Genomic DNA, 72,089 nt, shown 5'->3' on the forward strand with positions numbered 1-72,089 from the left:
CCAGCATAACTGAATTTTCTACACATCCAGTTTTACAAACATCCCACATCTCCTTTTCTGTGTCATCAGGTTCGAACACCAATATGAAAAATGCTTTGTCCCAGGATGCCCAGTTGAAGCTGCAGTACTCAAAAACAGCCACAGGAGGGGTCAGGGCACAAGGCCTGCTTGGTACTGGGCCCTGTGAATGGGAAAGCAAGGCCTGGCCTTACAATTCAATCCCATCCCTTTAAAGGGAAAAGGAAAAGGAAACTGCCAAGGTCAAGGGTCAGTGTGTTCACTGTGTGTGTGGCTGTGGGTATTGTTGGGTGTGTGTGTGAGTGTGTGTATATTAAAACTTTTTAGCCAATAGTACATGAGAAAGCTCACAACTCCACTTCATAGATTTCAAATACATCTCCCATTTTATTTGACCTTTTTCTGATTTAGAATTTAGAGCTGCCTCCAGGGAAATCAAAACAAAGGAAGGACCTTTTGTCTGAACACCAGGGCTATATTTTACCTATTAGTGTAGTCTGTGATACTCAGATTCAAAGGTTAGCATCTTTCAGAAGTTAAGTTTGAAAAGACGTTGGTGACTCACTACTTATTCCTATTTTTTACATGTGTACCTTGGAGCATGCTTTCTCTCTTTTTTGTCTCGTTTTTGTTGTTTTATTGACATTCAAAGGAACTTAGCATGACTAAAAATTGCACAGCACAGCTCCATTCCTCTGCTCTAAGTCCCTGCCTCCTCCTTATTCACCTTGACATGAGAACTTTCATTCTTACTGAAAGTGCCGGTTGAGGTGGAAAAGCTCATTTATTTGTGCATCATCACCCTGCAGACTAAGAAAGGGAACTAAATTATCGTAGCAACACTAAAAGATATATTTAAAAAAAAAAGACAACACCATAAATTACCTTCCCTGTTGAAACATTGGATTTCTTTTTCTCTTTTTCTTCTCTTCAGAAAATGTTCAGATATTATATATTGTCATGGCAGTCTGTGGACATTAAGAAAGTAACCTTAAATGCTCTCTTCTGTCTCCCACACACATGCACACACATACACACAAGTGCAAGTCGACACTACAGTCAGAGATCACATGCTTGTTAGAATAGAAGTACAACCAGGATTCCAGGACTTAGAAATAAAGCTATATTTATAAATACAAGGACCAGAGTCAGGCAAGCCAATGATGCTCTTTTCTCTGCTAATCACTAGCCCATCTCACAAACTCGGTATATAGCCTCTGAAGGCTGTATCAAGCAAGCATCTAGACCTGGTCTGGCAAACAGGACCTAGAGCCCAGAACAGAAGGCACATTTGTTTCAGGTCTACAAAAAGTCCCTTGAGGAAGAAATCCAATACAAAAACTGGGCATCCTAAGTAAGGATTTCCAAGTCTAAGATCAGACTAAGATAATCTGGACTCAGACCAGCTCCCTCATAGTCTATGAGATTCCCACTAACACACATATACACATATACATACATGCAAATAAATACTTAATTTTAAAATGTGATCAAGGAAATCCCATCATCACTTTAGGACATTCATGCACAAGGAACCATAGAACACTTCATTGTGAGTGGTAACCTTCATTCAGGTCAAGCTGGCCCTTAAACTTTAAGGTAGTAGCCAAGAGTTCATGTTTTAAACAGTTTCTTGTGAGATTAGTTGTGCATAGTTTGTGCACAGTTTAGGCTCTGAGGTAAAAGGGTTTTGGCAAGAGTGAATTCCACTGCATCTTAAGTGTTGGCACTTGAATTTATCTAACCCTAAGTTTGCATATCTTCAGGAGGGATCATTAACAGGATTTACTTTACAAGTTTATTGGGAAGATTAAATATGATAAGCTGGCTAAGAAGCCTAACATACAATAAGAGCTCATTAAATATTTGCTACCATCATCTTCCTCAATGATATTTTCTTTTTTTTTATGCAATAAGAGATAAAGTATCCTTCTCCATTAAGTTCTGAAGTGCAATACAGACCACAGGACTTAAGTGTATCATTATTACATTCTTTTCATCTTCAACCAGTTTTCTTCTTTTCTGTATCATTTCCGCCCAGCATTTAGTCATGTTTTTCTATCTGCCCTCTTTTACAAAGGACTCTGTGATTCTGGTTAACTTCATTTGTCTCTTCTTTTGTTGGACAAAATAACCTTGAAATAACTACCTACACATGTGGCTTTCCAATGTCCTTTCTCATTGCAACCTACCTCATGCTGGCTCCAGTCAGCTTTCTCTAAAACTTCTCCAACCTCCAGCTAAGTGTTACAATTGTCTCAGTTGTTGCTAAGTACACTGGATATGTTTTTGTCCTCAAAAATATTAGTCATAAATCTAAAGTCACTGAAGACCACTGTAGAATCTCTATGGTTGACTGTTAAAACATGAAGCTTACTAATGGTACATCTTTCAGGAGATTTCTGAGGATATTACAATGTTTAAGAACCAAGCAGTAAACTGGGATTATTTCATTGCATAGACATTTATTATCAGTTTTTGTGTTACAGAAGTATGGGGAAATAAGGCCCTTAGCTCCTACAAAATGCAAAAGTTTAAAATCCTTCTAGATCACATGAAAAATAGATGGGTCTATAATACTACATAATTTAAGTAAGAATCTCAATAATTTTCAAAAATGAACATAAAAAAAATTTTAGCCACATCTAATTTTTTACTACCCTCTTCTTGAAATATTCTGTTTTTTCCCTTTCCCTATTGTAGAGCCAGAGTGAAGGACCAGAGTAACTCCATATTGTACTAAGACCTCATTCTGTACTTGACTGACCTTACCATAAGTCCTACCCCCCCCCATCCCTCGCTTCCCAGTAAAGACCATATCCAACCGTGAGTTATGAGTGGAATTTTCAGTATGTAATTGTGAGTGTGATTTCCAGTATTTGTGAGAGGGATTTCCAGTATCCAATTGTGAGTGCAATTTCCAATATCTAATCAAAACCCTGCAGCTGTGCACACATCCCCCTTGCCACACCCCTATGGCTTAACCAATCAATTTTGAATGCGCCGGTCACTTGATCTGACCAGTGACCCTTTCCAGATTCCTTCCTGCCACCAAATGCACCAAACATGCTTTAGGATTATTTTTTAGTTTCCCGTGGTGTGTGTTGATTTGTTAAAAGATGCTATGATGTATGCTAAGCCCCTGCCTTCCCCAAAAAATGTATATAACAGCTGGGAGACTGAGGCTCAAGGCCACTTAGCATCACTAGCGTGCTGAGTGCACAGAGGACTGAACTAGCTCAAAATAAACACTCTTTTTGCTGCTTGTATTGGTCTTGGTCTCTGGAGGTCTTTGGGGATCCGAACTCGAGCATTTCACTATCATATTTTCCTAGATATTGCAAATTTTAGATCTTTCTGTGTACAGTCCTGTTCTCTTAGTTCCATTCTCCAGTGATCAAAGCCAAACCCAAAAGCTCTTCTTATTTCTGGCAAAGGTCTCTTGGTAAACATGAGGAACTATCTCATCTAACTCTTTTCTTGAAATCTCCTAAGCAGCTAGACTTAACATGTCTAAAATGAACTCTTCATATTTACACACATCCTAAATATTTTATCCTCTTCAAATCTACATTTTCTTAAATCATATATCCATCTACATAATGTTTTAAAAAATCACTAGTAAGACCTCTTTATTACCTATCCCCCATATCTATTGTTTATTACTATGAATTGTCCTTTAATACAGTAGTTTTTAACTGGAGGCAATTTTCCTCCCCAAGAAATATTTGCCAGTATCTGAAGACATTTTTGTTAAACAAAAATTGGTGGGGAGATATATAGGTGGGAAATAACTACTAGCAGACAAAGAAGCCAGGGTTGTTGCTAAATATTCTACAATAAGCAGTACAGAAATAAAGAGAGAAAGTTATCTGGACCAAATTTTTAACACTCCAGGATTGAAAATTATTTTAACATATGTCCAGGTCTCTCATCTTGTCTTCTCTTCCTTTCTTTCCCACTCCTTCCCATTCCTTTCTATTTCCCTTCTACTTTATTCTATCCCCTTTCCTTCTCATCTTCCACCTTTCCTACTTCTCCTCCTACTTTTTCTTCTTCCTCCCCACTCTCTCTCTCTGCCCCCCCCACCTGAATAATTGTCTAATTCATCACCTCCTCTCTCTCACTATATCCTTTTATTAGGCTTCTAACTGGCTTCTTACCTTTCTCCTTCCTGTCTTCTACTCCTCTTTCACTTCACACAGCAGCCAAACAATCATTGTAAAATGTAAACTCAATCCTTTTAGAACCCTCTCATCCATGAACCTAATGCCTTATAACGATTTCTCCACTGTACCCAGTAATAGTCCAACTTCAAATCAATCCTGAGCCCTTAACCACATAGTCTGCCAGAAGCAAGCTATCCTTTTTTACTTCATCTTTCTGAAAACACCAGGCATTCTGCTGCCTTAAGATTTGTCTAGGATCTTCTTCCTCTTCTGTTTATACAAGTCCTACTCAGGTTTCACCTGCTACATAAATACCACTTTGCATTTAGCCTCTCTACCAAAGCTACATAATTTCTGGTAGCACTCTTCACTTTTCATTTTCATTGTTTAGTGCTGTCTCTTTAAATGTAATCTCACATCAAGGAACAAAGGAGTTCAAGAAAATGTGGAAGATGTCCTGGGAGGGTTCACATTGGCCAAGATGCATTGTGTTCATGAATTGACATGTTGAATCAAAATCCTTTTGGTTAGCTACTTTAAGGTAATAAAAAATTAAATTTAAAACTTTTGAGATGAGGGACATATTGATCTAGACAATTCAGCCAGAGAATGGGGAGACTCTAAAGATCTTGATTGGATTTTTTTTTTTACAGTTTTGTCTAAACCTCCTGCCAATTTTAGTGAGTTCACTAACTGGCTTTCTTACAGGTCAGAGTGGGAGAGGAGCCCAGAATCCACAGCCTCTCTGGTGACTATTCATACGGGAGACGTCCACCCTCACCCATGTCCTCCTATCTCTCCTATAAGTTGCTTTTCTGCCCTTCTCCTCGCAGTGATGATATCTTTAAAGTAGTAGCATTAGAGTTTCTATGAGGACATAAAAATAATTCTGTCGCTATCCCTTTGTCATAATAATTTATGACAAAATATTAAATTTTACACTTTTCAGAAAGAACATTGTTTGTGAGCCTCTGCAGAGATAGTAAGAAGAATTCTTACAACCTTGAAGAGTTAGAATTTTTATTACAACAAGAAACACAGAAAAAGCAATGCTTTTTTATTTAAATATATGAGAACTTCAAGTTCAGATACATTGTCCCATAAAAGTTCATGGTCACAAAAGAAACAAGCAGAGCCCTCTAAAGTGGACTGGTCAAGGTGCCTCTTATCTCTAGGCTTAGTGGTAGTTCTGGCCCTATGGGATAAACCCACAAATCTCAAACAGGTTCCCAACATTGCTTGCCAGCTACCTTTCCCTACAACATTCACTCTCACTTTCCCAAATAATTATTTCATGCCTTCCCTCTCCAAACTGGATCACATCTTTCCTCTCTCCATTCTCAGCTTGCCTCATATTTCATTAAGAATCACCAGAGAGAGAGGGAAGATGGCGCCACCACAGTAGGGAAGCACCCCAACTCACTCCAACTGACTAGCAAGCTGGGAACTCCAGCACCCAACACCCCATCAAGAACCCAGCAAACCCAGCAGCCAGAAGCAACAGAGAAATGCAGAAAACTAAAAAGAACCGAAAAAGAAGAGACTATAACCTGCACAGAGCCGGAAAATCTCCAGGGTACCCCCCACACACACCTGCTGATCCTGGCCCAAACAGGGCCAGGCTAGGAAAGGGGACCCAGCACCAACAAACCGACTACCGAAAATTCACACCAGGTGCACAGAGTCCGGACAGCCAGAGCTCCATGTACCCCAGACGGAGTGCAGACCACCGAGACAGATGGCAGCAGCAAAGGACGGGAGGTACGGGGACTGAACAGCTGGGATCAGACGTAAGCAGCAGGGGAACCCAAGGTGCAGATGGGGAGAGCCAGGGCCACCACCACCAAAAGACTGATCACTACACCCCAGCACCACAGCCCCGAAAAATCCACAGCAGCACAGGACACACACTCAACCCAGGACCAGTAAGTTCCCCATTCCCCACCCCCACCCCTGCCCAAAGAGAGACCAGCTCTACCAGAGACCCAAACCCTACAAAGAAGCTAGAGCTCCCTCCTTCCCCCTCCCTACCCCAAGGGAATAAAGCAGCTCCATAGCTGGCGGCACTAAGACCTCTGGGAGGACATGGGAATTAACAGAGGTGGAGCAGCGCCAAGGCATCCCCCCCAAAGCCCCAGCAGAGCCTCCTGAACCTGGCCGCACCAGCCCCACCCCCTCCCCAGCAGGGGCCCGGGGACTGGTAGGCTTTGGAAGCCCCAGGCTCGCTGGGGAGCAGCACCAGCACAGCAGAGTCACCTGGGCCCAAACACACGCCCCCCTCACAGCAGAGGCACAGAGAGTCTGCGGGCACCAACCCGTGCCTGGACACTTGATCCTGCAGGGTCCCATGCATACCGTCCCCCCACAACAAATTTGCGAGAGGACACAAGCACCCTCCAACAACTCGGGCAACTCATCCCCAAAGGAAGCACTAGAGTGCACACGCACCCACCCTCTGAAGGGCCAGTGTGGGCCAGCGTGCTAGACCCCCAGCAGGAGGACCTCTTGCCCAAACACCGGTGGGAGCGCACAAGTGGGCACAGTGAGAGTGACCACCTCAGCAACAATCGAGAAGCTCACACTCACCCATTGGGCAGTAAGGTTCAACAGCCAAACTCAAACCCAGAGCCAGGACACAAACAAGTCTCCCACTGATGAACCAGCGGGAACCAGCACAAAGCTAAACCAGGGAAGCCACCCACAGATCTCCAGATGCGCAAATCACAAAGAAATATAACAAATTTCATCAAAGGGCAAGCCAACTCACCATCTCCAAAAAGAAGCACGACTGAAGAGGAGATGGAGAATATAAAAACAATATAAAAACAACTGAGGCTATGTTAGCAGAAATGATGAAAAGCCTCAGAAACGAAATCAGAAAACAATTCCAGGAGTCTAAAAGGGCATCCAGGAAGCCAAGAAAGAAATGGAAGCAAAAATGGATACAGTACAAACCTCCATTAAAGAAGACCTTAACATCTTGAGAAGTGAAATGCATGAAAAAATAGATTTAAAATACAACTCTTTAAAGGAAGAAATTTCCACACGATCAGAGCTGATCTGGCAACCATAAATAGCTCTCTGACATCCATAAACTCCGCAATTGAATTGACAGCACAAAGAATTGACCATATGGAATCCAGAATCTCTCTCTTGGATGATGATACAGCCAATAAGATCCAGAAAATTACCACACTCCAAGAAACGGTAAAGCTCCAGGGCAGACTAATCCAGGAGCTAGTGGACGAAGACAAGAGATATAATCTGCGCATGATTGGAATAGAAGAAGGAGCCGAATACCAGAGCAGAGGGCTTCAACATATTTTCAATAAAGTAATTGCAGAAAACTTCCTCAAACTCACAAGGGACCCCATCCAGACGCCAAGGCACATAATATTTAAGACTTCAGATCTCAAGAATAAAGAGAACATTTTGAATTCAGCCAAAGCGGAGAAAGAAATGTATTACAATGGGAAGAGGATCCGAATAACAGCAGACCTCTCCACACAAACCTACCACGCACCAAGAGAATGGAAGAACACCATCCAAGTCTTACAGGCCAACCACTGACAACCTAGAATAAAATATCTAGCGAAGCTGGAGTTCATATTCAAGGGGAAAACCAGATCTTTCCATAGCAAAGAGGATCTAAAGGAGTATGTGAATAAAAAAACAGCCTTACAGTGAATTCTAAGAGGGGAATACCACCCAACAGAAGTGGTACAGGACACACAGACAGAAACAGAAAGAAACTACAATAGCCAGAGCCCAACAGAAAGAGCATCTCACTAAAGACAATAGGAAAATGGAAGGAGAAAAAACACTCTTATCCTTGATCTCTTTGAATATAAACGGTATAAACTCTCCGATAAAGAGGAGCAGACTGGCAGAATGGATCCGCAAACAAAAAGTTAGCATCTGTTGTCTACAAATGACCCACCTTACAACAAGGGACAAAAACAGGCTCCGAATGAAAGGATGGAGCAAGATCTTCCAAGCAAACGCACCTACCAAAACAGCAGGAGTAGCCATCCTGATCTCAGACAAGCTGGACATCTCATTAAAATCAACTCAAAAAGACAAAGAAGGTCACTACATTTTAATACAAGGAAAAATCCAGAACCAAGACATCACAGTGGTAAATGTATACTCACTGAACAAAAGAGGCCCTATATATGTCAAGCAAATTCTCACAGACCTACAGAACGAGATAGACACAAACAATCATAGTGGGAGACTTTAATACTTCACTATCTCCAAGAGACAGATCCAACACCCAGAGCATCAGCAAGGGAGCTGAGGACCTAAGTAACACCATATCCCAAATGGATCTGACAGATCTATGCAGAAGCTTCCACCCTACAGAGACTCAATACACCTTCTTCTCAGTAGCCCATGGATCATACTCCAAAATAGACCATGTCATAGCCCACACAAAGAACCTCAGCAAATACAGAAGTATTGACATCATCCCATGTATTATATCTGATCACAGTGGATTAAAGTTAACCCTCAATAACAAAGGTTACCACAGAGGCTATACACATTCTTGGAGGCTAAACCCCACACTGTTATCCAATACTTGGGCCACAGACCAAATTAAAGATGAAATTAACAAATTCATAAGCCACAATGACAATGAAAATACATCACAAAGAAACCTATGGGACACAGCTAAGGCAGTACTGAGGGGCAAGATCATCACCCTCAACACCCACACTAAAAGAATGGAAACAGAGCAGGTGAATAACCTCACGATGAAAGTAAAACAACTAAAGAAACAAGAAATGAAAGAATCTAAAATGACTAGGAGGAGAGAGATCACAAAGATTAAAGAACAGATAAATCTGATTGAAAATAGAAAGACCATTCAACAAATAAATAAGACTAAAAGCTAATACCAAAACTCCTCAAACTCTTCCCCGAAATAGAAACAGAGGGAGAAATCCGAAACTCATTCTATGATTCTGTACAGCCTGTACAGACTCATACTCATTCCCAAACCAGTCAAAGACCCAACAAAAAAAGAGAACTACAGACCAATATCACTAATGAACACAGACGCAATGCTCCTCAATAAAATATTAGCTAACAGGATCCAGAAACTGAGCAAGAAAATTAGACATCATGACCAAGTAGGCTTCATCCCACAGTCACAAGGATGGTTCAACATCCATAAATCAATCAATGTAATTCACCACAAAAACAGAACTAAAATCAAAAATCACATTGTTATCTCAGTCGATGTCCAAAAAGCCCTTTGACAAAATACAACATCCATACTTATTAAAAGCTCTGGAGAGAACAGGAATAGATGGAACATTCCTCAAAACAATAAAAGCCATATATAACAGACCAACTGCTAACATCATATTAAATGGAGAGAAACTTAAATCAGTCCCCCTAAACTCAGGAACAAGACAAGGATGCCCACTCTCCCCATTTCTTTTCAACATAGTGCTGGAATCCCTAGCCACAGCAATAAGGCAAGAGGAGGACATCAAAGGGATCCACATCCGCATGGAAGAAATCAAGATATCCCTATTCGCAGACGACATGATCTTATATCTGAAGGACCCAAAAAACTCAGTCCCCAAACTCCTACACCTAATAAACCATTTTGGCAAAGTAGCAGGATACAAAATCAATCCACAAAAGACAGCAGCTTTTCTGTACACCAGCAATGTACAAGCAGAAAAGGAAATTATGGAAAAAATACCATTCACAATAGCTAAAAACAGAATAAATTACCTAGGGCTCAACCTAACTAAAGACGTGAATGACCTATTTAATGAGAACTATAAAAATCTAAAGAGGGAAATCAAAGAAGACACAAGGAGATGGAAAGACCTCCCATGCTCATGGGTAGGCAGAATCGATATAGTGAAAATGGCCATATTGCCCAAATTGTTATACAAATTCAATGCAATCCCTATCAAAATCCCAGTTACATTCTTCACTGAAATAGAGAAAGCAATCCATAAATTCATATGGAACATCAAAAGACCTAGAATAGCCAAAGCAATTCTAGGCAAAAAAAGCAGTGCCGGAGGTATCACAATACCAGACTTCAAGCTCTACTATAGAGCCATCATAACAAAAACAGCCTGGTATTGGTATAAAAACAGACCTGAAGACCAATGGATTAGAACTGAAGATCCAGAAATAAAACTGCACTCTAACAGTCAGCTGATATTCAACAAAGGAGCTAAAGACATACAATGGAATAAACATAGCCTCTTCAACTACTGGTGCTGGGAGAACTGGGCAGCCATATGCAGAAAACTCAAAGTAGACCCAAGCCTATCACCATGCACCAAGATCAACTCAAAATGCATCAAGGACCTCAATATCAGACCTGAATCCTTGAAACTACTGAAGGACAGAGTAGGAAAGATGCTAGAACTTATAGGCACAGGAAGGAACTTCCTGAATAGAGTTCCAGGGGCACAACAAATAGAGGAGAGACTCAACAAATGGGACTACCACAAATTAAAAGGTTTCTGCACAGCTAAGGACATAGCTACCAAAATAGAAAGACAGCCAACCATATGGGAAAGGATCTTTACCAGCACAGCAACAAAGGCCTAATATTCATCATATACAGAGAACTCAAAAAACTAAGCCCCTCCAAGCCCAATGAACCAATTAGGAAATGGGCAAAGGAGCTAAAGAGAGACTTCGCAAGAGAAGAAATAAAAATGGCAAAGAAACATATGCGGAAATGTTCAACATCCCTGGTAGTAAAGGAAATGCAAATAAAAACAACCCTGAGATACCACCTCACCCCAGTTAGAATGGCCTATACTCTGAACTCAGCCAACAACAAATGCTAGAGGGGATCCGGGGAAAGAGGAACCCTTCTCCATTGTTGGTGGGAGTGCAAATTAATACAACCACTTTGGAGAACAGTATGGAGGTTTCTCAAAAAGCTCAATATAGACCTACCCTATGACCCAGCCATACCACTCCTAGGCATCTGTCTTGAACAGCAGGTCCCAAGATATCAAAAAGACATTTGCACTTCCATGTTTATTGCTGCACAATTCACAATAGCCAAAATATGGAAACAACCCAGATGCCCCTCCACAGATGAATGGATCCAAAAATATGGTACCTATACACAATGGAATACTACATAGTGATTAGGAATGGTGAAATATTGTTATTCACAGGGAAATGGTCAGAACTTGAACAAATAATGTTGAGCGAGACAAGCCTAGAACACAGAAAACAAAGGGGCATGATCTCCCTGATATATGACTGTTAAGATGGGGTGACGGAGAGACAGTAGAGACCAGGTCTGTGAAACCAAAAACTGCTTGTCAAATGGTATTTCCCACAGGATTGGGTCAGCGACCCAACATTATGTAACTAAAACCAAACAACTACTCAACATATAAAGGTCAAAAATTGACCTCTCAGTGGAATATATTAGCTCAAAAGCTATGTATGTATGTTCATATAAGACTACTGTCGACATATTGTCTAATGTTGACATTACATTTAAAGCCCTAGGCGAATTTTCTTTGGCGTAGGCCACGTGGCTACTGTATATGTTCTTGGTACATTGTGTATTGTATATATGTCTACCTGACCTAGGGAAGGGAAAGAAAAACAGGGTGTAAGATATCACAATAAATGTACACACTGCCCTACTATGTAACTGTACCCTTTTTCCACAACACCTTGTCAAAAAAATTTAGTTTAATTAATAAATAAATTACAAAAAAAAAAGAATCACCAGAGAGAAGTTCCCTTAGTTTTCCAACAAATCTACCTGCTACCTTCATCTCTACCCTCATTGCTCTCTCTTTTATTACATTGAACAAATCTTCCTAGCATATATTATATATAATTTATTTAATATACATAATTTATAATTATATAATTTATATATAAGTTATTCTGATGGGTATATAATTTATTCTGATGGATTTAAACACCATATATACATTGTTAACTTAATGGAACCAGATTTATGTGTTCATTTGTTTACTTGACAAACTATTAATATTCAATACACATCCAAAACAAAACTTGATTTATTCACTCTCAATTCTTATTACTCTTATTCTCATCTCTTTCCTCTCATTAGCTGGTACTAGAATTCACCTGCTTATTTCCAAACTTCCATGTTACCTTTCATTTCCTTCATCCCTTTCCCCATGGTCAAGGAACCAGTAGTCCTGTTGACTATCCTTTCCAAACACACCTCAAACAAGTCCATTTGTCACCATCTCAACTACTGCCTCAGTCCAAGTCAATATGCTGTCCCATTCAGACCATCAAATAACCTCCAAAATGATATCCCTACATCATTTGCCTCTCCATACTCTGTTTTGCACATGGTTGTCAGAATTCCGAGGTTTTCTTTTCTTAACTTTTGTTTGATCTTGTTATTATCCTGATTCAAAGAAGGCTAGAAAGAATCCAGCAGAAAGAACTGTAATTATAAGAGCAGCAGGACCTTTGAAAAGTGTAACCATTGATATTTATTATGAAAAAAGATTCTATTTTAAATATAGTTTAAAATGGTAGGTGGCAAGACTGCTATTGGATTGATGTGCTTTGTATTTCTCTTAGAATAACTTCCATCCTCCCTGTCTGGGTCCGCTGGCTCTAAATGATCTGGCTAGTCCTTACTCCCTTCACTCATACTTTATATAATTTTCACTTTCTATAACCGTATTTGGTCCACAATGATCATATTTCTGTTCTTGAAAGCACGGAGACTCTGGGAATTTAGACTTCTTTTTCCTTCTCCTAGGCTGCTCTGTCTCCAGATCTCTGGAATTTGAAGTGATGGCATCATCCTCACACCATAAATTTCCTTAATTACTTAAGCTAACGCACATACTAGTCATTCTATGTTATCCTACCTTGTTTTAGTATGCTTCTGAACTTATTACTACTTCATACTTTGCTTACTTTTTGAAAGAACTTTATTATCATGCTCACTGGAGCAAGATTATACCTTGTGCATAAACCAGTAAACATCTGTTGCATTATAAAACTAGTATAGTTAGCCATTCTTCTTGTCAGCTAGTGAGGATGTCATGATGTGGATAGTCAATTCACAATTATAGTCATGTTACCTTTTGTGATGTCTCTCTGCTAAATTTCATCTTAGCTGCCTCAGTTTTCCTGATGCAAGTTGACACTTTCTAGTCTTGATAGTAACTAGAAAGCCTCTCCAAAATAGGAATAAATGTCTTGAGACTGAAAAGAGTCATGGTGCTATGAAAAAAAAGTGCTATTATTTGTAATGGAGAAGTATCAAGCCAGGTTTCCTTATACTTACACATACACACACATACCACAACCATAGACTCTGTGAAATAGCTTACTGGTTATGTCTGATAAATATTAGTAACCATGAATACAAATATTTCAACAAATTCATCAGCTCTGAATGACCTAAAATTAAACGAAGACACTTCTGAATATTTTCATTCTTTAATAACTAATTGGAGTATCCTGATTATTTATACTATAATTAAGGGGAGCTTAACTAGATACATTTGATTTGAACTAAAGAACTATGAAATATACTGATAGTATTGGCAATAAATTTTAAATCCCAGCACTCCTTTATGCAATGTGTGCTGTAGGAGCTATGGATGATCTAAAGAACCATGCCTTCTCTGTCACATGAAAGGACAAGTACAGGCGACTTTCCATAGCACAATTCCTCAAATACCAATGTGAAAAATGTCCTTTCCTTTTACATTTTTATCCAAATCAGTTAATAACAAGGCCTCAGTCAAATCCCAGAAGAGCAATCAACTGTGACTGTGCCTTTGTTGGAGTGTTGGGAATGTGCCAAATGTGGAAAGTTCCTCTCTGTGTCTAAATGCTCCCAGAACATGTCATTACCACTAAGCCAAATCAGCAAGTTACCAAATAGAAAGCATAATCATGGCCTCCCAGCTCCAGAACATATGGCAAAACAGGATGAGTTGTCTGGTCCCTTGACTCAAGAATAAAGGAAGCAGGAGTGGTTATGGGTTATAGGTGCTAACACACACACACACACACACACACACACACACACAGACACACACACACACGAAACTCAAGAAAACTCCAGTGCCCTGAATTAGGCAACTAGACGACTGATAATGATAATGGCCTGGAACCATCAATGGCCATAATGAGGAGTAAGAAGCATTTATCCAATTCAACACAAACAATGATACACTAAAGCCATCACCAAAACTATGTTTAGTGCAATGTTACTTACCATAGCTAAGATATGGAGTCAATTCAGATGTCCATCAATGGATAAATGGGTCAACAAAAAGTGCTATATAGAGGCTGGGAATATGGCCTAGTGGCAAGAGTGCTTGCCTCACATACATGAAGCCCTAGGTTCGATTCCTCAGCACCACATATATCAAAAACAGCCAGAAGTGGCGTTGTGGCTCAAGTGGTAGAGTGCTAGCCTTGAGCAAAAAGAAGCCAGGGACAGTGCTCAAGCTCTGAGTTCAAGGCCCAGGACTGGCAAAAAAAAGAAAGAAAGAAAGAAAGAAAGCAAATGTGGTATATATACACAATGGAATTCTACTCATCCATAAGGAGGGATGATAGTGGATCATTCATAAGGAAATGGAAGAATTATATTAAGTGAAATAAACCAGACCCAGAAAAACATGGTTCCCTCATTTGTGTGAGCTAGAATGTGCCTATAAATCTAAAAGTAAACACACTAGGTGGCACCCAAGCAGTTATAAGTGAATTAACTGAAGTATAATAGAATCTCTAGAGAGCTCAAATAGTATAACTCCCTAAAAAGACTAAGTCAAAGCCCAGAAAAATAGGTGCCCAGAAATGGGTATTTGCAGGGAGTGGAGAGAGACCAAGGGAAGAGGGGAAGAGGGGAAGAAGAAAGAATGAGTGATGCAGGTAAGAATTCATAGTATATGCCACAAAACTGAGAAAAATAAGGAAAGGGATGGGTGGGAGGGAGGTGTGAAGACATTGAAGGGATGACACAGATCAAGAAGCATTGTATCCATAAAGTGCTTTGTTAAAAGGTAAACAAATACATTATGTAACCTAAAAATTAAGAAAAGTGAGGGAAAGGGTAGGGTGCAAGGAATGGGCGAGAATGCTGATGGGTGACATTGATCAAAAGACACTGTATTCATAAACTGCTCTGTTGAATGGCAATTCCTTTGTGTGAGTATTTAAATAAACTAAAAATATATTGAAAGAAAAAAAGGAAGGAAAGCTGTCTCTCACCTCCCTTCCACATTAGTCTAAGATAACCATATCCTGTTTCTTCACTGTCAAATTTGGCTATCTCAGTAACAGGCATGCTGATAAGATAAAAAATAGATGAGCTACCTGGACAAACTTGAGAAAACTCACTTCTCTAATCCCTTCTCCTTTGTGTCCTTTAACTAATGCTTCTTTCTTACTAAAGGGCTTCTCTTTATTCACTTAATGGTGAAGCTCTCAGTTGATTAGTGGAAGCAAAGTGGCATCGGACAATAGTTTTGCATAACTGGAGATCATATCTAGCATTTCCCAATTACCAAAATTATCACAAACAAGGATTCAGATGTTTTCTACTTGGTGAGCTGGGAAAGACAGATGGAAAGGGAGATCATTGGTTTAAAGATTATCAAGAAAATATGAGAATAAACAAGCAAAAAGACCCCCTCCAAACAGTACAAAATATGGAAAAAATGTTTATTTTTATTGTCTGGACCTGTGTGCTATAAAACAAAATGAAATATGACCACTAAAATGTCATTATTCTATTTTCTTCAGAATACCCTTAAAATTTCAGAAAATCCCTAATTTACTATGTTCAAATCACACACACACACACACACACACACACACACACACACACCAGAAACTCAAGAAAACTCCTGTGCCCTGAATTAGGCAACTAGGTAACTGATAATAATTATAGTCTGGAACCATCAATGGCCACAGTGAGGAGTAAGAAGCATTTATCCAATACAACACAAACAAGGTTACACTAAAGCCGTCACCAAAACTATGTTTATTGCAGTGTTACTTACCATAGCTAAGATATGGAATCAACTCAGATGTCCCTCAATGGATAAATGGGTCAAGAAAATGTGGTATATATACACAATGGAATTCTATTCATCCATAAGGAAGAATGATAGTGTACCATTCATAAGGAAAGGGAAGTACTCAGAAAAAAATATATTAAGTGAAGGTCTTTTAACTGGATGTCACAAAACTGAGCATGATGTGCATTTCAATCCTGATTTGTTCCTGATTATGAAGATTCGGCCATGAGCTAATTGTGCAATTTCTTGATCTAAGACTTGACATCAAAAGATGTCTTTTTATTGCCTTGATTGTGTTTCTGATGTTCAAGCCTCTAGCAAGCCTGAGAGTTGATTATTAATAGGAATGTTATTAATGAAAGTGATAGAATGTCTACAGCATCTTCAATGTTAAGTTTATTATAAGATAAGACAAGTACATTTGAATATTGACATGTCTAGAGGCCTTAAATAAAGTAGATATAGAAAAGAGGAATGATATACCAGATGCAGTTCATTAATTTCCAACATAGTTGCTTCTCTTGTGAGCAATTAAGATTTGACAACATAACAATAAATATCAATCAGCTAATTCATTTACCTTGGAGAGAATCTCAGCATCGTTAAGGAAAATTTACATTTTGGAGCCAAAATCCTGCAAAGAAAGACGAACGTGAAGACCTATTCTATATCTGTGTATTACTAATGATATTGGTTCCCATTTTATTTATTACACTGGTTCACAGTTTTATATTTTTTAAAAAATGGTGTTTAGGAAATTGAGTTTGAGGTAAAAGATTCCTTGCATTTGATATTTCTCAATATCTAACAATAAATCAAAATATCTGTCAAAACACACTTCTGAATTTTTATGAAACTTTAATTACACACGTATTTAATAACCCTGTTAGGCAAGATGCTTTAGAAAACACTAAAGACTTAGATCATTATGATTAGCATAATAATTAGGTCATTCATCAGGAAAAACTATGAATAATTTATTCTAATTAAGGAACCAATAGAACAGTAAATCAATCATCAGTGTCAGATCCCAGCAAGGAGTGGACTATAGTACATTCTGTAAAACTAACTTGTGGGTACAACACAATAAATTAAAATAGAATCAACATTAATTTAGTCTAAACCTAGACAATTCACCAAATTATTTTTTTCTGGAATTTTGCATTTTTAACATTCTGTAGGTTTTCCCCAAGCATATGACTCATTTTGCTGCTACACTATTTGAAGAATAGACAAAGAGATTAGACATTAGAGACAGGAGAATAAAATGTCTCTCCTTTCTAAAAGTAACCATAACCATTGTCTTGCTTCCTTCGGCTATACCAGGTGACTAACCTTTAAAGTGAGGTGTAAGAATATACATTATGCAAGGAAGAATAGCTCTCAGAAAAGAACAGGTGTCTAGAGCCAAAGCCTCAAGTCTAACAGTCTTATGCAGGTATAAGTTATTCTGAAAAGAACAAAAGATCCTATCCCCACATCTGTTTTCCAGTATGTAAAAGGTATGCCAGCCCTCCCCAGGGAAGCAGAGAGCCTGTTGAAATCTGGCCTCAGAACAATCTATTGTTAAATATTCTGCTAGAGCTTATCATTTAGCCAGAAGGAAAAGAGCTCAAGAGCTAAATTTGTCTCCGAGAGTGAATGATAAAAAGCCATTGTGAAAAAACTTTAATAAATGATCAACACTAGGATATAGGGATAGCCTCATAAACAACGTAATATCTAACTTAGAAAATTATTTCTCTGAGGTTGAAGATAAAAGTGTTTTCATATCTTTATTGCTCTCTATGAAGAAGATTACGTGTGCATATGCGTGAATATATATGTGTGCATATGCATGAATACATATTTGTGCATGTATATATGTGTGGATATACACATATATGTATAAATAAGCACATATGTATATGTACATCTGTATGTGTATATACACACAATTTGTGAATTTGGAAAGAACAAATAGAATCTTTTTTTAGTGTGAGAGTTACTAAAACAAAGCATTAAAGAATATGAATAATTGTTCATGAACTTCAGTGCCTTGGGGATTATTTTCTGTGTAGAAATGAGGACATATTAGATAAAAAGGCATTTTACTCCAATACAGGCTACTTGACCCATTGTTCAATTCACTCTCTGGCCAAAGGCCCAACCTCAGAAAAATCCTATTGTTGCAATGCCCAGAGGAATTTAGAGTAGTAATGGTATCTAACTATTCCAGTAGAGTGTGCACTTAGCTAACTGCAAGTGCATTTCCTACCACAGTGGAAAATGTCTGCATCTTCATTCTCCATGACAACCAAGTCACAAGCATGCCCCCAACTCTTTCCTTTCAATTTCCCATCTCCAAATGTCTCCCATATCATCCACAACCATGGTCTTTCAAAACACAACTTTAGTCTATGCATTCATTGTCTCTCCTACTGGCTTTTTTTAAATAAATTTAATTATTTATTTAATTGTTTAAGGTCTTGCACTAAATTTTTACAAGCTAGTGAACACTGACAAATTGTTTCTCCCACAGAACTATAACCACACATTCCCAGACAGTAAAATATAGTTGAACTGAAAATACCCATCACCATTTTATCAATTATATAAGACAAATTATCAAGTATCCAAATATTAAGTTACACAGCTCAAAAGGCTAATAAAATATTAGATACCTGCTCAATTTCATTAGCAGAAACCCACTTTTTTTTTTTGGCAAGAGAGGCTTGGAAGTGAAAGGGGGAAAATCACAATTCAAACAAAAAATAAGCTGGTAAACAACTTCTAAGTATAAAAAATACTACAGTATCAGAAATTTTAGGATTAAGAATCTTAGCTAAAAACAAATCATTGTACTTTAAAAAATATTTACTAAATTAAAGAGCATACTCTACATGTTCTGCACAAGACAAAGGCAACATTTTACTAAAAATATTCAATAGCTCCCTCTCATCTTTTTTTCAGGCCCTCCCTATTAAACTGCACCTCAAAGTGCAAACATTAAATTAATTGTAAGGTTTTTTTGTCTGGAGACATTATTAAAGACATGTGCTTCTGTAACAATGAAGACTTTCAAAATGGACGTTTCCCATAACAGCATAAAGACATATAGAAAGACATTAAATAATCACCTTAAGACTTGGTTAAAAAAAAAAAAAGCATCAATGGTTACACAAACCTGATGTATGAATGTGGGAGTTGTAAACATAAAATGAGTAGGCAAAAAGCCACAGAGGCCCTACAATGTTTGAAATGACTGAAGCAATGAATAAACCATACAGGTCTAGAGTCTGAAATTTTGGTTCTGAATGGTATTAAAAATATACAAGTATTGTGCTGGATATTTTGGCACCTAATCCTCTAAATTTCTCATATATTGATAAATATTCTGGCATGGGAATAAATTTAAAAATGTAACTCAATGATTTTTAGGAAAGGTTAATTGATACAATGCTGAACAGCAAGAATTTTTTTCTAAGTGTACAAATAGGTTGATCAAAACCCAAACAGCAATTGTGTCAAGCTTCTAGCCTGATAAACTGCTTTGCAATATTCCTATGGAAGTTTCACTAAACTTATTCACCAAACCAATATTGTTGGCTAATATATATGACAAATTAGGTTCCATCTCAAGTTCCATTTCTGAGGCAATGGCACCAGGCACCCAGTTTTATTGAATGCAACAGTTGTTTCTGTGACCGTTGGCGTCTTTAAAGCGTAGCCGAATTTTAGGTCGGTACTTTTCCAAATACAGAAGCTGCTTGCTGTTAAATGCTCCACGCTTTTGTCTTATGAACTGTACTGCATCTTCATATTTCATTCCACCTTCAATTAGTGCCAGGGCAACAAGCACTGGAGCTCTTCCAAGGCCTGCAACACAATGTACTGCAATACAGCAACCAGGTTCTTCACAAAATTTTATTTTTACAACCAGTCATCAACAATCTGGTTAGAAGGTGGTGCGCCATCATGAAAAGGACAATCGAGAACATGGATGCCTTCTTTGTCCACCACAGTAGTGTCATAAGTTGCTTCAAATACTCTTAAATTGTGCTAACTCCATACTTCTTAAGTTCCTCAATACACTTGTTTAAGGTCGCATTGGTTGGATTGTGTGTAATAAGGAATCTCATGTTTTTGTACGTGACTTCCACAGGAGCAGGGCGGTTCATTCGAGCCATGTTAACTTACTTAAACACTCAATAGGGTTATGAAAGAACTTAAAAAATCGAATACAGGAATTATGCAAAGAAACTGAAGTCTACTTCAATATACTCCACTTAAAATTCTCAGTGCTTTATGAAACTGGGAGTAATGATAAATGAAATGAACCTCTTATTGGGAAGTAGCAACTCTTCAATCCAGTAATACCGAGGCAATAGAAAGCAAGTGCACTGACCCCATCCAGGTCAGAACTCTTGGAAAATGCTCTGCAGATTGCAATTCAACACGTCTGTGTCCAGGTTAACCACTCTTGCAGGGGCTTCTTGGTGGAGTAGTAATGGATTTCTACAGTTCACTTGTCTGCATAGAGGTCGTGCTGTGCCTGGCAGTAATCTCCACTGCCCTTCAGAAACTCCATAAATGTGTGACCAAGAACACCACAGAACTGAGGAATATGTCTACTCATTGAAGATTGTGGCCTAATCATACAGCCGGTCCCAAGACGGCAGCGACACAGGCGGCGGCGGCTGCAGGGCAGGGAGCGGCGATGGTCGTCGCGGGGCGGGGGCGGCGGCGGCGACGGTGGGCGGCGGGGAGGCACCAGACTACCATGCAGTGAGCCTCTCCGCGGAGAGCACAAGGGCGAGCCGGCCACGTCCCCAGGAGCCAATGCACGTGCTGCGGCTCCTACTGGCTTTTGTACCCTCCTCTATGCCCCATTCCAATACCTATTCAATCATAGCAATCTATGAAATGAAATACTTTAATAATTCCTCTTTTTTTCTTTACATTTCAGTTTGCTTCCCCAAACCTGCCTTCCCTAGTTGGTAGCTTCCCTAGAACTGCCTTACAAAAGCCTAAGGGTTTACTGTGATCCTTGCATACCCTTGAACACACTCCAGCCCCCAAACTTATGCACAGATAGTCTGGATCCAGTATTTGATTAGCAATTCATACTCCCTCAACTACCAAGAGGTAATTAGATCATAAGGCATCTGCCTCCATCAGTGGGTGAATCCATCAGTGGATTCACAATCGAATAGCATTCTTGGGAGCTAATGGGAAGTGGAATCTCACTCAAGGAAGTAGGTCACTGCAGACATGTTCTTGTGAACTCTATCTTGTCCTGGGGTCCTTGGAATTTCAGCTCTCTGATTTCTGTCTACTACTTAACCATGCACTCCCAACTATGATGCTCAGCATCACCGTGAATGAGCCAAGAAGCAACTGAGCCAACTGCTCATGGACTGAAACCTCTAAAATTCCATCTTCTTAAAAAAAAAAGAAAGAAACTATAGTCTATTCATTCCACTTGTTGCTAAGAAAGGGGGAAACCACTTAAAGGAATGATGAGGTTGTTTCAGTCTTCCAATGCAGAATAATTATTGTAAATTATGTATTCATCTATTGGCTAACAATTCTTTCTCACATACTTATGACTCTTGCTTGCATTTAGTCTGAATCCAGTCATCTTGTACCCAGGACACTTGAGACATCGCGAACCAATGAAAATTTCACAAGCCATTCCCCCATTGATGAACATCAACCACCCTCCTGGTAAAGAACAAATACTTTAAACAATAAGATTCAATGTGGGGGTATTTTTTTCCTTTGAGTCAATGCATTATTTTTGTAAGGGAGAATTTATGGTACCATTTGTCTGTAGACAAATAACATAGCAAGGTTAAACATGGGAAATTTGGTAGATATTTTCTGAAGTCTTCCACATTGAAATTCAAGCTTTCCTTCCCACACATTCATTGACTATCTCCTCAACATTATAATTCAGGTGCTGGCAAAGTTTCCAAAACACTGTGCTGCTTCACACTGTCCTACAGCTTAGAAAGTATTTCTTGCATCCACTTATTTCCTTAACTTTTGCAACTTGTTCAGTTGAAAATATGGTACAAGATTCACCTCCCAAGGAAAAGCTTTCCTAACTTCACCAGTTTTGACATGTCCCTGCTAACTCACAGCAACCTGAATATCCTTCTCGCAAGACATTTCTTTACTTGAAACAACTTATGTAAATATATATGTGCATGACCAGCTCACCTGCCACAAGTCTCATCACTTGTCACTGTGTGTTTGCATTCTCTCCTGGTGCTTACCCTGAGCACACAATGTGTAAATGTTGGACAAATATCAACACAACTAAAATGAGTTCTAAGACAAGAACCTTAAGCTTATAAAATCATAATCACCACAAGAATGAATACAATGATTAACATTTATGAAACATGAATGATTTTTAGTAAATTTCTACTGTCAAAGTCATTATCATTTTAATTAAATCTTTTTAAATTCAAATTACTATCCTATCTATGTAATCCACTGACAATGATTACCCATTCTTTATAGTATAATTTACAGCTAAGCAGTTTTTTCTTATTTTTGTTTGTTGTTGTCATTGGAACTCAGGGCTTGAGCTCTCTCTCTGGATGCTTTTTACTCAAGGCTAGCACTCTACCACTTGAGCCACAGCACCACTTCTGGATTTTTCTGTTTACGTGGTGCTGAAGAATCCAACACAGGGCTTCATGCAAATGACACCAGCACTCTACCACTAACACCAGCACTCTACCACTAGGCCTTATTCCCAGCCCCACCTAAGCAGTTTTTAAACTTCATCTTTTAGGTTGAAAGCTATATGGGCTTTCTTTGTGTTTTGTCTTTTGCTGTGGTTTGAGCATATCTTCTCCAAAATACACGTGTTGACACTCAATAGCCAATGTATTGAGAGGTTAATGGATCTTGAGGGATTTTCACTAAATGAAGATTTGTTTCAGGTTCTTTGGGCAAGCTGAGTAAGTGATATCTGAAACTCCCAGCTTCCAACACTGAAGTTTCCATTGCTTCTAAGGCCCTGAGGTTACCAGAGATGGTTGAGGAGGTGGAAAGGAAAAGGTAGCAGAAAAGAGAAGTCCAAGAGATGATCACTGTGTACTTCACGTTTTATTAGGTTTTATTATCTTCACTAGTACTTAACATGCACAGTGTGGCTCAATGTTAAGGGGCCTTATAAAGATGCCTGTTCTGATTGTAAGGCAGATTAGGTTTCTATATCTGACAAATTCCCCTAATAATGTCAATGCGGTTAGTCTGCAGTTTGCTCTGTGAGCAGCACTAAAGGATGTAGGCAGCAGTGAGATAAATTCCTAGTTCTTGTAATGTCCATAGTCTCCCTCATAGACTTTAGTGCTAACAACTCACATACAAGGCAGCAAAGACTGATTGCAGAAAAGAATGCTGCAGACCTAGGTAGCCTGGAGGTCTCCATAGGTAATAACCCTGGAAGTTGCCAGAATCTTACTCTTAGCTCATGCTTGTAATAATAATTACTTGAGAAGATGAAAATGGGAGGATTCTGTCAACTCAGAAAAGTCCACAAGACTTTATCTCCCCAAAGGAAAACCTGGATGCAGTGGCATATACTTGCAATCCCAATAATGAGAAGCCTAAAGAAGACAGATCATGACACAAGCAAATGCCTGGCCAAGAATCAAGAACCTATCTCAAAAATAACCAGTGAAATACATGCTGGAGGCATAACTCAAGTAGTAGAGTGACAGTTTAGCAACCATGGAGATCTAAATTCAAATCCTAATTTCACAAAAAAAAGAAAAGAAAGAAAAGAAAAAAGAGAGAGAAAAACACAAAGAATGGGAAGGACTCACAAGAAAACAATCAGTAAGCCCCCAGATAGTTTAAATATGTTCTCCCAAATTCTTTCTTGTCTCTCTTCATCATCCAAATGGAGAATGTTATTTACTACCTGCATATGTCTGCTTTCTTATCCCAGAGAGAGCAATAAAGAAAGGTTGATACCATGGACAGAAAGTTGCAGATATTTGCTTCCTACTGGCTTCCACAAACAACTCCCTAGACCCAAAGCGTGTTCACTCTGGCAGAGAAATCACCTTCCAAAGAGAGTTAAACTATCAGGCCAAAGAACCAGCCTTGTATTCAAATAGCCTGGCTCGCCCTTATGTGTAGGTGTCTAGGTGACAAGCCCATGGAAGACAAATGGAGACCTGCCCACACACAGCAGTGAATTGCTTTGGAAAATTCCGTGGTGCGTGACATGTTGCTTTTCTGTACTCTCACATTTTGTAACAGGATCAAAGCTACACTTTCAAAGTACAGTTTCACAAGCTTGAGTATCTTTGCAATAGAAATTTCAGGATGGTATAACTGCGATGCAGTGTTCATAGAACCCTGGGAGGGCTCTTCGGGACATCTAGCAAATGTCTGTTCATCATGTCAACCTGCAGCCACAGTGCCAGTTCTGGGGCTTGAACTCAGGGCCTGAACACATACTGCCCCTGGCTCCTTTTTACTCAAGGCTAGCATTTTGCCACTTGAGCCACAGCCCCACTTCTGGTTTTGTTTTTGTGTTTTTTTCTATATATGTGGTGCTGAGAAATCGGACCCAGAGCTTCATGTATAAGGCAAGCACTGTACCACTAGGCCATATTCCCAGAACCCTGTTCCTTGTCTTTCTTTCCCATTCTGATGCTATGTTGTACAAAAGGAAGCATGTAGCAATTTTAAGGACATAATGCTTTAGGCTTTGGGAAATGTCTCTAAAGTCCAGGTTTCTCATTCATAAAATGTAGATAATAACCAGATATGTTGTACTAAGAAACTTCTGCAGATTAAACCAACTGATACAACAAATTCTCCCCAGTTAGAACTTTTGAATAAACATACTAAAACTATTACAAAAAATGAAAATATTGGCAATTAACATCCTGGGTGATCTAAGATAGAATTATTTCCTGGATCTGGAACATCATGAAAGAAATGTTTATTCAATTCCTTGGAAGTATTCTGAAAAAAATTAGAAGTCTTGGTATATATGAGACATTCTTTCTATGGACAGACTGCTTCTGGGGTGTGCGTATGTGTGTGTGTATGTGAAAAGTACCTTGAAAAATATTATTTTCCTCTGAAGAAATTAACATGAATATAGTCCCCTATCTTAGATGAAGAGAAAATAAGCTTCATTCTCTTTTTTTGAACAAGGGTGTTTTTCTGGTTTGTTTGTTTTTTTCCCCCTAGGATCTGCTGCTTTAAGTCAATTGCAATTTTTCTTTCTTTTTGATACTCAAATCAGCACAGCTTGGTCTGGAGAGCTCTTTTTAAGTTGGCTCCTGAGTCCTGTCAACACTACATCAGAACATTTCAAAATGTACTTGATTTTGGCAACAAAAGTTTCTCTACTGTTCTTGAAATATCTCATCGAAATATGAACCATTCCTCCCAAACCCACTGAGGATTTTACTTGAATTTTGCCATTTCATTCTGATCTCCCTAATTGGAATTTTAATTCATCAGAAAATGATAAACTTTTTTTACTTTTATAATTCAATGAACCAACTAGTTTTACTATTTTATTAAAAGTGGCATACCCATTTGACTTTGTAAATCTACCTATAAGAGTGGAGTAGAAAAGACAGTACCAATATCTCAAGTGATTGCTAAGATTTTTACTCTGCTAAGATTTCATGAGCATTATTCTCTTCACTCAAAGCCTAATTTATACCAGTATTTCTGACTATCCTAAGGAGGCTCCACAAATATTCTCATTTTTACAAAGTTATCTTCCTAAGAGTTACTATTACCTCTAGTAAGTTTAATTTTTCAATTATATGTGAACTTAAAAATTTAAGACCAACTACTTGACAAATCCTAAGAAATATATTTATCCCTTTTACAGAAAGATAAAATTTGAATTCTTGGTGTTCAGTTTTCTAAAGTTAATGATGAAAAGGTTCACATCTATAATAACAAGCAACTTTAGAACTGGAAAATATTTTTTCAGTGTACAGACAGAAACCTGGACTCTAGTATATATAGAAAAAGTTCAACATTTCAGCTCAGTAGCTAAGCTTTCACAAAGGATTCCTGTACAAAGAAAACATTTGCCCTAAAGAAACTTCCTCCTTACTTCAAGTCCTTAGAAGCTAAGCCACCTGACCATCTTTTCTACCACAACATTCTTCTACCAGTTTCCCCTGATCCTAAACAAGTCAGGGCTTTTGTACAGTCTATAAAAATTCCTCACCGGTTTTGCTAAGTGAGACAAGGGAACTGACTAAGATAACCTAACTAGTGAGGAGGAATTTACATTTTCAGTAATTCATTAAGCAAGCTGATCTTGATGTTCATAAGATCAGAGACTCACTCTATTTTCTTTGTCTTTTTAATTCTCATGGAGCCATACCACACCTGACATCAGATAAACATTTTCTTCCCCTGCCTCATGATTCTGATAAGAATGATAAGAACGAATTATGCCTTCGTTACCTACAAATTCCTTTTTTGGTGGAAATAAGGAACACATAGTTCTTTCACATGGAGTCTCTGAATAAATATGTGCTAGTTGAATGAACTAATGACATGGCTAAGATGGCTCTGAGCCTAAGATCACCAGGTCAAAGGTTAAGTTTCCTCTCCATTCCAGAAAATACAGATTTGTGCCTGTGTCCCAGCTTTTATTACTACTTCATGAAAAGAAACTGTAATAATCTTGGTTACTCCAAGTCAAGGAATAATAATTTATTTTCCTTCAAGGATCATTAGCTGAAGAAAAGAGAAAAAAAAAGTTGCCAGAGGTCACATGGAATATTATAATAGTATGTTTTCCTTTTAATAAGATTATAACCCATAGCAATTTGGAGCAAAGTAGAATTATATATCTATAAAGTAAATACAAATGGATATGGCTCTTCCATTTTCAAAAATTGTGTAAGGAGACAGAAGAAAAATATATTCAGTGAACACAATATGCATAGCGTTTGTCTGGTTTAGGAACATAAAGAAAAGCAGATGAACAAAATAGAAATATTAGAGATCTAGAAGATAAAATACTGAAAGAGAAAAAAAGAAAGAATAAAACACAGCAAGAAATTCAAAGATAATGTCTCTTTCTAAAAAGCTTTTAAAGCAATTAAATGCTTTAAAGTGAAACTTTGGTTTTGCTCTTCTGGGATTAAATAGGAATGCTTAATTAAAAACTGTAAAAATGGAATTTATTCTAATTTCTATTGTTTGTTTCCAATATCTTAAAGGCATTAGTGGAAGTTATGTAGTCCTAACTTCAAAGGAAATCTGTATTTCCTCTTCTATCCATTGGGAGTTTAACTATATATAAAGAAAATATGATTAACAGTAGTATAAACATACAATTTCCTTTTTCACAGAACAAGATGTGTAGGCTAAGATGACAGCAACATGCATTCACTCAATGATGTCATTGGGTTCATGAATTCTTGTCTGTTACAATGTTCTTGCCATGCATACTTTCTTCTCTAGCTCTAGAGAGCTCCTGAGCCTAAAGTGCAAAGAAAGAAGAGTGGAGCCAAGTACTGGTGGCTCACATCTGTAATCTCACTACTCAGGAGGCTGAGCTCTGAAGAGTGAAGTTCAAAACCAGTCTGGTACAAAAGTCCCCTTGAGACTCTTATCTCGAATTAGCTGTGACTCAAGCTGTTAGAGCACTAACCTTAAGAAAAAAGCTCAGGTACAGCACCCATCACTGATGGGGGGAAAAGGCAGAGAAGAATGGGACTAGAGGAAGGTGAAGAACATGTGTGAAGGAGCATTTCCAGCTCAATGGGCTGTCTGTGCCCTGAGTGATTAAAAACAACAGTGTTTTTCTTAATTGTATCTATCTATCTATCTGCCTATCTATCTAGTACTGGTACTGGGGCTTGAACTCATTGCCTGGGCACTGTCCCTGAGCTTTTTTGAGCAAGATTAGCATTCTAGCACTTGAGCCATGGCTTCTTGGTGTTTTTAAGTGGGATAGCTTTGAGCATCAAACCTCAGATCTTAGCCTCCTAAGTAGCTAGGAATATAGGCATGAGACAGGGGCACCTGTCTTTCTCACTTTGAAAGTCACATCTCTACCTTCTTTAATGAAGAAGACAATAGCCATTCTTTTCTGGAAATCATGTTCCTTGATCTGTTGACAGCAGAAGGATTCACATGGAAGGATTTCCTTCCATGTGAAATGTTGTAACTATGCAACTATACTGAGACTTGCTATTGTACTCATTTATTCAATGCCATAGTCTAACTTACATAATCAAAGTAATAGTAAAGTATCAAACTTTTAAAATTCCAAAATACAAGTATAATGCACAAAACCTTGTCAAGACTTGCCAGGTCTTTATCAATTTATAATTTAAAACACCAAGCTGTTTTTGTCAAGCAAATTCAATTCTTGATAGATTCAATTTTTCATTTAGTCTCAAAAGATAATAAGATGGAAGTATTTTCCTTCATGTATATTCAGTGAATATGGCTCAACATGAATATTCTCATCTTCTGTTATGAAGCCTCAAGAAAACACAGATGATTTGTGAAACAAATTATGTATTTTCTTCTCAGATTCTTGGGGCAATGATGTCTGACTCCAATTTAGGATCCCTTACAATTAGTTTTATTAATATCATCTGTTAGCTGTCATAGAAAAGGATTTCTGGAAAGTATTCATAAAACTATAGCACAGCATGTATCTTAACAGTATTTTCTTGTATTTGTAATTATATATGTATTGTGTGTGTAAAATATTAGTCTAAAAATATGTGACAAATCTAGAAAACTTAATAGATATGCTTCCTGGATAGTAGTATTTTTATGTGTAGGTATGTGTGGCCATGTACATGTGCAATAATGGTATACATATTTTTATCAAAGCTCTGGTTACTATCCATTAGAAATGTGCAGATTTCAGTCTCTTCTGTCAGTTATTAGCTATATACAATTTTCAAGGATTTTTTTATCTTTTATTTCTGCACATTTATTTTCTAAAATACTGCTTAGACATTAGTGGGTGTTTATTGTTTACAGAATGAATTCCTTTAAAAAATAGCACATATTAGACTTTTTTATTGAAGTCAGTGTTTATCCATTCTTTCACATATTCTAACCAAGATCTGATAATCCATATATGTGCTGGTGTTTGTACCAATAGATTCAAGGTGCTGCTGTTGTGTTTTAGAGAGACTGTAATAGCAGAATAAATTCACATTACTAATACAGCCCTCGGTCTATTGCTCATGAAGTATAAAAGGTTGACACTAGATGCTTTCTTATCACTACTGTGGAATCAAATAAAAAAGCTGCCTCAAAGTAATTCTGTTACATGCCATTATTAACCTGGACCATTGTTGTTTTAATTTCCTGTTTGGGGAAAAAGGTGGCATTTTATCAACTTTTCTTAAGTTATTTGGAAGCAAAGAAATGCTTTAAAAGTATAGAACTGTCAGTCCTTGATTTAATTTACAAGCTAATAAATTCGCCTGTTGTTCTTTCCTGAATGCTGGCCAAAGAGATAAAATTCCTGAGTCAGAAACAAAAGGATTTTATTAACCATGTTGCAGCAAACAGTAGATGCATCAAGACTTTTGCAATGTCTCTTCTTGCCACAGTACTCATGGGTGGAGGGGTGGGACAGGGGGAGACATGGAGTAGCCCAGATAGATGCTATGCTTATAGAGGTATTTGTAGCTGAAGAACATGGAGATTGGGAAATTCACTGCTTTTATGAACTAGAGAAAACATTTGCTCCATCATCTTTCAGAATTATCAAGTACATAAACAACCATGAAAAAATGGCCCCAGTGAAGAGCAATCAGGTCTTCTACTCTTGACATACCCAGCAAGATATGTAGGCAAAGTAGCCTACAGAGGACTCTGTCTCCCAATAAACTTATGTAAGTTTTCATCATCAACTGAAGTTTTCAAAATTCTTTATTGCATTTTTGATTTGTCTCATTTTTCACCATGACTTCCTCTTTGAAGGATAATCTTGTATTCTTCAGAGAACATGAAAAAAGACTATCTCTTCCCAGTCCAATAATTGAATCCTACTTGGTGTCTATCACTACTTTCTATGCAGGTAACAAAGAATAGATGAAAGACTATCAAGGAGAGTGGTTGTAGCAGAAAGCAGGGATTGAGGGTGGAGAGCTTTATATACTGTGATGAAGACTTTGGACTTCAAGAAAATAGGAAGTATTTAAGGGTTTAAAGTGAATGTGTGAACTGATTTAACTTTATTTTAGATAATGGCTTGGAACTTGCAAAAGTAGAGAAAAGGAGGCTAATTAGGAAGCAGTTGTATGAATGTGGCACAGCTCAAAATGTAGGTGTTAGAGTGCAGACAAAAAAAAAGGCTTGGAAATACTTGAAAGGAAAATTATCCCAGTTACAAGTTTAATTGAATGTAAGAGGTAAGGCAGAAGATTCCGGGAAAGTATGTAAGTTTCTGGCTTGAGCAAGTAAGTAATGACAGTATTATTCATTGACATAGAAAGCTAAGAAGGTACTTGAAAAGTAAGAGATTTCATTCTTCTGTGGTTTTATGGAAATCTTTACAGTCATTCTAGGAAGAGAAACTTGGGTTGAATTGTTTACCTCACTACAGTGAGTGTCCTAGAGGACAAAAGTACACAAATTAGCATATAAATGCATGAAATCTAGAACTTCTAATCTAGAACTTCTAATCAATAATAAACTGTGACCTGAACAAAGTACATTCTCCTAGATAATCCTTGGGAAGACCAATAAAACAATAATCCCATATAACTGTAAAAGAATATTCTATTCACCTTGTGGCCTTATTTCCAGGGTTTGAATGTTTTTTTCTTGATACAGAGTACTTGGTAAGGAAGTTGAAGAAGTGAATTGATAGGGTCTGGTCAATAAGCAGCAGCTCAATAAAAGATGAGTTAACTGATTTAATGAATAATAGATTTACAGAATTGTGGAAAGAATTGAGAAAAACAAGCCAAAGGGGATAAAATACTCAGGACCAGCAGCAGGTAGCTCCATGAAGCCTGCTAAGGAAAGGGATGACTGTCAAAAACAGAATGGAGAAATTTTTTTCCAGCTATTTATGAAATAAAGATTAATATCCAGAGCTAAAAGAGCTAAAACTATTGAACACCAAAAGAAAAAAGAATCAATTTCATAAATGGACAAGTTAGATAGTTCTTTTTTTGTTTGTTTGTTTTTGTGGGGGTTTTTTGTGTGTGTGTGTGTGTGTTTTTGTTTTTTTGGTTTTTTTTTTTTTGGCCAGTCCTGGGGTTTGGACTCAGGGCCTGAGCACTGTCCCTGGTTTCTTTTTGCTCAAGGCTAGCACTCTGCCACTTGAGCCACAGCGCCCCCTCTGGCCATTTTCTGTATATGTGGTGCTGGGGAATTGAACCCAGGGCCTCATGTATAGGAGGCAAGCACTCTTGCCACTAGGCCATATCCCCAGCCCACAAGTTAGATAGTTCTCAAAAGAAACACAAATGGTCAATAAATCACATCTTTAACCATAAAGGAAATGCAAATCAAAATGGCACTGAGACTCCATGTTACCTGAGTCAGAATGGTTATCATCAAGAAAATGAATTTTAAAGGCTGGTGAAGAGTAGGAAAGGATCTAAGGATTACTTATACACTGTTGGTGGGTATACAAATTAGTGCAGCTGCTATGACAGTCATAGTAGAAAGACAACAACAAAAATAAGTTTCCATACAATCTTGCTATAACTTCTATGCATATAACTAAAAGACTATAAGTCACTACACAATAGAGACGCCTGCACCCTGATGTTTATAGCAACACTATTCACAATACTCAATCTGTGAAATCATCCTAGATGACCATCAACTGATGAATGGATAAAGAAAATGTGGTACAGAAGCACAATAGAGTATTATCTAGCCATAATGAAGAATGAAATCATGTCATTTGCAGAAAAATTGGATGAAAGTGGAGATCATGCTAAAAAAAATAAGAAAGACTCAGAAAGACAAATACTGTGGGGGTTTTTTTTCCTTCTGAAGGGTTCTAAAGAAAATCATAGACATGAACATAAATGGAGGTCTATTAGCGAGAACTAGCAGGAGGTAGAAGGGCTAAAAGACCAGGGTGAAGGGAGGAGAATGATGAAAAGGTCATGATGAAACACATTTTCAAAAATTGCAATAAAGATGAAAAAGGGGATGGGAGAAATAGGCAGAGTCGTAGGGTAAATATGATGAAAGTATATTTATTATACTTGTGTATGTCAGTATCACAATGAATCTTCCCACAAGAGACAATTAATGTGTTCTAACAAAAAATGTTTTTCAAGGGAAATAAGAGAAATTTAAAATAAAACTTTGAGCTCTGTAGTTGTAGCAGCCAAATTCCTTATTTAAATATATTGGCTTTTTTTTTGAGGGGGGTCAGGGGGCTTGAACTCAGGGCCTGGGCACTGCACCTGAGCTCTTTTTGCTCAAGGCTAGCATTCTACCACTTTGAATCATAGCACCACTTCCAGTTTTCTGATACTTAATTGGAGATAAGGGTCTCACAGAGTTACCTGCCTGGGTTAGTTTTGAACCATGATCCTTAGATCTCAGCCTCCTGAGTAGCTAGGATTACAGGCGTGAGCCACCAGCACCTGGCCATATCGGCTTTTGATAAAGGAATGAAGTCATTGCTAACCTTCCTGAGAAAGAGGACGCTAAAGGAGCAAGTGTCCTGTGTTTACCCTTTTTCTACACTCAGACCAAATGCTAGTGACTGCCAATGGCCAAATCCAAACTTACACCAACAGCCAACAAAATGTTTATGTAGTTTACGCAGATGATATTCTTGCATAGAGAACCAAAGGAGAATGCTAGATAGTGGACACAGAGAGGCCAGAGGAAAAAATCTAAAGGCTAGAAGATAAACCTTAGAGAAAAAAGGTGATATTCATTGCAACAGAAAGAGAAAAGGGAGATGAGTACAGCTCCAGGATAGTTATTATTTAGGGGCAGGGATTAGGGGACTTCTACTGAGTGAATTAAATTTTCTTTATAATCATTAAAGTGAAGTCATTGTGTGAGAATGAAGATAGAGTTCGTAGAAATTGGGTTGAAGTGTTGAGAAAAATAAATCTGGAATTGTCTTACCATCAAAAGAGAAAACAGACCAAATAAATCAGATAGGCTTTTATGGCAGTGGGAGCAGAGAGAATTAAGTGGGAAGATGACAAGCGGAGAGTGGAACCCATCTTCAGTGCCGTTGGTTTTTCTCAGAAACATTGAATACACTGGATGTTCTTCCTCCATATTACACATGTTGCTTCGTGAAAGCAGCTGTATACTTGAGAAAACTATTTTTATTGGTCAGGAAGTCTGGGTTTACTTTTAAGGAAGTCCCGTGAGGAAGCCAGTTCTTCAATGTGAACTGGTATCCTTACTTGTGTTTCCCCTTGCTGTGTAACCTTTCCCATAAGAAGCATCACACAACCCAGACTAGGCTTTCTTAATACCATTTACTCAAGTAATTTCTCTATCTGATGTGTTTCCCAACTTCCTTTTGGCTAAGCTGATGTATTGTCAAGATTGAGTTCAGGGGGCTGGGGATATAGCCTAGTGGCAAGAGTGCCTGCCTCGGATACAGGAGGCCCTAGGTTCGATTCCCCAGCACCACATATACAGAAAACGGCCAGAAGCGGAGCTGTGGCTCAAGTGGCGGAGTGCTAGCCTTGAGCGGGAAGAAGCCAGGGACAGTGCTCAGGCCCTAAGTCCAAGGCCCAGGACTGGCCAAAAAAAAAAAAAAAAAGATTGAGTTCAAGTGGAAGGATCAGTGCTGACTAACCAGAACTACACTAAAGGAATTCTTGTTACAAATGAATGCCTTCTTATATTGTTTGTCAGGAAATAGAGAGTAGAAGACCAGTGGTTATAATTGGAATGAATCAGCTTCATAAGTTAGTAATATATTTTATTGTTCATGTATATATTGCCATTCTCATTTTCAAATGAACAAAATTAGCAAATGTGTTCAGTGTATCAAATGTTATTAGTTCTAAGAAAAGGAAAGCAAGCATTCAGGAAGAGCCCATGCTAAAAACTAACTAGAAATATTTGTAAAATATCAACTTGTGATATATAATGAACTTAGAAAATTAATTTCATTACTTTCAATTTCAGAAGACATTTCTTTTATAAATCTATGGAAAAGGAATTTTAACTGGTTTCCTAAGAGATGTTGATGTATAGGATATGTTCAAGGCAAGCACTCTTGCCAGTAGGTCATAGTCCCAGTCCAGGTTATATTCCATAAACTAGGCAGAAATGTAATGTGCCAAAATATCACCACATACACACATGAGGCACAGATTTTAAGTTTTTTTAACTAAACTTTATTAACAGGTCTCATTGGTAATTTACCATTATCAATCATTGTGATACACACACACACACACACACACACACACACACACTCTTCAAGAATGCCTTGAGTGAAGGTTATTAACTCAGAGACACTAGAGGAAAGCTAAGTGAAAATGGGACCTATAGCATGATTAATTTGAGAGCTATATTTGTCTCCTATGGGGGAAGAAAAAAAGCTACAACAATGGCATCTCTAATAGCTACTACCTCCAATGTGAATCCCTAAGTTTTCCAAAGTGAAATATTCTTTTTCTAGTTCATCTTAACAAATTCTGATTAAAGCTCAAGCAAGAATTTCTTGAGATGAATTAAGAAAATAATTTCTTGAAGTACCATTGTTGCCCCCCCCCCAAATTATAATCTATAAAAATCACTGAGATCATGTCCAAGTCTTATTAAATCTCATTCTTCTTTTTAACCACATATTTAGTTGACTTTTATGCATGGCCCCACTCCACTCTGAGAACATAAATGCTTTACGTGCAGGACTTTTCAAAGGCCACATCATGTATGGTTTCATGTATATGAAATATCCAGAACAGACAAACCTATAGAAATAGGAAGTGGCTTTATGGTTGCCAGAGACTGATGAATTAAGGAATGAGTGGTTGCTAAGGGGTATAGCCTTCCTTTTTGGAATGATGAAATGCACTGAAATTAGATTGTGGTGATTTTTATACAATTCTGTTAGTATACTATAAAGAATTAAATTATAGACTATAAGTGGTTGTTATGGGCTATGAATTATAAGTTGAATTACATTTCAATAAGGCTGGTTTTAAAAAGTAAAGAGAAACTTTTTCTAAATCACATGGAGAAACAGAGAAGCCAGAATTGGAATCCATATTTTCCCAATGAATACATTCCTTTATCCTGTAATGTTCTTGTTCCACGGGTAGAACTACTGGTTTTTTAAAGCCTTATTTTCTAAAAAGTCCTTACTTTTGTTTTAACATTTGAATGTCTGTGCTTCATCCTTGTTCTCTCCTTCCATTCCTTAACCTCCTTGTAAGTTCATGCTCTCCTTGACCAGCTATTTAATTACCTACTTTTAATATTCTCAACTCAGCTTTATTTCTGGTTTTGGCTGCAATTCAGGTGACTTCTCATACTATTGATCTAGTTTCTCCACTCAGGAGATTTAGGGAACTAAGTGTGTGAAAGGTGGTGGGTGGGGATTACAGGAAGTAGATGGCTTTAGCAGCAGGTGGGAAACCACAGGACAATAGCATAGCTCTATTGCAGGAGTCTTATTACATCCATAGAAATGAGAGACTGGCACGGGTTGTTTAACATGATACCCTTACTCAGGAGGTTGACTTACAGCCAGTGTGTAAGAAATGCCATTTTCCAGATGACTTCCTCTCCTGTTACAGAGTCTGGCTATGGCTCCCTGCAAAGTGCTGGATCTTCTCCACATTCTGGTGTTGGAGATACTTATTTTGCCTTTTCCCTCTGCTGGATTTTTCCACTCACCTTTTTTTAATTTTAGATTTCCTATTGTAGGAAGATGAATTATTCCCTTATGAGTTCTATGATTTGATTATACAGACATATATTCATATATGTCTCTCTCTCTCCGTGTGTGTGTGTGTGTGTGTGTGTGTGTGTGTGTGTGTGTGTATCACAGCCATTGTGATATTTCTAACTGAGGTCAAAGGCATAAAGTAAGTATGAAAGAAAGTCACAAGGCAACACCAACACATGTTCTCCCTCTGCAGACTACAAAGATGGAACCTCCTTGTTTATGGCTGTCAATATCTAAGGGTATCATGTTAATAGTTCAGTTTTCCAAATGAGGGTGTCAAATGTCATTTTCACTTGTATAAAATTAGATTTTGCTCTGTGTAAAAAACATACTCTGATTTCTTTAAGCAGCGTTATATTCACTTGCTCTTTATTGTTATTCATGCTGCATTAATCCTGTTATTGGGGTAAGTTGTAAAAGTTTTATAGAAAAAGATGTACTAATATTGATAACTTTATGTTCAACTTAGCATTTAATAGTAGTTATATAGTAAGATTTGCCCAAATCTCTTGGGTGGTGATGGAGCAGTATCATGAGATCTAAATTCAAATAATAATAATTCTAAATAACAAAGAAGTGAACATCAAAACATATTTAAAAGAAATGCTTGCCTTGGTACCTTTCTTAATAAGTATCTTTGTGGGACACCTACTCCTCATTAGATATGAAGGACTGATTCGTGTCTTATTCCCCCAGGTAATGAAAGACACTAAGTGCACAAGAACAGGCTTGACTGACCACAGGCTTGTCCACAGGTAGGTATTCCAACCTAGGCCTGGCTGAAAGTCCCATCACCCCAGGAGGTTACATTCCATTCTGGACCTAAGCAAAAGCACCTGGCCCTAGCCCTCCCTATAATTACAGCCTGATATTTACTCCTTTGTTTCCTTGTTAAGACACATAGAAACCCAATCCCAAAATCCAGTCCCTTGCACAACCTCGAAACCTGTGAGAAAGTCTGTGCCCCTCACTGACAATAAACAGTCCTCACCTGTTGACCATTGAGTCTGGCCTATTCCTTTCCATTCTTCCCCCATTTTCCTAACAAGGTAGACATCTAAGCATCTTATTTTGTTGCAGTGTTCATAAGTATGAGTTCTCCTAGTGAAGGAACGAGCCCCAGTCTGTTTCATAACCCATCAAAGCCTATGCATCTAGTAAAAGGCAGAAACGGAATTCAAAGTCACCTACATTGGATTATGAACTCCAGACACTTCCCTACTTGCTTCCCAGCAGGGCTTTGACTTTGTGCTTCCAGACTCCTTGACCTCAGCTGCTTTGTTTGCTCTGCAGGCCTCCAGAGAAAAAGCAAGCAAAAAACAACTCCCTCCTTTTCAACTGCCTTTGAGAGTAAGTGAAAGAAAAGGCTTTCATGTGTATTTCTCCTCCATCCAAAGGAAATATTTTCTGCTTTAAAAGGAGTAAAATTGAACCTTGCCTTTTTCTATGTCAAGCTAAACTGGCTATTTAGACTATAATCATATCATTAAACTTTAGCCCTGGGGATTTAATTCCCTTTCTCTGTTCAGAAGAATTGGTTTATAATATATTTAGCACACTTTTCAAGTGCTGAAAGAAAAGGGAAAACCTGTCAATCTCAAATTCTATACCTGGCAAACCTATCTTTCAGTTAAGAAGGGAAGAATAAAAGTAGCTCATTAGAGAAAACCTAAAAGAATCTATCTGGCAGACTGACTCTCAAAACAAACAAACAAAAACCTAAAAGGAATTCTCCAACAGAAAAAGAAATAAAAGGAAGAAGCAATGAAATAGATAAAAAGGAGTAAAATAGAATGGGAGATCCTTCTCTTCATGAAGTTTTTTAGTCATGTTTAATAGTGAATATAAGCATTAATGATGGTACCATCTGAACATATGGCAGGAATGTATAGACGAAATAAATTTTAAAAGTGAGGAAAATTGAGAGACTTAAAGTAAAATTTCTATAATATACCTGAAGTAGAGTATAGAAATATAATTTTCCAGCAGACTCATCATGATTACATACATTCACTGAAACACCTAAGCAATCAGTAAGAAATCAATGTGAAAAAGGGGAACCCGGCAATCGGCAGACAGGCTGCCAAGAGCGCAGAATTCATATAGCGGGAGACCCCACGGACACAAGGCAGGGTGCGGACCAAGACACACACCGGCAGCGACAAGAAAGTCGGGTCCACACCGGGTTCGGACAAGGGAACCCAGCGCGGCAGAAAGAGGGAACGGGGGAAGCCACCACGACACTTCGCCAACCCCTGAAGGGCTAACGGCTGCGCGGGACACAAACACAAAGCAGCACAAGTGAGTCCCCCATAATCCCTTCCCCCAATGAGAGACCCAAGCCTGAAAAGAAGCTAGATCTCCCTCCCTCCCCCTCCCCACTCCCGAGGGAACAAAGAACCCCCAAATCAGGCGGGAAGCTTCCATCAGGCGCTGGGAAGCCAGTTTAGCAGGGGAAGGGCGGAACAGCCCCAAGCCCCCAAAGGTTCCTGAGCTGGCAGAACTGGCCCCGCCCCCTTCCCAACAGGGGCCGGGGGACAGCCGGCAGGGCAAGCCCCACCCGAGGCACCTGGACCTCACAGACTCTTACAACTAAAATCACAGGCGCTGGTGGGCAATACCAGCCCAGCAGGGTCACCTGAGCCTGATCACGTCCCCCCTCCTCGCAACGGAGGCGAGGTCTGAGGGTGCCAAGCCACACCCGGACAGTCGATCCCACTGGGCCCCACACATACCGCCCCCCCCCCCAACGGACTCGCGGGAGGGCGCAAGCACAACCCAACAACCCAGGGCTCGCTCTGGGAGGCATATCCTGCTAAAGTGCATGTTGTACTGGACAACAGCGCACAGGAGGGCGGGGCCCCCGGAAACAGCGCCCGCTCTGGTAGGCGTGTACCCTGCACTGGTGGGCGGGGCCACAGTGGCAGCACCTGCTGCCACAGATACACCTATACAGGAGGGAGGAAAGAGCTACAAATCAAACCTGAGAAGCCACCCAGATTTCCAGATGCGCAAATCACAAAGAAACGTAACTCAGTTCATCAAAGGACAAGCCAACTCGCCAGCTCCAAAAAGCAGCACAACTGAAGAGGAGATGGAGACTAAAAAAGCAAACGAGGCCATGTTAACAGGAATGATCGAAAGCGTCAGAAACGAAATCAGAAAACAATTCCAGGAGTTTAGAACGGAAATCTGGAAGGACGCCCAGGAAGCCAAGAAAGAAATGGAAGCAAAAATGGATACAATGCAAGCCTCGTTTAAAGAAATGGAAGCAAAAATGGATACAATGCAAGCCGCCTTTAAAGAAAATCTCCACATCCTGAGAATTGAAATGCATGAAAAAATAGATTTAAAATACAACTCTTTAAAGGAAGAAATTTCCACGATCAGAGCTGATATGACAACCATGAATAGCTCTCTGACATCCATAAACTCCCCAATTGAAACCATAACTCAAAGAGTGGACCATATAGAATCCTGAATCTCTCGCCTGGACGATGAAGCAGCTGACAACAACCAGAAAATGACCACTCTCCAAGAAAAGGTGAAGCTTCAGGGAAGATTAATCCAGGAACTAATGGACAAAGACAAGAGATATAATCTGCGCATAATTAGAATAGAAGAAGGAGCCGAATATCAGAACAGAGGGCTTAATCATGTTCTCAATAAAGTTATTGCAGAAAACTTCCCCAATCTCACAGGGGACCCCATCCAGGTAACCGAAGCCTATAGGACACCTGGCAGGCCAGACCCCAGGAAAACAACCCCAAGGCACATAATATTCAAGACTACAGACCTCAAGATTAAAGAGCAAATTCTGAATTCAGCCAAAGCGAAGAAGGAAACTTTTTTCAATGGGAAGAGGATTCGAATAACATCTGACTTATCCAAACAAACTTACCAAGCTCGAAGTGAGTGGAAGAACACCATCGAAGTACTCCAGAATAACAATTTACAACCTCGGATCAAATATCCAGCGAAATTGGAGTTCACATTCGAAGGGAGAACCAGATCTTTCCACACCAAAGAGGAGCTAAAGGAGTATGTGAATAAAAAACCAGCCCTACAGCGAATATTAAGAGGGGAACCCCACCCAACAGAGATCGTAAAAGACACACAGACAGAATCAGAAAGAAACTTCAATAGCCAAAGTCCAGCAGAAAGACAAGCTCACTAAAGACAAGAAGAAAAAAAAAAAAAAAGAGGAAAAAACAGCCCAACAAGAAAATGGAAGGAGAAAAAACACCCTTATCCTTGATCTCTTTAAATATAAATGGCTTAAACTCCCCGATTAAGAGGAGCAGACTGGCAGAATGGATCCGCAAACAAAAAGTTGACATCTGCTGTCTACAAGTACCCACCTTACAGCAAGGGACAAAAACAGGCTTCGAATGAAAGGATGGAGCAAGATCTACCAAGCAAATGCACCCACCAAAACGGCAGGTGTAGCCATTCTGATCTCAGACAAGCTGGACTTCTCTTTAAAGTCCACTCAAAAAGACAAAGAAGGACACTACATATTAATACAAGGAAAAATCCAGAATCAAGACATCACGGTGATAAATGTATACTCACCGAACAAAAGAGGCCCGACATATGTCAAGCAAATTCTCACAGAATTACAGAGCGAGATAGACGCAAACACAATCATAGTGGGTGACTTTAATACTCCTCTCTCTCCAAGACACAGATCCAACACTCAGAGGATTAGTAAGGGAGCTGAGGACCTAAATAACACCATTTCCCAAATGGATCTAACAGACCTATATAGAACCTTTCACCCTACAGAAACCCAATACACCTTCTTTTCAGCAGCCCATGGATCATATTCCAAAATAGACCACGTCATAGCCCACACAAAGAACCTCATCAAATACAAAAGTATTGACATCATCCCATGTATTATATCTGATCACAGTGGATTAAAGGTAACCCTCAACAACAAAGGAAACCACAGAGGCTATACACACTCTTGGAGGCTAAACCCCATGCTGCTATCCAACACTTGGGCCACAGACCAAATTAAAGATGAAATCAACGAATTCATAAGCCACAATGACAAAGAAAACACATCACAAAGAAACCTATGGGACACAGCTAAGGCAGTACTGAGGGGCAAGATCATTGCACTCAGCACCCACATTGAAAGAATGGAAGCAGAGCAGGTGAATACCCTCACGATGAAACTGAAACAACTGGAGAAACAAGAAATGACAGAATCTAAAACGACTAGGAGGGGAGAGATCACAAAGATTAAAGAAGAGATAAATCTGATTGAAAATAGAAAGACCATTCAACAAATAAATAAGACTAAAAGCTGGTTCTTTGAGAAAATAAACAAAATTGACAGACCCCTTGCAAGACTCACAAAAAAAGAAGAGAAGAGACTCATATACGTAAAATCAGGAACTCCACTGGAAAAATTACAACAAGTACACACGATATTCAAACAATCATAAGGAGCTATTTCCAAAACCTCTACTCAGCAAAAAACAATAATTTTACAGAAATGGATCAATTCTTACAGAAGTACAAACTGCCCAAACTGAACCAAGAAGAAATAAATCAACTAAGTAAACCAATAACTTACGGTGAGATACAGGAGGTAATCAAGAACCTCCCTACTAAGAAAAGCCCAGGCCCAGATGGATTCACCAAGGAATTCTACAAAACCTTTGGTGAGGAGCTAATACCAATACTCCTCAAACTCTTCTGCGAAATAGAAACAGAGGGAGAAATCCCAAACTCATTCTATGAAGCTAATATCATACTCATTCCCAAACCAGGCAAAGACCCAACAAAAAAAGAGAACTACAGACCAATATCACTAATGAACACAGACGCAAAGCTCCTCAATAACATATTAGCTAATAGGATCCAGAAACTGATCAAGAAAATCATACATCATGACCAAGTAGGCTTCATCCCTCAGTCACAAAGATGGTTCAACATCCGCAAATCAATCAACGTAATTCACCACATAAACAGATCTAAAATTAAGAATTACATTGTTATCTCAGTCGATGCCCAAAAAGCCTTTGACAAAATACAACATCCATACCTATTAAAAGCTTTGGAGAGAACAGGAATAGATGGAACATTCCTCAAAACAATAAAAGCCATATACAACAGACCAACTGCTAATATCATATTAAATGGAGAGAAGCTTAAATCAGTCCCCCTAAACTCAGGAACAAGAAAAGGATGCCCACTCTCCCCACTTCTGTTAAACATAGTGCTGGAATCCCTAGCCATAGCAATAAGGCAAGAGGAGGACATCAAAGGGATCCACATCGGCAAGGAAGAAATCAAGTTATCCCTATTCACAGACGACATGATCTTATATCTGAAGGACCCAAAAAACTCAGTATCCAAACTCCTACACCTAATAAACCAATTTGGCAAAGTAGCAGGATACAAAATCAATGCACAAAAGTCAGCAGCTTTTCTGTACACCAGCAATAGACAAACAGAAAAGGAAATTATGGAAACAATTCCATTTATAGTAGCCAAAAAAAGAATAAAGTACCTAGGGATCAACTTAACCAAGGACGTGACGGACCAATTCAATGAAAACTACAAAAATCTAATAAGGGAAATCAAAGAAGACACAAGGAGATGGAAAGACCTCCCATGCTCATGGGTAGGCAGAATCAATATAGTGAAAATGGCCATATTGCCCAAATTGTTATACAAATTCAATGCAATCCCTATCAAAATCCCAGCCACATTCTTCACTGAAATAGAGAAACCAATCCATAAATTCATATGGAACAGCAAAAAACCTAGAATAGCCAAAGCAATTCTAGGCCAAAAAAATAGTGCAGGAGGCATCACCATACCAGACTTCAAGCTCTAATACAAGGCCATCATAACAAAAACAGCATGGTATTGGTATAAAAACAGATCGGAAGACCAGTGGATTAGAATTGAAGACCCAGAAATAAAACCGCACTCTTACAGCCAACTGATATTCGACAGAGGAGCTAAAGACATACAATGGAAAAAACATAGCATCTTCAACTACTGGTGCTGGGAGAACTGGGCAGCCATATGCAGAAAACTCAAAGTAGACCCAAGCCTATCACCATGCACCAAGATCAACTCAAAATGGATCAAGGACCTCAATATCAGACCTGAATCCTTGAAACTACTGAAGGACAGAGTAGGAAAGACACTAGAACTTATAGGCACAGGAAGGAACTTCCTGAATAGAGTCCCAGGGGCACAACAAATAGGGGAAAGACTCAACAAATGGGACTACTACAAATTAAAAAGTTTCTGCACAGCTAAGGTCATAGCCACCAAAATAGAAAGACAGCCAACGATATGGGAAAGGATATTTACCAGCACAGCAACAGACAAAGGCCTGATATCTGTCATCTACAGAGAACTCAAAAAACTAAGCCCCTCCAAGCCCAATAAACCTATTAGGAAATGGGCAAAAGAGCTAAAGAGAGACTTCACAAGAGAAGATATAAAAAGGGCAAAGAAACACATGAGGAAATGCTCAACATCCCTGCTAGTAAAGGAAATGCAAATAAAAACAACCCTGAGATACCACCTCACCCCAGTTAGAATGGCCTATACTCTGAACTCAGGAAACAACAAATGCTGGAGGGGCTGTGGGGAAAGAGGAACCCTTCTCCATTGTTGGTGGGAGAGCAAATTAGTACAACCACTTTGGAGAACAGTATGGAAGTTTCTCAAAAAGCTCAATATAGACCTACCCTATGACCCAGCCATACCATTCCTAGGCATCTATCCTAAACAGCAAACCCCAAGATATCAAAAGGACATTTGTACTTCCATGTTTATCGCGGCACAATTCACAATAGCCAAAATATGGAAACAACCCAGATGCCCTTCCACAGACGAATGGATCCAAAAAATATGGTACTTATACACAATGGAATACTACATAGCGATTAGGAATGGTGAAATATTGTTATTCGCAGGGAAATGGTCAGAACTCGAACAAATAATGTTGAGTGAGACAAGCCTATAACACAGAAAACAAAGGGGCATGATCTTCCTGATATATGACTGTTAACAAAGGGAGACGGAGAGACAGTAGACAAGTCTGTGAACACTGTATATGTGCTTGATACATTGTATATTGCATATGGGTCTACCTGACCTAGACAAGGGATGGAAAAACAGGTTGTAAGATATCACAAGAAATGTACACACTGCCCTACTATGTAACTTCACCCTCTTTGCACAACACCTTGTAAAAAAATGTATGTTCAGTTAATAATAAAAATATATATTAAAAAAATAACAACAACAAAAAAAGAAAGAAATCAATGTAAATGAAAAAGGTCAATGTGGGACCTGTATAACACCTGTTAATGTCTTAGAATGACTACCTCAAAGGAACAGGTGCTCAGCCCCAAAGTAGACTGAACAACTCAGTCACCAGTCTCTGTCATTAACCTCTCTGCCGCTCAAAGAAAATGTTCATGAACTACAATAGCCAAGATGATAGGAACAGGCCTATGTATGTGCTCTCAGCAGGGACTCTCTCGCCAGAGCTATACAGTTGTTACCACTGACCAGTGTCTAGACAGCAGTATAGAAAATTACTATATTCCTATATGTTCTGTCTTTCAGTGGTGCTCACCAGGAACTTGAGAAAGGGTCAGGGTTTCACCTTTGTGTATTTGACATGTATTCCAAGAATTATCTTGCCAGGCCTGCCACACATATTCCAGATTGTACCACTACTGAGCACTCGGAGAGGTCCTAATTTTCTATTACTGAAGCTATATAACTTCAGTATGAATTCAGCCAAGTACCCACTATATAGCAAAAGAGGAGCAGCAGTGCTTATGTGACTTCAATGACCACTGTTCCTACCATACACTGTCCCATCTAAATGCATCTAACCCCATAGAAGGTTGAAATGGCCTCTTAAATAGATATGGCCGTATATAGTAGCATGTGGCATTTGCCTTAGTCCATGGGCAATCATTATAGAGAGAACAAATAGACCCAGTAATGGAGGGCAGAGGTGAAAGGAATCCCACACATTAACACTCCTGAGGACTCACTTAGAGAAATCTGCATAAAGGCCCTATAATTTTAGGTTCTGTGAAACCTTTCTACTAAGGACACAGTAAAAGTCTCACTAATCTTTAAGCTAATGCTGCTGCCTATTCAGATCCTTCTGTCAGTAGCTTAGCAAGTAAAGGTTACTCTAGCTGAGCAAGCTAAGTGAGCATGGGCATGGCAAGCACTGTGACGATGATGGGTGAGAAGGTGGGGGAGGATCTTTTGCAGGCATCCCTGCTGCTTCCATACCAGTAATGGAAAAGTGGAGCCATGGCAGCTTGATAAAGACCCACTCCTTTCAGACATTAGGGTAGAGCCTGGATCACCCCAGTCAGCAACTTACATGGGTGAGCATAAGTACTAACCAATGGGGACAGGAAGTTAGAATTGGTAGTAGAGGCACAAAATGATGTACATCCATTATGATTGCAGGACAAATGGCAGCAGCAAGTGCTGGACTTTATCCAAGTGACCCTCGCCTAACTTTCCCCAGACCATGTGAGCAATCGGAATGATGGGGAAGCTGTGTCTGGATTCTACTGTGTCTGAGCTCTAGGGTAGACTATGGAGGAAGCTGGTAGTGTCCTATGGACAACACGTCAACATGGTGGTCACTTTTTTCACCAGCTACTGTGAGTATTGTTGATACCAACTCACAGCTACCCTTCTCTCTGAGTTTGGCCTTTACCCAAATTGAAGCTACCTGGGAAGACCCGACCAGTGTCACTCACATACAGTAGGAGTGATTTCGTCATGCAGTTTATTATAATGACATCCCTTTGGAATTGAATTTAAGCTCTCGTAGCCGAATTTACATTTTCCTCTCCTCTCCTTTCCTCATCTCTCTTCTCCTTTCTTCCCTTCTCTTCTTCTTGTCTCTTCTCCTTGTCTCTCTTCTCTCATCTCCTCCTCTTTCTCTTCTCTTTTCTCATCTCTTCCTCATTCTGTGCCTTTCTTTTTCCTGTCGTGTTTTCTTCAATTTCCTTTCACCTAGTGTTTTCCCAACCAATTGAGTAAGAATTCCTATCCCAGGCTCAAATTTCAGAAATTCATTCTAAGACATTGTGAATTGTAAAATTTGTTCTGCTCTACATGCCCTGTGAACCATTATAGATTTCCATCAGATCTAAAACTCAAAAGCACATTAAAAAAATTTAAATCTATGGATAATCCCATCTGTATTTCATATTTCTTGAGCTAGGAAACTACTGAGTTTATAATACATGTAATGAGATGCTATTCACTCAGATGGGGCAGCTAGCTTTTGATTTCTGCTTTGATAATGTCTTTCTATAATCATTACTCTCAATCATGCAGAAAAATGAACTTTCAAATTAGCTATTTTTATTCCTAAGAATTGTAACAGAATTCATATACAACTGAAATGAAATATTTCTGAAATAATATTCACGGTGTCAAAATCTCTTATGCTTTTATTATTATAGAACATTTTCCACAGAAGTCCAATTTCTTTTTTTTAAAAAAAAAACTTATTTCAAAATAGGTCACAATCCAGGACTGGGAATATGGCCTAGAGGTAAGAGGGCTTGCCTCATATACATGAAGCGCTAGGTTCCATTCCTAAGCACCACATGCATGGAAAATGGCCAAAAGTGGCTCTGTGGCTCAAGTGGCAGAGTGCTAGCCTTGAGCAAAAAAACAGAAGCCAGGGACAGTGCTCAGGCCCTGAGTTCTAGCCCCAGGATTGGCAAAAATAATAATAATAATAATCAAAATAGGTCACAATTCAGCCTTGTTTTGTAGGGGAAAGTAATTCTGGAAATAATATGTACTATCATGGGCTCAAATAGACTAAACTGAAGAAGAAAATGCCAAATCATCAGAGGAAACAAATCTTAATTAAAATAACACTAAGAAAACTGATTTCCCTGGCTCTTTTCTATGAAAGCCACAGAACAAATGCACTATCTAGATTTAAATTGGATCTCCAAAGGTTTAAGACTAAAGCTTTATCAACTATGTGCAAAAATAGAAATGTAAGAGCTTAGGTTGCAGAAGTAGCAGGCTTACCTAGTATGTGCAAGGGCCTGGATTTGATCTGCAGCACTGCTAATGAATTATTAATAAATTAATTCTAAAATTTTATGAGAAACTTTCTAACGATATGTGATGGTACACCTGGAATCCTAATACTAGGGAAAAAGAATCACAACTTTAATGTCAATGTGGTCTATGCAGAGAGTACTAAGCCTAGGCTACATAGCAACACTGTTGAAAAAAGGGAAGGGAGGGAGGGAGGGAGAAAAAAGGAAAAAGGGAGAAAGACAAAAGAAGGAAGGGAAGGAGGAGGGAAGGAGAGGTAGAGATGAAGAGAAAAGGAAGGAAAGAAAGAACCGACTCCAAAAGCAATACTTACAAAACCATTTGGTGTAAACCAACTGAACAACTCATGGGGGGAAAGAGGAAAGGGAAGGGGGACGGGGAATGAGGGAGGAGGTAACAAATTGTACAAGAAATGTACCCACTGCCTTATGTATGAAACTGTAACCCCTTTTACATCACTTTGACAATAGGTAAGTAATTATTCAGAAAAAAGAAAGAAAAGGAAAGAAAAAGGAAGGGAAGGGACACTATGTGAGAGCTGGAAGGTCAAGGTTCAAGGCCAACCCAAAGAAAAGACTATCTTATGTTATGTAAATAGGTGAAAAATTTCTAAATATGGTGTGGGGCATATGAAAACTGCCTCAGAATAGTATTTCATTTCTTCCTTCTTTTTTTGGCAGTATTCAAAGTTGAACTCGGTGGTTCACTCTTGGTCTAACACATAAACCATACCATATATAGCTTTTTTGCTCTGTTTTTAATAGCAGAATTGGACCCTGATCCTTCTACTTATTCCTCCCATGTAGTGGGGATGACAGGTATATGCCACTTGGCAAAAATGTCATCTTTAATCTCTTTCCAGACCCAGAAAGTACAAAGCCATATTACAGTAACAAAAACTTTTCCTCATCTAGTGATTCAACACAATGGAAATTTATTGACAAATTTTCTTACATATAATCCAATGAAGCCTTGAACAATAAACTTGTAGGAAAGACAAGATGCAATCAGTTCCAAAACATGATGATTCAATTTTCTCCTCCACAGCACATATATTTGACCGTATACCAATGTTACAATTGTACCTGAGAAGTAAGATCTTTCCCCTTCTGAAAGAATAGGATCTTTCCTTAAAAAAAAAAAAAAATCCCATTCTACCATTCTTGTAAGAGTACAAGTTAAAACTTGCAGGGATTCATTGTTAAAGAAATAAAAGAATACATGGGTCCAGACACCTAAATATCAGAGGCTTGGCTTAAAATCATCTTTGTATTGATCTCCCTGATTCTCAATCCACTCTGCCTTAAGCTATCTGAACAACTGCAGCTAACATCATCCTTCCCTTTAGCCATTTCTGCTAAGTCACTGAGTGCTTCAGCAATATTTTTGTTCCCTTTCTTAATGGATTTCTGGGGATGGAATAGCAACTTTAACAAAAAATACAATAAATTAAATGAAGGGATGAAGCCATTAAGAAAATTCTAAGTGTCTCCTAGATTCCTAAAACACATTACATTAGTCTACTGCCTGTGACTGTTAATATATTCCTAAGCATATAATTTCACCCATTCAGTAGATAAGTGTTTAAGTTTGTCAAGTGTTTTTTTGCATCAACTGAAATAATTATATTACCTTATCTATTAATAAGAGGAACTCTATTGATATACTTCTTTATATTGAAACCTCAGTGAGAGTTTGTGTGAAAAAATAAATTATTGTTTAATAATCACTTTTCTAAGCCAATGTTTCACTTAGAATATGGGAATGTACATTCACAAGTGAAGTTGGCTTATAATTTTCTTTTGTTTTCTTTATCTGATATTAGAATAAGATTCCACAAATCTCATCAAGTAAACTGGTAACTCTTCTACTTTTACAGTAAAAAAGTATAGACATAGCAAAAATTTCCTATGAAGCTGACTAGGGACTACTGTAAAGTTTCAGTGGCAAAAGTTCTTTGTAATCATTCTGATGTCTTCACTGTTTACTGACCTAGGTAATTGGGGGCAGTTCATATTTTCCTAAACATTTTATACTTCTTACAGTTTTCCAAGTCTATACTTATTCATAATGTGTTTATTTAAAATCAATTATATATGTAGTTACTTTTTCCTTACTCATGTGTTTACTTTTTTTAAAACTCAGAGTTTTCTTTGCTTAGTTTTATTAGAGAGTTATTGATACTCAAGCAGATGTCCATGTACTCTGAAACAGTATAGAAATGAAGTCATGAACAGAAAAGGAAAAAAAAAAGCCAGTGAAATCAAAGAGAAAGCAAGAAGTTGTTAGGAAGAATAGACAATAGTACCTGGAAATAAGTAGTTCATTTTGACTGCTCAATGTACCTCCTTTTATTCCCTTCTCCCTGAGTCAGAGTCCATCCTTAATACGTATTATTCAGTTTGAATTAGAAGCAATGACTTGTTTAGGGAAGTCTACAGGCAAAAAGGCCTATTGATCCTTTGAAAACAGGAGTAGGAGCTCAACTAGGCCCGATTTCCCAAATAAAGGTTGGTTCCACTGTCTTCAAAAGTAACTAAAAATGTGAATGAAAAAGCTAGAGCTATGCCTCATCCAGCCACAAAGAAATAGTGAAAAGGCCAAAGTATGCGGAAACTCCTTTGTGAAGTGCTGTCTTTTGCCTCTCAGAGAAAGAGCCTACAACACCAGTTCTTTCTTGCTGCTATTTTTCAAACAGCAGAAGTGCTTTCTGAGGAAGGGAGAGAAAAAGCTGTGTGACTGTCATAGTTACTACCAAACATAAAAATAGTTCTGGTAGAACTACCTAGTTTCAAACACAGACCACACAAACCCAGGCATCAGAATACAAGCTGGGACAAGCTTCCAGGCCCTTGGGGGCAGATTACAAAACAACTGTTGTAATGATGCAGTTATTTTCCATCATAACAGTTTTGTTGAATTTTTTATGATTTCATTATTTATTTTATAAGCTTGTCTTTCATAGTTATTAATGCCTCTTTTCTTATTTTTCTCCATTGCTTTCTTTGTATTTGCTCTGCTGTATCTTTGGCTACTGGAATTTTCATGTGTAACTTACTCATTTTCTTACTCTCTGTGTCCTTGTAAATTTATTTTACACTTGTGTCTAAAGACTGATTTAGCCATGTCTTACAAATAATGACATGTAAGGCTTTATTATTGTATGCTTCCTAAAACCTCCTATATTTTTTCTGTGATTCCCTGTTTAACTGAAGGATCACTTATTCATATAAGACTTCATCTTATCATTTATTTTTCAAACTTTCTAGCATTTAGAGATTATAGTCACAGAACAGTTCCATATGCTACTGATTCCTTGGACTGTCCTGGAGCTTCCTGCCTGGGCTTGTAAATACCCCATAGGAGAAAGTATTTTGTAAATGTGTGAGAATTTCTATGCTTGATAGCTTTGTTGTTGAGTTGTGGTATCTGAGTGTTGATGTTTTTATTTATAGTTTTTAAGGGGACACAATTCAACTCAGTACACATAGCAAAAGGGACATAAAAATCTTGACAAGAGGCTATCATTTTAGTACTCTCTGAGGGATACAGTGTAATCACCCTGTGTATAAAGAAGTAAAATGGGGAGGCTGGGTCTTGCCAGTGCCATCTTGGTCACTTGGTAGATAGGGAATTGGGTTTACCTGGTGCCATTTTGTCTCCATGGTGGAGGAAGGTGAAATCCTACCTCCCAGGTGATAGGCATTCATGAATTCCTATAGGTAGGGGCAGGAACTTGGATGATAGGTTATTGGACCTGTCAGTCCTGTGCTTTGAACTCCTAAGACTCTTGAGTTTTCTGTGACCCTGCCTCCTGACTCTGTTAAGCACATATCAGCTTAGGCACCATTAAGCTATGCCTTGTGTTCCTGTCTCTCCTGTCTCCTGGTTTTCTTCCCATCACTATGGTGTCCCACTTCAGTTCTCCTTTGGGGTTGATCTGGGTTGCTGGTATTGTTTTTCTGCTCTTTCTTTCCTCCCCTGCTCTCATGGCTCAGTTTTCTGACAGTGTTAACTGTTCAAAGGGCTTCAGGTCTTTCTGACAAAAACCTACCTGCAGTCACTGGCTTTCCAATAAAGACTCTGAATTCGACCTCATAAATGTGGCTTCTCTGTTTCTTGTGACTGAGTTTCCCTACACCAGAAGGTAGAAGGTTAAATGGAGAGAAGAGATGCACTGGCTTTGGAGATGGAGGGAAAAATGGGCCATATGCCAAGAAATACAAGCAATCTTCAGAAACTGGCAAGGGCAGGAAGGAAATGGTCCCTTGTAATATCCAGAAGGAACTAGCTGCAGGAAAGTTGATTTTAGCCCATAAGACTCACTCAGACTTCTGACCTCCAATATTGTAAGAAAATAATATGTGCTGTTTTAAGCTACCTAACTTGTCATTTGTTATAGCAACAATAGCAGATAACTATAACTCCCTTACTTTTTACGCCAAGGATCTTTATCGGACACTTTGTAAATGCTTGATTCATTTGTTCCCACATAGCTCAAATCATTACCTATCTTTTATGAACTATTTTGAAATCTAATTATATAATTAACTTGTGTTCTGGGAAAACATTTAATTGATACTTGATGGATTAAGGGATAATAGGACCACAAGAAAAGAATACTCTATCAAGCCCTGATTTTAAATATGTTCTAAAAATGTAGAAAAACCTTTGTACAGTATAAATTCTTTCCTAGTAAATAAAATCAGAGATGATATTGTGAAAATATAAACATATTCGAGTAAAAAATAAATATTCCTTGTTTTTAAATTTTCAACATTTCTTTCTCCCTTGAAGTGAATCAATAGTTAATGATTACAGCATCATGAATAATACTGTCATGGGATGCAGGTGAAGGTTTGTGAAGTTTCCCTCTGAAAGTAGGGACTGCTCACTTAGGGGCCTTGATTTGAATCACAGAGTAAGGATTTCTGGACAAGTCATAATGGTAAGAAAGCTTGGCAGAGCTTTATTGAATGAGTAAGCAAGCAGGCAAGCAGACAAGCAGAAAGGAAGGGGCACACTCTCAAAGGGAGAAAGACACACAGTGCTTTCAGGTTAGGGGTATTTATACGGTAAAAGCAGGAAGTCTGACTTTAAAGTTAAGCAAAGATAGATGTTTTATCTTTGCTCTAATCACTCCTGGTGTTAAACTTTGTGGATGTTTGGGGCTTATCTTCCAGGTAAGAATGCATCCTGCCATAAAACAGATGTTTATCCTTGAGATACAGAAGTTGTCCTGTTTGCTACATGTGGGGTATTAGGTTGCTTATGGTTGGGGGGAGCATTTCTCTCAGGAAGCCATATATCCTGCCAAACAAATGGTAGTTCTTGGGGTGAAAAATGCATCTCTCAAGGAATGCATCCTGTTGCTTTTTCTTTGGAGCATAGATGGTGATAGCATTTCCCCTGCTTCAGGTCTTCAGCTCCTCTCATTAGCCCCCAGATCCACCCATACCTAAACTCCCTGCCCTAGAGCTATAATGGGCCACTCCCACTCACCATTCATACCTACCTACTTCCCCTTCAGCCCCAGAGATATATAAGCTACCACCTGTGTAAGGTACAGAAGCCAGCCACCATGTGAAATAGGGCCCCACTAATAAACCTCTTTACAAACCTTCAGTTGGTGATTATCTCCGCATGATCCCCTGGAATGGCTGGGACATATGCTTTCAGATGGTGCTTCTATGTTTCTAATAACCTCGTTTCTGAGTTGCCTTCACCAGGGAAGTTGCTTTCCCCAAGGAAAATGAGGCAGTGATTAAATTAAGGGACCAAATGACTTTGATCCCTTAATCTTAAAGGAAAGAGATGAATGACTATCTCCTGTATTTGCCTTAAGCATAGTTTTTTGAAATCCTGGCAGCCATTTGCTGTGCCTCATTTTTTCTAGTCTATCTTGCCTCACTGCCACAAATTCTAACAAAGAACTGAGAAGTCAAATTTTTCAAGACAGGAAATTTACTTATTTTCAATATTAACCTTTGAGATCTTAAACAAGTATCAGAAGTATTTCTTTTCCTTGTTGACAAAATGCTTTCAGGAATATCCACGGTTAGGTATGTCAGAGGAAAATGGTCCCTTCCCTTATTTGCTCTTCATGCCGAACTGCATGTGGACCCCTCCACCTTGTTCTCCATAGGGAGGGCCACATTGCCCTCCTCAGAAGTCCCTACTCAGCACCCGTAACCCAGGTAACTGGCACACCTGGGGGCAGTGGGAGGTCCTCCAGGCTTTGAGATCGATTCCTCATCTGCTCCAGTTATACCTCCTTCTCATCCTCCCTGTATAATCTCTCTCACCACCATAAATTCTCATTCTGCACACCTCCATCTGGTGCAGGCCAGTTCTAATAAACTTTCTTCTGCCTGAAAAACCATGGAGGTCTCCTTTCTCCAACACTTACAGCTACATCTTCTAATTCGATTTTATTTGAAGTATAGTTGGAAAGTAGGTTTGACATTTCCAATGATTAAAATTGTACCTTTTGTCAGAATTGTGCTCACCCATGGTGACCCTTAAAAGCAAAGTGCTCTCAGAGTTCTATGAACCACTAGTTTGTGGGGTTCTCTTTGTTCTGCAGGCTCCTCAGACCTTTGACCATGCATGACCCAAAGACATCTAAGGCATCTTATTTTCTCTGTTAAACTTTAGAGTCTATAAAAACAGTTATGCTGATTTAAAACCAAATTTCATAAAAGCTGAATTTCCAGGAAAGAAGGTGAAGGCAATTTACCAACCAACATTTCTATATTTAGCAAATTAAACAGCCATAAATTAAATACAAGGGGCTTCAAGGCACCTAGGCTTTATATATCCTTCCTACAAAATACATAATATGAGAACATTTTGGAATAAACTTTACATACAAATAAAAAAGCCTTTTTAAACACTTTTAAGCTCAAGAGTCATCAGTAAATAATACCCATTCTTATAACAGTTTAAAAGTAGTTTATCATCAGGGCTGGGGATATAGCCTAGTGGCAAGAGTGCCTGCCTCGGATACACGAGGCCCTAGGTTCGATTCCCCAGCACCACATATACAGAAAACGGCCAGAAGTGGCGCTGTGGCTCAAGTGGCAGAGTGCTAGCCTTGAGCGGGAAGAAGCCAGGGACAGTGCTCAGGCCCTGAGTCCAAGGCCCAGGACTGGCCAAAAAAAAAAAAAAAAAGTAGTTTATCATCAGAAGATGTTTCAGAGCAAAGATAAACTCTCAGAATCATTTCACTTCAACCCTATGAATCTACCCTCTTTTCCATAAATGACAGAAACTATAGTGCTTGTTAGGAGCTTCTGTGGTAACACAGAATTACAAGTGATATTAGGTCACAAAAACTTATTATTCCTCAGTGTTTGAGGCTATAAACCTGAGGTGCTGGTTTCCAGCTCTCCAGTAGCTTGTTAGCAATCTGTAGGATCTTTGGCTTCCAGAAGTATCATCCTTATCTCTGTATTTGGTGTCACTTAGCAGAGTGTTCACCTAAGTATGGGGAGAAACTAAGTTGGGAATTCTCCTTATGGTTCTGAATGTGTCTCCATTTTCCCTCTTTGTAAGAGCACCATTGAAAATGAATTAGGGCTCATTGCTCCAGTATGATCTCATTTTAATTTTAATTTATTACATTTACAGTGGCCCTACTTAAAAATAAGGTCATTAGCCAGGTGCTGGTGGCTCAGGCCTGCAATCCTGGCTACTCAGGAGGCTAAGATCTGAGGATCACAGTTCAAATCCTGCTAGGGCAGGAATGTCCGTGAGACTCTTATCTTCAATTAACCACCAGAAAACCAGAAGTAGGGTTGTGTCTCAAGTGGCAAAGCACTAGCCTTGAATTGAAAAGCTCAGGGACATTACCCAGGCCCAGACAGAGTTCAAGCCTCACAACCTACAATAAATAAATAAATCAAAATAAAAAATAGGGTTGGATTGTGGCTCACTGAGTTCAGACTTTAATATAGCATTGTTCCTGAATGTCTCTTCTTTTCCTTTACCCTCTTCCTCCCTCTCTCATGCCTAGTGCCTCTTTGACCATGTAATCTCTTCTGCATGTGCTATTATGATTCTATAGGCCCTTATAAGAGCCAAGCAGAAGTCAGCATCAGTCTATTGAACCCTTTAGTTAAGTAAACTTCTGTTCTTCACAAAGTACACAGTTTTGCCTATTTTATTACAGCAATGAAAATAGACTGATAATACACTTAATTTCAAAGCATTATAGTTTAATTGCCCAGTGAATGTGGCATACTGGTTGTTTATCCATGGGATTACATGGCTGCCTGGAATTTGGGCCTTCATGCCACTCCCACTGACACTGCCTAGCATCACTAGTTTATAGAATTGTGTTTATATCTGCTTCCAAAAAACATCAACATTCAAATCTTCAAGTACATGACCTACTGAAGTTATACCATTATTATGCCATCATAAAACAGGAATTACTAAATTGAATGATTATAAGTCAAGGACTATCTGTATTAAAATTTCTCTTTTGTAGCCAATAAAACAAAAGCACAAAGATATTGGGTAACTGCTGAAATCATGCATATAATAACTGGTAGACTTTGTAGTCAAATTTCAAAAATTGGGTGACAGGGCTAAAAGTCATGCCCTGTCTTAACAAGCACAAGCCCTAAATTCAATCCCTAGTACTACATATTACCCCTCCCCCTCCGACACACACACACACACACAGACATCTGGCCAGTAATATCTTTACTCTGAAACACAGCTAGCCACCTACATTTTCATTTTTCTTTTAACACATGACTTTCCACCCCATCCAATATGATGTCGTTTCATCATTATTTCCAAAACTTCACAGTAGTGAAGCCATTCATCTCAGATTTTTGTCCCACTTCAATTTTTATGTAGACCTCCACATTATTTTTTCTCTCCAAAAATAATACATTCTCTTGCTTGGTGCTGATGGCTCACACCTGCAATCCTAGCTACTCAGGAGGATGAAATCTGAGGATCAAGGTTCAAAGCTAGTACAGGCAGGAATGTCCATGATGTGTGACTCTTATCCCCAGTTAAGCACCAAAAAAATAAAAACACTCAACAACAACAACAACAAAACAAAAAGCCATAAGTGGAACTGTGACTCAAATGGAGCATTAACCTGAGGCAAAAAGCTCAGGGACCGCTTCCAGAAGCTGAAGTCAATCTCAGGATCAGCACTAATAATAATAATAATTATACATTTTCACTAAAAATGCTACCAAACAATTCAGATTTTACAAAAAAAATTCAGTTAAATAATTAAAAAAAAAAAAAAAGATTTGTGTGTCAAGTACCAGAAGATCAACTGCAGTATTTTTATGGCTATGGATACATTCCTGAAGACAAATCGTTCTATTCTGGACATTTGAAAGATGATTATCCCATAGGAAATAAATGTGAATATTTTATATTTAGACAATTCAACTTTGCATAAAATAAATGAGGTATAGGTTTTATTATAGTTTTTGTACTAGGAATAGAAGAAGTATTCTTTTCCTTTTTTCTACAACAGAGCAAGTTAACTCTTGCCTCCCACTCCCAAAAATTGTACTCCCACATAAAAGCTTTTATCTTTCAATACACTCACTTATGTAGTCTTACTTGTTCCTATTTATCCCTGCTCACCTATACTCACCATGAGGTTAAAGTAGAAAAGGTCTCTCCATCCACAGAGGGAAAGAAAAAGAAGTGGATCAAAGTACCTAAACTCAATGTCCAGGTTGAAGCCAGGTTAGTTCAACATGTAAAAGGTTATTGCTATATTTTCAGGAATTTTGCAAAGTGGTTCTTTAAACATAGTCATTACTAAAATTTTAATTATATAAATGCAATTAAGTAAGATACACTGAATGGAAGATCATAAATCACATCTAATCACTTCCTAGCATAGTTACTATGTTGCACTACTGTCTATGCACTTGAAATTGCTTATTCTATAGCATCTGAATGGCAAAACAACATTATACAACATTGTCATCTGGTAATCACTTCTCTACTCTGTGTTCAATAATGTTACAGTTAGAATCTTGATATGAACCATGGTAGGTAATAGAAACTGCCAAATAGAAATTGCCAAAATTTTGCAAACTAGAACTTTATTCTGTCCATAAAGAGCCTATTGTTAAACATTTATAAGCAAATATTAGATTATTAGTAGCAATATAGTACATACATAAAACACATATTCATGTACATGCATAGACAAAGATGTACATAATAAAATGGAGATGCCTGTAAAATCACTTGTCGATTTTATAAATTATAGTGTCTCTGTTTAACTTGGTCTCTGGCTTAGCCTTGCAACCAGGATTTTCAAATGATTTACAAACACAATAGTTGAATTAATGTAAGTTCTGACACTTACATGTTAGCTCACAGTAAGTTTCAGGTCATAATTGTGATAAACCACCTTAATATAGAGTGAAGAAAAAATAAGGATGCATCAAAGTCAGTTGTATGGAAAAGTAGTCAAAAATCTCATGAATATCTATTTACTGTACTAATATTTCTGTAGCTTTATTTATGCTCTAAAGAACAAATATAAATGCTTTTAGCATTTTGTAAGGTATAGTTAGATGAAAGAATGCGTTGCACAGCAAATTTTGATTATGAAATAACATATATAGATGTGTGCGCACCAAGGTAATTCTGATGATAGTTATGGATTCTCTGACTTTCTACCATGTACAGGTGCTTCTTTTGTTATTAATGAGGCACAATATTCTGAATCCAACGTTATTCACTGCCTTACAGCCTTTTACAGTTTTTCCAGGTGAAAAGTAATCCAGAATCCTACATTTTTAATATTTTAATGAATAAAAAGAAGAGAAAAAATGACTCACAAATCTCTAGCATGTTTTCCAAACCAAGTAATTTTTCCACTAAACTCGATCCAAGTCTTTTTTTAAAAACTTTTTTATTGAAGAGCTCTCAGAGTACTTATTTAATTGTGACTTTTCTTCAGTATGTGCTTAGCCTGCCTGATGGCCATGCTGATTTTCAGCTTAAATGGATTAAGAGCTGCCTGGGAAAGTAGTAGAGCATACTTTTGAGTAGCTCTGAGCATTTTTCTAAGGAACAGCTAAGTAAATGGAGAAAACCTGAATGTCCAGAATATAGACATCACTACATCATATCCTAGGAGCTTGTGAAGAGCAAAAGCAGAAGAAGGGGGATTCTCTCTAGCTCAGGCATTCTCTCTTTCTTGTTTCCTGGCTACCAGAAAGTGAGCATCTTCCTTCTGCCATGTCCTTCCACCATCATGCACTGCTTCACCCAGCCCAGAAATCAGTAGCCTACTATGGACTGAAACTATGAGCCAGAGAAACTCTTCACACATACTCCTTTAAGTTGATTTCCCAGGTATTTTATCAGTGATGAGAAGCTCACTAATACACCTTCCATATGAAGATGTTTCAAAGGTCAGATTCACCTGCTTTTCCTGTGAAAGTTATAGAGGTTTTCACACTGAGTTGGGAGTAAGGATAACAATATTGCTCCAGAGTGACCCTGCCAGGTACTGTGGTTCAGGAAGCTGAGATCTGAGGATCATGGTTAGAAGCCAACCCAGGCAGGAAAGTCCATAGACATTTATCTCTCATTAACCACCAAAATGCTAAAAGTAGAGTTGTAGTGCTAACCTTGAGCACAAAAGCTCAGGGACAGTGCCCTGGCCCTAAGTTCAAGCCCTAGAACTAACATTAAATAAGTAAATAAATAAATACTATAGTGATCCCAAGAATGTGAATGCCTATGTTATTTTACACAAACAAAAATTAAGCACAATGAATAACTTAAACAATCTTAGCTACCATTATTTTATTCCTCTTTGGATAAATTATAAACACTGGCTAGCCTAGCTTTGATCCATTAAAGATAAAACTTGTTTTGTTGCTGTTGTTGTTTCTGAAATGTTTATTTGCTCTTGTATTTTTGTATTCTTGATTAAATAAAGTGGATAACATTTCATTGTAAACTGCATCCATGGCTGGGCTTATCATTGAGATATAGCCTAGATAACCTTACCATAAGGTACATGGAAATGTCTAGAAACATTGTCTGTACAAATGTGTGAAAACTCAGGCTGATACTTATTACTTACAAATGAAAGCTATGGCAGCCACAATGCAGCTTTGATCTTGGTCTCAAGAACATTCTATGTAGAATACTGGAATAATTTCCTAAAGTGTTATTAACTTTATGTTAGAGAAAATGGATTGCATGTCCTTTCATTCTCCTAAGCTGTCTCAAAGACAAAGAAGAGAAAAGGCCTGCCTTAATTAAAGCATATTTTGAAATCCCCACTGCTTGTTCACTTGATATTCAATAGTTAATGATTCAATTAAGGTGAGATTTGGAAGTGCAATATTGTATGAAGACCAGATATTTTTAAAATGTCTTTACCATTAATAAAGCACTGCAGTGATTTAAGGTATCCATTTTGAAAACAATGTTATGGCTGTGTTTCTTTTCATGAAAATTCATGCACAAAAAATTGTTCTAAGTTTGTCTAGAGTGAAATTTTAGTAAGCAAAAGGAAATAGAATTGAGGCCATAAATTGTATTCTTGTCTACAGAAAGCTCACATGATAGTTACACAGAATGAGGTAGTTTATATACAACTGAGCACATTCCATGTTCAAAGCAAGAAAATAAATAAATGTAAATATTTTCCATAGCCTTGTATTTTACTTTGGAATTATTTTATGCTCAAATCTTCTTAAAAAATAAACCCATTCATGGATAGGACTTCTGAAATTATAATAATAAATATAAACATTTCATGGTCATGGAGTGAAATGCTTTTCACGTGCTGATGAATTCTTCTTAGCAATATTTTGCTAGGGAAATTTTTACATTTATAAGTCATAAAAATTGTTTATGGTTTTATTATTATTTTGTACTATTTTATGTGTTTTGGGTATCAGGGTACTATTGGCTTCATAAAATGCATTGGGAAATATTCTAATGATTTTCTTCATTTTTTTAATTTCAAATGTTATCTATTTCTCATCTTATCTTTATTATTTCCTTCTTCTACTTAGCTTGATTCTATTTTGCTCTTCTTTTCTCTAGGCTCTACAAGTGGGAGATTAGATCATTGATTTCAGACAATGCCTCCTCACTAAATAGGTGCATTCAGTGCTAGAAATTTCCTTCTTAACCATGCTTTTAGCTGAGTTCCACGAGTGCTGCCACATGGTGGGGCTTTTTTGTCCCCGTATGATTTCCTCTATCTATTTAGCAATGTGTTGTTTATTTAAAGTGTGTTGTTTATTTCCATGTATTTGGATGTTTCCTTTTCCAAGGCTCCCTCTTCTAAAGAAAAATAATCATATTGGATTTAAGGCCTATACTAATCCAGTAAAATCTCATCTCAATTTTATTCTTTCTGCAAGTAATCTACTTTAAAATAAATTTACATTTATAGATTTCAAACATTAGTAACTGGATAATTTATGGGAGACCATTATTCCGCATATCGAGGACTTGTTTTAACTGTAGAACAAGATTTTGGCAAAATAATTGTTCTATTTTTTCTTTTTGTTAAACACTAAAACTGTCCCTTTTACTCAGGAATGTATAAGGTATATAAAGGGTGATAGTTTGTGACAGGCAATAAATTGACAGCTGGCACATGACTGACTTTAACTGTAAAGAATTTTCTTTAGTTAATATGGGGATAAATCCAGATAATATGCACAACTATAACTTTGTGTTTCAAACACCCATGTTGCTGGTCATGGGGCTTGAACTCAGGCTCTGTCCCTGAGCTTCGCTGGTGGCCTACCAGCTACATCTGCCCTTCTGGCTTTTTTGGTGACTAATTGGAGATACGAGTTTCACAGATTTTCCTGCCATGGCTGGCTTTGAACTGTGATCTCAGCTTCCCGAGTAGCTAGGATGACAGGTGTGAGCCATAGATGCCCAGCACAAGTAGAACGTTTTTTGTTTTTAAAGCATAATCACAGTTTATGATGTTAAATATGCACAATGATCATTATTTTAAAAGCTGTCTTTTGCAATTGAGATTATTGAGAGCAGGCATCTTGCCAGCACTGTCAATTCCCAGCACCCAGATGTTCCTTATAGACCTTACAGTCAATATATGATATTTAGATATAAAAATACAGAATATATCTACATATACTATTCAGATATCTGGATAGACATAGATATGGATATGGATAGTATGTATCTTAGAGAGGCAGTGTATAAGCACAAAGTGTGGTGCCAGTAAGCTACTCAAATTCCTTTCACTGGTCCTTTAACTTGATAGGATCAGTGATGGAGTGAATCTTCAACTAGGAATGACAATAGTGCTGCTTTCACTTTGGTCCTCATCCAAATCATCTGCTCTAATTGGCTAATGATCTGCTCTTCCATCCTATTTAAGATCCATGGTGGCAAAAATTAACTATTCTTAATTCTACTTCATGAAATAGCTACACTCATCATGCCCACCTTTGCAAGTTGATGTCTCCAATATAAATATGCATAGTTGACTACTGTCTGCTGTGCAATTTTGCTTACATAAACCTACCTACCTTATTTGTTATATTTACTTTATTTTGCCCATTTGTAAATATTTTTATTTTTATTTTTTTCAAATTTTTATTATCAAACTGATGTACAGAGAGGTTACAGTTTCATACGTTGGGCATTGGATACATTTCTTGTACTGTTTGTTACCTTGTCTCTCATGCTCCCCTCCCTCCCCCCCTTTTCCTCCCCCTCCCCAGGTGTTCAGTTCACTTACACCAAACAGTTTTGCAAGTATTGCTTTTGTAGTTATTTCTCTTTTTTTACCCTGTGTCTCTCAAATTTGGTATTCCCTTTGAATTTCCTACTTCCAATACCAGTAAACACGGTTTCCAATATACTCAGATAAGATTACAGAGATAGTGTAGGTACAACCATAGGAAGGTGATACAAGAACATCATCAATAATAGAAACTACACATACACATAGGACGTTGAAAGTAGTTACAACTGTAATATAACATTTGTTTACATAACATGGAGTTCATTTCACTTAGCATCATCTTATGTGTTCATAAGGGTATAGCATGGCTTGCCTAAACCTGTACTAATTATTCCCAATAAGGGAGGCCATAGAGTCCATGTTTCTTTGGGTCTGGCTCACTTCACTTAGTATAACTTTTTCCAAGTCCTTCCATTTCCTTACAAATGGAACAATGTCATTCTTTCTGATAGAGGCATAAAATTCCATTGTGTATATGTACCACATTTTCCTGATCCATTCATCTATGGAGGGGCATCTAGGTTGGTTCCAGATTCTCGCTATGACAAATTGTGCTGCGATGAACATTGTTGTGCTGGTGGCATTACTGTGATTTTGTTTGTGGTCTTTTGGATAGATACCCAACAGTGGGGCTGCTGGGTCATAGGGGAGTTCTATATTGAGCCTTCTGAGGAATCTCCATACTGCTTGCCAGAGTGGCTGAACCAGTTTACATTCCCACCAACAATGAAGTAGGGTTCCCTTTTGGCCACATCCCCTCCAACAATTGTTATTATTAGTTTTCTTGATATATGACATTCTTGCTGGGGTGAGATGAAATCACAATGTTTTTTTGATTTGCATTTCCTTTATGGCCAGTGATGTAGAGCATTTTTTCATATGTCTATTGGCCATTCTCATTTCCTCATCAGAGAAGTTTCTTTGTAAGTCTTTAGCCCACTTGATGAGGGGGCTATTGGTTCTTTGCGGTTTTGTTTTGGAAGAAGGTAATTTTTTTAGTTCTGCATATATTTTAGAGATGAGGCCTTTGTCTGTTGAATGTCCGGTAAAGATCTTCTCCCAGTCTGTGGGCTTTCTGTTTATCTTGAGAGCTATGTCCTTTGCCCTGCAGAAGCTCTGCAGTTTGATGCAGTCCCATTTGTCCAATCTTTCATTGATTTGTAGCCTTTCAGGGTCTTTGTTAAAGAAGTTCTGTCCTGTGCCAAGGAGCCCAAGTGATTCTCCTACTCCTTCCTTTAGTGTTTTCAGGGTGCTTGTTTTGATTTCAAGGTCTTTAATCCATTTGGAATTTATTTTGGTGCAGGGTGATATATAAGGATCTAGTTTTAGTTTGTTGCATGTGTTGAGCCAGTTTTGCCAGCACCACTTGTTAAAGAGGCTATCTTTCTTCCATACTATTGTTTTAGCTCCTTTATCAAAGATTAAGTAGGCGTAGTTCTGGGGGTTCAATTCTGGGTCTTCAATTCTGTTCCATTGGTCTTCAGGCCTGTTCCGGTGCCAATACCAAGCTGTTTTTATTACTATAGCTTTATAATACAGCTTGAAGTTGGGTATTGTAATTCCTCCAGCACTGTTCTTTCTGCTTAGGAGTGTTTTTGCTATTCTAGGTCTTTTATTGTTCCATATGAATTTCTGGATTGCTTCCTCTATTTCATTAAAGAATGGTGTTGGGATATTAATGGGTATTGCATTGAATTTGTAGATAGCCTTTGGCAATATTGCCATTTTGATTATATTAATCCTCCCAATCCTGGAGCATGGGAGGTTTTTCCATTTTCTTAGTTCTGACTTAATTTCATTTTTCAAGCTTTTAAAGTTCTCTTCAAAGAGGTCTTTCACTTCTTTGGTTAAGGTTATTCCTAGGTATTTTATGTTTTGGAGGGCTATTGCAAAAGGAGTTGCTTTCCTGATTTCAGCCTCGGTCTTCGGGTTGTTAGCATAGAGAAAGGCCATTGATTTTTGAAGGTTTATTTTATATCCTGCAACTTTGCCAAAGTTTTGGATCAGCTCTAGTAGCTTGGGGGTAGAGTCTGTGGGATTCGTTAGGAATAGTATCATGTCATCTGCGAAGAGAGAAAGTTAAACTTCATCTTTTCCTATTTGGATCCCCTTTATATTCTCTTCTTGCCTAATTGCTCTGGCTAGGAATTCTAGTACTATGTTGAAGAGCAAGGGAGAGAGTGGACATCCCTGCCTTGTTCCTGATTTTAAAGGGAATGGCTTTAGTTTTTCACCATTTAGAGTTATGCTTGCTGTTGGTTTGTCATAAACTGCCTTGATTATATTCAGGAATGTTCCCTGGAATCCCAGTTTTTCCAGGGCTTTTAGCATAAATGGGTGCTGGATTTTATCGAACGCTTTTTCCGCATCCAGAGATAAAACCATGTGGTTCTTTACCTTGCTCCGGTTGATGTGGTGGATTACATTAATTGACTTGCGTATATTAAACCAACTTTGCATCCCTGGGATGAATCCAGTTTGATCGTGGTGTATGATTTTTTTGATGACCTGTTGAAGTCGATTGGCCAGAATTTTGTTGAGAATTTTTGCATCTATGTTCATCAGGGAGATTGGTCTGTAGTCCTCTTTCCGTGATGAGTCTCTGCCTGGTTTTGGGATGAGGGTTATACTGGCTTCATAAAATGAGTCTGGTAGTGAACGTTCTCTTTCAATTTCATTGAAGAGTTTGAGAAATATTGGAGTGAGTTCTGTTTTGAAGGCCTTGTAGAATTCTGCGGTGAATCTGTCTGGACCTGGGCTTTTCTTGGATGGGAGATCATTTATTGCTGTTTCTATTTCAGTACTGGATATGGGTCTGTTTAGAAGGTTTAAGTCTTCATGGTTGAGTTTGGGGGTATCAATTTTTTCTAGGAAATCATCCATTTCTTCCAAGTTCTCGAATTTGTTGGCATAAAGGTTTGCAAAATAGTCCCTTATTATTTTCTGAATTTCGGTTATTTCTGTGGTGATGCTACCTGTTTCATCTCTTATCTTGTTTATTTGAGTGTGCTGCCTTCGTTTTATGGTCAGGTTTGCCAGGGGTCTGTCTATCTTGTTGATTTTTTCAAAGAACCAACTCTTTGTTTTGTTGATTCTTTCGATGGTTTTTTTCATCTCTAATTGATTTAATTCTGATTTGATTTTAATTATTTGCTTCCCTCTATTGACTTGGGGTTTGGCTTGCTGTTCTCTCTCCAGAAAATTAAGGTGCTTCCTTAAATTAGTGAGTTGCTGTTTCTCCAGTTTGTTGATGTATGTACTCAGAGATATAAATTTTCCTCTGAGTACTGCCTTTGCTGTGTCCCAAAGGAGCTGGTACTTTGTGTCCTCAACTTGGTTGAAGTCCATAAACATTTGAATTTCCGTTTTAATTTCTTCAATGATCCACTGATGGTTCAGCAGTGTGTTCTTTTGTCTCCATGAATTGTGGGATTTTCTGTGGTGGCTGAATGAGTTGAGCTCTAATTTTATTCCATTGTGGTCTGAGAGAATGCAGGGAATGACTTTGATACTTCTGAATTTGTACAGATGTTCTTTGTGCCCTAAGATGTGATCTATTTTGGAGAATGTTCCATGTGCTGCCGAAAAGAATGTGTATTCTGTCCTTGCTGGGTGGAATATTCTGTAGATGTCGATTCAGTCTAGTTGGTCTATGCAATTGTTTAGTTCTGTGGTTTCTTTGTTCAGTTTTTGGCATGTTGATCTGTCCAGAGGTGATAGTGGAGTGTTAAAGTCCCCCATTATCATTGTGTTTGGGTCTATGAATGTTTTTAGAGCCAGTAGTGTTTGTTTGATGAAGTTGGGTGCCCCTGCATTTGGTGTGTAGATATTTAGGATGGTTATTTCTTCCTGTTGGAGAGATCCTTTTACTAGTATGTAGTAACCTTCTTTGTCTCTTCTTACCTTTTTTAATTTGAAGTCAATTTTGTCTGATACTAGGATTGCAACTCCAGCCTGCTTATGGGGGCCATTTGCTTGATAGATTTGTTTCCAGCCTTTCACTTTTAGAAGATGTTTACTTTTGCTGGATAGATGTGTCTCTTGGAGGCAGCAGAAAGATGGATCTTGATTTTTGATCCAACTTGTGAGCCTATGTCTTTTGATTGGAGAATTAAGTCCATTAATGTTGATAGTTAGGATTGAGAGGTGATCGTTTGTTCCTTTCATTATTACTATCTTGTTTAAAGCTGTGTCTTCCAATTTCTTGATCTAGTGTTTACTAATTAGGGTTCATTTCTCTGTCTGTGTTGGGATCTTGATTATTTTCCCTGTATAGTACATCTTTAAGGATTTTGTGTAAAGCTGGTTTGGTGGAGATATATTGTTTCAGTTTTTCCTTATTGTGGAAGACTTTTATTTGACCTTCAGCTATGAAGGAGAGTTTGGCTGGGTACAGAATTCTTGGTTGGTAGTTATTTTTATTTAGAGTTTGGTATACTTCATTCCAGGCTCTCCTTGCTTTCATGGTCTCTGCTAAGAAGTCTGGGGTAATTCTGATTGCTTTTCCTTTATATGTGATTGTTTTCTTTGCCCTAACAGCTTTGAGTATTTTTCCTTGCACTCTGCTGAAGCTGTTTTGATCACAATGTGTCGGTGGGACGTCCTATTCTGGTCTGGTCGATTTGGGGTTCTAAATGCTTCTTGTATCTGTATAGGCCTTTCCTTCTGGATGTTTGGGAAGTTCTCAGCTAATATTCTGTTAAATAGGTTGCCTATCCCATTAACCTCTTTCTCCAAGTTTTCCTCAATACCTATTATCCTTAAATTGGGCTTCCTGATCGTGTCTTGAATCTCCTGTAGCGATCTGTTTTGTTGCTTGGACTGGATTTGTATTGATTTTTGATCTTTCTCCATAGAATCTAAGGAATCTTCAGCTCCTGAGATTCGATCCTCTGCTTCAGTTAGTCGGGACTGTAGGCTAGCTACTTGATTTCGAATCTCTTTTCCTTCTGACTGGTCTTTCCTGATGATTTCCATGTCATTTCTTAGGTCCTGTATGGACTTCTTTACTTCATTAACTTCATTACTTTGGTTTTGAGTGTTGTCTCTCAAATCTTTAAGCTGGGTAGCTATCTTTTCATTTGACTCTTGAAGCTCATTTATCTTTCTATTTGTGGATGCCATGAAATTCTCCATTAATTTTTGCTTTGCCTCCTCACGCTCTAACATAATTGACTGAAGAGATTCAAACTTTTCATTTATCATGTTTATCAGTAGACTTTGTAGAGCATTTTGGGGGTTCTCTTCTATGTGTTTGATTGACTGCTCTGCTTCCTGCTTGTTTTGAGTGGGGGATAAGACTTCATTGTTTGCCATCTTTCTTGTGTTTCTTCTGCCCATTTGAATTGGGAATGCCAGTCTTCCAGCACCTGTGAGCACCGTTTAAGACCCAAAGCAGCCCTTACCAAGCACTGTTGTGTAAATCTTACAATTTCACAATTATATACAGATAACTTGTATACCTGTCTATAAAGTTAGATTTGGTGTTCCTAAAGAATACAATTTCAATATAACAACCGATCCTGGGCCCTGTATTCAGTAGTTACTTATTTACTGTTACAACCCTATATGCAATTCTTGTTTTTATATTAAGTTCTTTTAGGACTGGCTTTCTCTATGAACCCCTTTGATTAACTCGTATTAAGCTGGGATGCCCTCTATCCAATAACCAGGAGTCAATGGAACCTGGAGGTCCAGGCAGTAAGTCAGGAGGGTAAGTTGGAGGTAGTAAAGAGAATAGAGTAAAATGTATTGGGGGGGTGATGATTTTGGTTTAGTTTCAGTGACGTGGAAATGTGGAGAAGAGTAGAATCAGTAGAAAGAACAATGTTAAAATGACAGACACTGGAGAGTTAGCAGAAAAGGGTGGAGGTGTTATTTATAGGAAAGTAATTTTTAAAGGAAGAGGACGCAACGAGAGAAATAAAGTAAAAATACTGGAAGACAGATACACAAAACAGAGAAAAATTATTTAAAAAGGAAGCATAAGTAAATAAAAAGGAAAATAACAGAAAAGGAACAACCCAAACAAATAAACAAACACAAAAAAAACTTGATAAAACAAACCGGTAAAAATGGAAAACAAACAAACAAACAACAAACAAACCAAAAAAAAAAAAAAACAACCAATGATGTTTCAGATGTGAAAAAATTAAAAAGAAAATTTAAAAAAAGGTTTAAAAAAATGTTTGAAAAGAAAAAGAAACCAGTCTCTGGTTTCCCTGCAATGGACTGCAGTCTATTTTCCTGATTGGCTGGTTTGATTTGATTTCAGTTGGCAAGGGTGGTTCTCTTCTGACCTTCTCCCCTGTTGGTGCAATTGTGGGTCTCTGAGGTTCGCACAGCTTGCAGGCAGGCCTTGGGCGTCCTCTGTCGATGGGGATGTGTGCAGTCTCAGGCACTGTGGCTCCCGTCTGCTGTGGGGCCGCTGCCTTTGATGCCTGGTCTTGACTAGGCTGTGAACACAGCAGGGCGGGGCGCCTCTGGCCTGTTTTGCTCCTCTGAGAGTTGCTTGCCTGAGGGAGGCGGCCTCCTTGGCATAGGTAGCTATGGAATGCAGCTCCATTTTGGACTGGGAATTAGCGTCCTCTGTGACGGGACCATTTAGCTGTCCCAGGAACTGTTTGTTCCTCCGTCTGGTGTTTCTGTGCCCCTGGTAGCTGCTCGCAGCTTTTGCTTTAAGTTTAGAAATTCCGGCGGGCAGGGCGGGGCACCTCTGGCTAAGCCCCGGACTCGCCTCCCGCCAGGGCAGGGGGCGTTCTTCTGGGCGGAGCTGGTTCCCACTGATTCCGCCCCTCCTGCCCTTTTCAAAGATGGCTTTTTTGACCTCGCTTTCCCCAGGCCCGCTTCAGTTCCAGTCTGGTCTGACCCTATGCCAGTGGCAAGGATGGCACTTTGCTTTGGCGGTGGGGACAGGGATGCCTTCCAGAAGCTGGACTGTGGGCACAAGCGAGAATAATTTTTTTGTGGGGTACTCACGCTGTCTCTGCGATGTCAGGTCCTCCGTGCTCAGCTGCCGTCTGGAGTATTTAATGCTTTAGCTGCGCTGACTGTGGGGGGCTGTGCCCGGCACTGTACCGGAGCCGGCGCTGGCGCGGCGGCGGGACGCCGCCCGGAGCTCAAATCTGTGTTTTCAGACCAGCAAAGTCGATTTTTCCTTCCTGTTCAGAATCCCTGTACTGTTAGAACTTACTTTGGCTGTCTTTCTAGGAGTAACAGTTTCTATGGTGTGAGAAAACTACGATATCGGAGGGAGCTCTGCAAGGGCTCTGCCTCTCCTCTGCCGTCTTCCATGAACTTTAAATATTTTTAAATATCTTCTAATCATAAAACTCCAAGGTCCTTCTTGATGTCCACTTACATTCATCCCTCATAGTACTAGAGTTGCTGGAGTCTACCAATGATTAAAGCTGGTGAGCTCTTGCTGAGAATAAATCTGCACTTTGAGATGCAAGTTGTCCACAAAGTTATGCAAAACCTAATTAAGAAGCACCTCAAATGTCACCTCAAAAATAAACTATGGCTAAGAAGTCAAACTCTCACTTTCTTCTCATTCCCTGCAGTCTCTCAACTTTTAGATATTTTTAATAATGTACCTGCTTTAAACCGGAACTATTCTCCTCATACCTAGGGTGATTAAAAAGTAAGGTGAAGGTAGGTCTTCTGTATAGGTTTATTTATAGCAAATCTTTCTGTTAAATTTAAATTTTATTGTAAAAATGACGTAGAGAGGTTACAGTTTCATAATAAGGTAATGAGTGCATCACCAGCATTTGTTATTATTCGCTTTCTTGATAATGGCCATTCTAACTGAGGTGAGGTGGAATCTCAGTGTTGTTTTGATGTGCATTTGATTTACATTTCTTTTATGGCCAGAGATGTTGAACATTTCTTCATGTGTCCACCTTCATTCATCCTCCATAATACATGATTCAAGCCAAAAAGGGCATTATTTCCTGTCTTAGCAGGCATTGCTTCTTACTTCTGACATAACTCTGGTATTTTACTGCTTGCCCTCCAAGTCCCAATATCATCCATGAAAGACAGGATCCATCTCAGTCTACAGCAGGGATTCTTAATGGACACAAAACAGTCATGCTTATTTTATCCTCCTGGACAATTTGGGAGTGACCATGTGATCCAATTGTCTGAAGAGACCCCAAAATCCTTCTGCCAACTTCTTCTGCCTCATTGAAGGGGCTCTTTACAGAATCAGGATAGAAATACCTGTTTTGTTTCCCTTTCTCTTGGCATTGATTAGAAAAGATGTGACGTCTGGAGCTACTGCAGTCACCAAACAAACAACTATGAGGTAGAATTATGGCAAGAATATTGGTTTCTGATAATTATGCTGAAACACTGAATTAACCAATAACCAAATGGAAGTCTAGCATATCTCTAATGATTATAACATCAAAATGGAGATACAAAGGGTAAAAGGCGAACCAAGGGAACAGCAATACTTGCAAAACTATATGCTGTACAATTGGAGGGAGAGGAAGCTAGGGAGGGGGGAAAATGGGAGAAAAATGAGGGAGGAGGTAACAAGTTTGATAAGAAATATACTCACTGGCTTATGTATGAAACTGTAACCCTCTGTACATCACTTTGACAATAAATAAATCAATTTTAATATAAATAAATAAAATAAAGTATCTCTTCTAATTGAAACTTTCTCTGGCCAGAGTTTTTCATTCTACAACATCTGATGAAATTATGTTATTTATTCTGGTTTGCTTGCTTGTTCATTTGTGCTGTATGTACATTGATTTATCCAGATGCATATATTAAATCTCTAATCATAAAATTCCAAGTTCCTAACATTGTGTTCTTTTGAACCAGCCTTCATTGTTCTGAAGTTGCCATTTATTGTTACCAACCAAAAAGTGTGGTGAAACTCATGTCTGCTGAGCTTCTGGCTATGGAAATAAATCAGCTAAGGTATGTATTTGATTTAAAATAATAGAAAATTCAGTTTGCAAAACAAATACTTCCTTTTCCTGTTTTTGCCAGACTTGGGGCTTGAACTCAAGGTCTGAGCACTGTCCCTGTCTTCTTTTTGCTCAAGGCTAGCACTCTACCACTTGAGCCACAGTGCCACTTCCGGCCTTTTCTATATATGTGGTGCTGAGGAATCGAACCCAGGGTTTCATGTATCCAAGGCAAGCACTCTACACACTAGGCCATATCCCAGCCCCAAGTACTTCCTTTTCTTTCTTTCTTTTTTGCAATGCAGTATAGAGATAGGCAAAGAGCAGACTTAGAAAATGACTGCCATTGGGCATGTAGAAGGTGCCTATGTTAAAATATAGATTGACAGGCAGACTAGACAGACATATAGATACATAGGTAAATAGATAGATAGAAGATAGACACATAGAGATATACATACATACATATATACATACATACAAGTTTATAATAGAAAGCTAAATGTAAAGAAATTTTAGTCTGACCGCAAATTTTGTTGTAAAATGATGGATTGAACTAACTCAAATTTGTTTATTTCAGTTTACTATGAAACAGCTAAAAAAGCAATGCAGAAGACAAAAAGGAGATGAAAGGAACCAGAGAATCAGCATAGCTCCTGCTATAACCCATGCTCTCACAGAAAGGCATCCACAGCGATCTACAATTTAACAGAGTGAAGATTCTATCACCCAGGAGGAAGACAGGCTGTAAGCTCTCTGCCTCTGACACTGTTACAATAAGAAGTTCAGGAACTAATGGTCTACACTGTTGCCACCAGAACAAAATATTTTAAAAGCTTTATCAAGACAAACTATCTTGCTCGGGATATTTCTATGAATTGTTATGCCTTCTACTGGACTTTAGAGCTATACAGATAAACATGGACCTAGAAGGATAGATACCAAACACCAGGACCTTGGGGAGTGTGGAAATGAAGAGACCAAAGCCATGTCAGCACCATATGCTATAATGCTTCCCACTGTGTTATCAATATTCTTTTATAACCGTCATAATCAGAAAGGAGAAAGAACAGCATGGGATTAGATATGTTCTCTTAAAGTCATTAAGTTTAGATTAGTTTAGTT

The 72,089-nt window shown here is 38.4% G+C and overlaps 1 pseudogene; it reads right to left on the reverse strand.

The window, feature by feature from the left end:
* Nucleotides 1-19,740: 19,740 nt before the first annotated feature.
* Nucleotides 19,741-43,064, reverse strand: LOC125364612 (annotated as a pseudogene).
* Between the last annotated feature and the right edge of the window lie 29,025 nt (nt 43,065-72,089).

The sequence above is a fragment of the Perognathus longimembris genome, chromosome 16 (genome assembly GCF_023159225.1).
Source record: "Perognathus longimembris pacificus isolate PPM17 chromosome 16, ASM2315922v1, whole genome shotgun sequence".
Lineage (NCBI taxonomy): Eukaryota > Metazoa > Chordata > Mammalia > Rodentia > Heteromyidae > Perognathus > Perognathus longimembris.